This window comes from Lactuca virosa, chromosome 3 (assembly GCF_052849685.1).
Source record: "Lactuca virosa cultivar CGN04683 chromosome 3, Lactuca_virosa_CGN04683_v6, whole genome shotgun sequence".
Lineage (NCBI taxonomy): Eukaryota > Viridiplantae > Streptophyta > Magnoliopsida > Asterales > Asteraceae > Lactuca > Lactuca virosa.
In genome coordinates this window covers 204217522-204289610 of record NC_136428.1, presented here as the reverse complement: position 1 = coordinate 204289610, position 72089 = coordinate 204217522, and positions in this window count along the sequence as shown.

The following is a 72089-nucleotide window of genomic DNA, read 5'->3' as shown; positions in this document are numbered from 1 at the left end:
GATGACAAAATCACCATTCACAGGGTCTTGTGAAAGAGGTGAAGGTCTGTTGGATCTCATACACACGGATGTGTGTGGGCCCTTCAGATCAACTACAAGAGATGCTAATCGATTCTATGTGACTTTCACTGACGATTATAGCAGATATGGATATATCTACTTGATCAAGCATAAGTCAGAAACTTTTGAAAAGTTCAAAGAGTTTAAGCATGAAGTCGAAAATCAATTGGGCAGAAAGATAAAGATACTTAGATCCGATAGAGGCGGGGAGTATCTTAGTATCGAGTTTAACGACTATCTGAAAGAATGTGGGATAGTCTAACAATTGACTCCTCCTAGGACACCACAGTTAAATGGTGTAGCTGAGAGGCGTAATCGAACCTTGTTAGACATGGTTCGTTCTATGATGAGTCGGGCTTCGCTTCCTATTCACTTCTGGGGGTATGCCTTAGAGACAGCCGCCCACATCCTCAATCTTGTCCCTACAAAGAAGGTTGCCAAAACACCTCACGAAATGTGGACAGGGAAAGTTCCCTCGTTAGCACATATTAAAGTCTGGGGTTGTGAAGCTTTCGTAAGACGAGAGACTCACGACAAGCTAGCAGCTAGAAGTGAGAAATGTGTTTTCATTGGTTACCCAAAGCAGTCTTTTGGATATTTGTTCTACAGGCCTAGTGAAAACGTGGTCTTTGTAGCACGAAGAGGAGTCTTTCTTGAAAGAGAGCTCATATTCAAAGAGGACAGTGGGAGCACTATTGACCTTGAAGAAATTCAAGATTCAGCCAATGAAGGAACCTTAGATGACACTAGCACTCAACCAGAGGAAACAGTTCCTGTTGAACCAATCGATAACTCATTACCTCTTAGAAGATCCACTAGGGTGAGTGTGCCACCTGAGTTGTATGGTTTCCATATTACTTCAGATGGTGACACATTCATAAGTGACAGAACACTGGTAAACTTAGATGAACCAGTCACTTATAAGGAAGCAATGGAAGGTCCAGAGGCTTCCAAGTGGAAAGAGGCAATGGACAGCGAGATTAAGTCCATGTATGACAACCAAGTTTGGAATTTGGTTGATAGTGCACCAGGTCGTAAGACAGTTGGGTGCAAATGGATCTTCAAGAAGAAGACAGACATGGATGGAAATGTGCACACATTCAAGGCTCGACTGGTTGCAAAAGGTTTCACTCAAACCCCAGGGATTGACTATGATGAAACCTTCTCGCCAGTGGCTAAGATTAAATCTATTAGGATATTGCTCGCCATAGCTGCCTTTCATGATTATGAAATCTGGCAGATGGATGTCAAAACTGCTTTCCTTAATGGGAAGTTGGCTGAAGATGTTTACATGAGTCAGCCAGAGGGTTTTGTTGATGCAAAGTTCCCTAATAGAGTGTGCAAGCTTGAGAAATCCATTTATGGATTGAAACAAGCATCTCGCAGTTGGAATCTTTGCTTCCATGAGAAAGTCAAAGAATTTGGTTTCTCTAGAAGTGAAGATGAGTTCTGTGTGTATATCAAAGCTAGTGGGAGTATAGTAACTTTTCTGGTGTTGTATGTCGATGACATATTACTCATTGGTAACGACGTTCCAACCTTGAAAGAAGTTAAGTCTTGGCTTGGAAAGTGTTTTGCCATGAAAGACCTTGGAGAAGCTGCCTATATTCTTGGGATTAGAATATTGAGAGATAGAAAGAAGAGACTAATTGGACTTAGTCAGAGCACATACTTGGATAAGGTACTAAAGAGGTTTAGTATGGAAAATTCCAAGAAGGGAGAGCTACCTATCCAGAGCAATACCAAATTGAGTAAGACTCAATGCCCGAGTACAGATGTTGAAATAGATGACATGAGTCGTGTACCTTATGCTTCCGCTGTCGGATCGATCATGTACGCTATGACATGTACTCGCCCTGATGTGGCATTTGCTTTGAGCATGGTCAGTCGCTATCAGGGAAACCCAGGTAGAGCTCATTGGATAGCAGTTAAGAATATACTCAAGTATTTGCGAAGGACAAAGGACTGGGTTCTTGTGCTTGGTGGCAGTGATACTTTGAGAGTAGATGGTTACAGTGATGCCAGCTTTCAGACGGATAGAGATAACTTCCGTTCTCAGTCGGGCTGGGTATTTTTAATGAATGGAGGAGCAGTTACTTGGAAGAGTTCCAAGCAAAATACGGTGGCTGATTCTACTTGTGAATCAGAGTACATAGCAGCAAGTGAAGCGTCGAAAGAAGCAGCTTGGTTGAGGAACTTCATCGGGGATCTCGGAGTTGTTCCAACCATCCAGGAGCCTATGGAACTGTTCTGCGATAATGAAGGAGCGGTTGCCTTGACAAAGGAACCGAGAGATCATGGTAAGACCAGACATATCGACAGAAAGTACCATTTCATCAGACATAGAGTAGAAGAAGGCCATCTTATAGTAAAGAGGGTGTCATCTGAAGATAACCCAGCAGATCCTCTCACAAAGGGTCTGAGTAGGGCTAAGCATATTCAGCATGCTCGAAGCATAGGACTGAAAGATGATATTAGTTTTAGTAGTTAGATTAGTTATTGAAACTTGTAACAAAGTAAATGTAATTGACTTTTGGTGATTAAATAATAAAGTATTATTTATAAGTTTGGCTACTACCTTTTGTCAATTGTTTATTATTGTGTTTCATTTTTGCATGTTTTACTTCCTGAATAATGAGATTATTCAAACTCCACAGTCGCTCGTACTCTTGGAAGTAAGTAGTGAATTAAGACTGTCATGAATTGGATTGCAGATTGTCTAAGGATAGACATGGCAATAGAATTGCTGCAATGTTCATGAGTACTCAGAAATTGAGATTTGAGTATTGGATAAACCCTCGCTCAGAGTATCACTTCATGGAATTCATCACGAGTAATACTGAGACGATAATATCTTATAATCTTGAAACGAAGATATATGAGTTGTAATTTACAAAGTCGGTAATACATTGGTGATACGAAACCGCATCAGTAACTTGGTGTTATAAAACGTATTGTCATGTATAATTTGATGAGTAAAAGATACAAGCATATGAGTCAACGTTTATTCGTTCCTTTTGCCCTAACAGGAAAAGCGATATATGTGGGCCCCTCGATGATTTGGTGTTGACTTATGTGCTGGGCCCAGCCAGGACTAAATTGATGTGTTCAATTAGAAGTCCTACATCATCACAAATCAGGAATCGGGAAACATAGATTCTGGACAAAGAGATTGATTATATTCCATGTCTTTTGTCTGGGGATATCAAGCAGAACGAAGGGTTATATGATCACTTATCTTAGGACACGTAACTGACTGGGTCAGAGTTCGGCAGCAGCTTTTTGGAAGCTACAATTTGCTGGTCAAATTTAGAAGGCATACTAGCAATTATAGTTACAGACTTATCCAAGTGGGAGACTGTTGGATTAGGTGTCTAAGCCCATAACTATAATTGGTATGTACTTGAATTGATAGCAGCACAGTCCTTTTGGGTTGCCCTCAACCTAGCAACTGGACAAGGAAATTATGAAAGGAGAGATATTAATTTATAAGATTAATAAATTAATATATATATAAATGATTTATTAATATGTTAATGGATTAATATATTCATTAGAAATCATTATGTTTAATTAATTGTTAGCCAGAAATTAATCAGAATTGATTTTGGGGTTAAAAGAATTAATTATAAGGTGCAGGGACTAGTTTGCAATTATCTAATAGTTGAGTGGAAGGCTCTAGAACCCCCTTGGAAGAGGGTGGACAAAATCTTTAGGGGAAACCCTAATAATTTCGTCCATAGGGGCTTGGATAAGGCCCTTGGGTTTGCTTAGGCCCTAAGCAAAGGATAACTAGGGTTTCCCTTAAACCCTAGATCCCTCAGCTATATAAGGAGCCTCCTGGTTCACATTTTGGGCACTCTTTCTTTTGAAGAAACCCTAAGGCCGAGATTTTGCATACTCCCTCTCCTCTCTCTCTTCTACTTTCCTTCTTGCTAGTTTGGGTGTGATTCCATTAGAGGCATTACACTTGTGGTGCTAAAAGCTTCCAAGAAGATCAAGATCAAGATCAAAGGATTATCAATTGTTTGCTATAACAATTGAAAGGTATGTAAACCCTAAACCCTAGTTTGTTAATTTCGAAATTAGCCTCTCTCCTCTAGGGTTCTTGTTTTGCAATTCAAAGTTGTATGTTCAATAGTTAAAACATAGATCCAAAGTAGGTTGTATGTGAACTTAGGAATTGTTTTCTAGTTTATTTGTTGTACCTAAAACCCATCAATATGGACACTACAAGTTCTTGGTTATGTCGTTTGGACTGACCAATGCTCCGACAGCATTCATGGATTTGATGAATAGGGTTTGTAAACCATTCCTCGATAAATCCGTGATAGTGTTCATAGATGACATTTTGATTTACTCAAAAAGTCAGGAGGAGCATGGCAAGCATCTACGAGAAGTGTTGGAAGTGTTAAAGAAGGAGAAGCTTTACGCTAAGTTCTCCAAATGTGATTTTTGGATCTGAGAAGTCCAATTCTTGGGTCATGTGGTTAACCAGGAGGGGATAATGGTTGACCCAGCAAAGATCGAAGCTGTGATGAAGTGGGAACGACCAAAAAGTCCCACGGAGATTCGAAGCTTTTTGGGATTAGACAGATATTACCGACGATTTATCCAAGGCTTTTCTTCGATAGCTGCTCCATTGACAGCTTTGACCCATAAAGGAGCTACATACACATGGAGCGAGAAGCACGAAGAAGCGCTCGAGAAGCTAAAGAAGAAATTATGTGAAGCACCGATTCTTTCTCTACCCGATGGAGTTGAAGATTTTGCCGTGTATAGCATTGCGTCGGGAGTCGGGTTAGGGTGTGTTCTAACTCAAAGAGAAAAGGTGATAGCATACGCGACTCGACAATTGAAGGAGCATGAAAAGAACTACCCCACTCACGATTTGGAGTTGGCAGCGCTAGTTTTTGCTCTAAAGATATGGAGGCATTACCTCTATGGCACGAAGTGCAAACTTTTCACTGATCATAAGAGTCTCCGGTATCTCTTTAATCAGAAAGAATTGAACATGAGACAACGACGCTGGCTGGAGTTACTCAAGGACTACGACTGTGAGATACTTTACCACCCTGGTAAAGCAAATGTTGTCGTTGATGCTCTCAGTCGAAAAGTCAACCTTGAGAGAAAAAGGCTAAGAGCGTTGAGAATAGAAGTTGTCTCGTCGATTGTGGAAAGTATCAGGAAAGCTCAAGAAGAAGCTTCAGAGAAGAATGACCGAAAGGAAGAACGTTTGGGCAAAACGTTAGTGTTCGGTACAAACAGTCAAGGACTGAAGGTATTCATGGGTAAATGGGAAGACATCACCATGGATTTTGTGACTAAACTGCCCAGGACGAAGAACGGACACGACATGATTTGGGTGGTCGTGGATCGTTTCACTAAGAGTGCACACTTCATAGCAGCCAACGAGAGGTGGTCTATGGATAAGCTCGCAAATGATTACGTGAAGGAGATAGTAAGACTTCACGGTGTTCCTCTTACGATTGTATCAGATCGTGATAGTCGTTTCACATCAAGGTTCTTGAGAAGTCTACAAGAGGAATTGGGTACCAAGTTGTGTTTGAGTACAGCTTACCATCCGCAGACTGATGGCCAGAGCGATAGAACGATACAAACACTCGAAGATACGCTAAGAGCATGTACCCTAGAGTTCCAAGGGAACTGGGACGAGCACTTACCTTTGGTAGAATTTTCCTACAACAACAGTTTCCATTCGAGCATCAAGATGGCACCCTATCAAGCCTTGTACGGACAGAAGTGTCGTACGCCGTCTTGTTGGCTTGAGGCTGGGGAAAAGCAGTTTATGGGCCCCGAGATAGTCCATGAGACTGCTGAAAAGTTGAAAGTAATCAGGGAGAGGATGTTAGCAACTCAGGATCGTCAGAAGAGCTATGCTGACAAGAAAAGACGACTGATGACTTTTGAAGTTGGAGATTCAGTTTTGCTAAAAGTCTGACCGTGGAAGGGACTTATAAGATTCGGGAAAAGAGGAAAGTTGAGTCCAAGGTTTATTGGACCGTTTAAAGTTCTTCAGAAGATTGGGAACCAAGCTTACAAGCTCGAATTACCCGAAGAACTAGGTGGTATTAATAACACCTTCCATGTGTGTTATTTGAGGAAATTCACGGGAGAAGTTCCCGACATAATTCCAATCTCAGAATTAAGGATGGATGAGAATAAGAGGCTAATCGAGGAGCCCGAGGTAATTGTTGACCGTAAGACTAAGAAGTTACGACGCAAGATGGTCGACTTAGTGCTAGTCCGATGGAAACATTCGAATGAGCTGAATTTCACTTGGGAAACAGATAGTGACATGATGAGTCGTTACCCACATCTGTTTGCGGATGCATGATTCCAGGACGGAATCATCCTCAGGGGGAGCGAATTGTAACGCCTGCGTGTTGGGGCTAAGCATTTTTAGACGATGTAATAGTCTAGGGCAACTATTGTAACACTTTTTGAGATAATATAGATGAAATATTTGAGAATTATATGAATTATGTGAATTTATATGCTTATTACTTATTTATAAATGTGTAATAAATAAAGAATAAAAATAAGCATCAAAATTAAAGTGTGAGATAAGCCCGATATCTTTACATAAAGTTGTAGTGGTCGAAACAAGGATTTCGGGGATATAAAGAACGCCGAAATCCGAGTTATAACGAAGAAGTTATGACCCGTCGAAGTTTCGCGACGGAACCGGCACGACACCGAGAAGCGTAAATAGTGAATTTACGATCGAGTGACTTTTAGCCTTAGCGATATAAACAAAAGTTGTAGAAAACGTTAAACCGAGAGCGTCCATAAAAAGAACGCCCAAATCTGACTTCGTATGAGGAAGTTATGATTTTTCGAAGTTTCGGTTTAGCATGTACAGCCCGAAGTTCGAATATTAGATCGAGCGGTTTCTAGCCGACACAACCTAAACGAGAATCGAAGATCTCGTTAATAGTAGCATAACGATAAAAAGACAGACGAAAACGGACGTCGGATGAAGAAGTTATGAATTTTTAACGGACCAATCCTATTCCGACCTGTTAAAAATATAAATTTAAAATAATATCAAAGTTAGTCGACGAAGTCTAAACGAAAATTGTAGAGTACGTTCCCGCCTACGCATGGATATAAAGAACGTCGAAAACGGAGCTCGTATGCGAAAGTTATGAATTTTAGAAGTCGGGAAGCAAAATTGCGAATCTGCGAGAAGGGTGATGACGTGGCCGCATCTGAGCCGTTGCTTGTTGCCCAAGGCTTCGCTTCGGATGGAGACACGTCGCCTCGCATTACGCCCCGCGTCCGAAATTGGGTACGCCCGGTGTACTTGATCTTGTGCGGTCCGAGAGATGGACATGTAGCCCCACCGAGGCGTACGTCCGAGGCTGGCGCCTATAAAAGGGCTGCGAAGGCTGCCGAGGAAATCACACCAAAACCTCTTCTTTCTCTCACTAGTTTCTCTCTCTAAGCCCCCTAACCCCCCCCCCCCCCTAAAGTCTAGGTAAACCCCCTAGCACCCGAAGGAAGCCCTGAGGCTCCCGGAGTCCCGAGAAAAAAGGGTCTTTCGGTTCGGAAACACTGCTCCAAGCGAAGCCCGGTTTTCTATAAAACCCGCTGTAAGTGAGCTAAGCCTACACTATTTTTAATATAGATTCTAATTAATTATACTAACATTATTAGGACCTTAAAATAATTATTTGGGCTATTATTATGAGTTATATAGAGTGTTGTTTAACGTTTATATAATAGTAATAATAGCTAGACTATTAATTAGTCGCGATTAACGTTAGACTAAACCCTAGTGGTATCGATACTAGATTTTGTCAAGGGAAAACTGTTCTGAGATAACGAAGTGCTGTCCGAGTACCGAGTCACCACCTAATCAACTGAGTGCATAGTTACTTTCAGCTTACAGATAAATATGAAGTATTTTATATAAATTACGTGTTGTGTGTGCATATTATCTGTATACTTGCTATCTATGCTGGATGAACGATTTTATACATATTTTACATGATTTAAACTGTATATATGTATTTTATATCTACAAAATGTGTTGGGTAAAACATGGGTAGATGTAATAGTTCCTATGTGACAAAATAAAATAATGAGAGCCTCGTTATAGATGTTATTGATGATCCAGTCGTCTAGCGGAGTATAGATGACGACCACGTACTATTCTAGACAGGCCAGTGGAACGCTAGCAGGCTCACAACCTGTAGGTGTTTATTTGAACTGTGTGCTCACCAGTAGTACTCCATCCCCCACATGGTTGCCTTATTTGACATGAATTGCTGACGAACCCCCGAAGCATGTGTTGTCACTAGTGTAAATGAATGTAAGTTCTGTTTATGCTTATGTTTCTGTATTGAGAATGACATCCCTAATGTTTTAAAATGGATAAAAATACATTTCTTCGGAAATGCTTTGATAACGTATTTATCTTGTTTTTCTGGGAACAAATTCCGCAACATTTTTATTAAAAGAGGACTCTGATTTTTATAAAGCATAAACAAAATCGGTCTTTTCTGCCTGTGAAAATGGGGATGTCATACGCAGTAATATGGAAACCATAGTAATTCTCAGGTGCATTCCTAACTCTCGTGAAACACCTCAGAGGTACAGACTCCTCAGTCGGATCAACAGGAGTTTCCTCATCAGGTTGATTGCTAGGGTTTGAGGTTCCTTCACCACTTGACTCTTGAACTTCTTCAAGGTCAATTTGCCTCCTACTGTTTTGTTGGCTTATGAACTCTCTCTCGCGAAAGACTCCTCTCCTTTCTACAAAGACCACATTATCACTGGGTCTGGAGAAGAGGTAACCGAAGGATATCTGTGGGTAGCCGATGAAAATACACTTCTCACTTCGAGGTTCGAGCTTATCGTGAGTCTCGCGCCTCACAAAATTCTCGCAACCCTAAATCTTGATGTGGTCCAGATTGGGAACTTTTCCAGTCCACATCTCGTGAGGTGTTTTGACAACCTTTTTGGTAGGGACTAGATTAAGGATATGGGCGGTAGTCTGTAAGGCATACCCCCAAAAAGAGATTGGTAGCGAAGCCAGACTCATCATGGAACAAACCATATCCAACAAGGTTCGATTTCACCTCTCAGCCACACCATTAAGTTGTGGTGTTCTGGGAGGTGTCAACTGTGAGACAATCTCACATTCCATAAGATAGTCAAGGAACTCTGTACTAAGATACTCACCACCTCGATCGGATCGAATCATCTTAGTGGTCCTGCCCAACTGATTCTCCACTTCCTGTTTAAACTGTTTGAACTTTTCAAAGGTTTCTGACTATTGCTTGATTAAGTAGACATATTCTAACACCCGGAGATTCGGGCTAGTCAATTAAAATAATAAGAGATGAAAATGATTTTTTTATATAGAAGATTATCTATGATAAATAATCTTAACCAAAGTAATAGTTAGGGTTAACAATTGTAACCTATTCAACGTAATAAAGAATAACTACTTGAATATTATATGTTTCATGATTATTATAATATAATAAAATAGGAAAAATCAGTCGAATCGTCCGTAAATCGTAAAAATAAGTGCGCCAAAACATATATATATATTATTATATATTTAGGAAGTATACGTCGTCCCGATCCCGAAAATATATATTTCGTCGAAATCTGAATCCGTATGAATTAGATATGATTTTTATAAGATATAAAAGTTAGCCGCGCACAACGAATGTACGACGTAAAAAACTACGAAGAGAATGGTTGACTTTTAGCTAATGCGACCAAAATGAAAATCGTAGTACTCCTTAAAATAGGAATTTCGAGAAAAAGAATGCCAAAAACGGAGTCCGTACGAGAGAGTTATGATTTTAGCAAAATCATTTAATTTTATAAAAAAATGGACAAAAATATAAATTCAAAATTAGCCGACGGAGTCTAAACGAAAGTTGTATATCTCGTCGATAGCTACGCATGGATATAAAGAACGTCAAAAACGAAGTATAAACCATATATACTTATTAAAATAAAGTGTAAATCATATATACTTATACATACATATACATATGTATATATCGTTAGAAAGGTATCGACGATGCGGTCGTTATAAGACTAGTGTTGAGTACTTTCGACATTAGTTTAGTACAAATATCATTAAATCTATTAAAATAGTATTATAAATGGGTGTTTAGTCATTTATATAACTATAAGGTCATTAAGTAACTATGGAGGGTTGTTTTTGAAAATTCAATCACTATAAATAAGAGCCTCTAGCTCTCATATTTCTTGCACCATTCTCTTGATTCAAGAGCATTTCCCTTCTTATCTCCCGAGTATTTCGGTCCCTCGTGATTCGACTTCTCTTTCTGTAGTTTTAGTATAGTAAGGTGAGCGCTGAAGCGTTGCAAGAATTTTTCTTAGAAAGATTCAGCAACGAAGTTCGGCCCCTGTAGAGCCCGACTCCTAGCTAAAACTCCCTTGTAAGTAAGTTATGCTTACCCTATTTTAAATATAACTTATATTTAAAATTAGTATTGTTATTATGAACTTATAATAAATATTTGGGCTATTATTATAACTTATATAAGTGTCGTTATAATATCTTTTTTAACTACTCGCGGTATAGGGAATCTGGTTTAAAGGGCCGCATAGGGTTGTTGGATTTTAGAAGTGCTATATGCCAAAATGGACCTGCCCTCCGGTGTTTTATGTCTGGCCCCTGTTTGCACATAGTGGGTGGAAAATATTGTTTAAACGCTTATATAATAATAGTAATAATGCTAAGACTAATAATTAGTCACGGTAAATATTAGACTAAAATCTAGTGGTAATAATACTAGGTTTCGTCGAAAGAAATTATATTGTTAAGAAGCGAAGCGCTGTCCGAGTTTGGAATCGTCACTTTAACAAGTGAGTGCATAGTTACTTTCATCTTACATATAGATATGAACTATTTTATATAAATTACGTGCTATGTCTGCATATTATCTGTATACTTGTTATCTATGCTGGATGAACGATTTTATACATGTTTTAAATAATTTAAACTGTATATGTATTTTATATCTACGAATATGTTGGGTCAAACATGGGTAGATGAATGATGAGAGATGAAAGATGATATGAGTGAACATTGGCAGCTATAGATTTAGTGCCTAACAAATAACATCGGCAACTATGGACTTAGTGCCTATTGAATAAACGTTGGTAGCTATGGACTTAGTACCTGTTACATAAACGTTGGTAGCTATGGACTTAGTACCCGATGAATGAACTTTAGCAGCTATGGAATTAGTGCTTTACGAACGAGCATTGGCAGCTATGGACTTAGTGCCTGCCATATAAACCCTGGAAGCAATGAATTTCGGAATGAACGAATGCAGGATAAATGACTCTTAGGGTAGACCTTAAGAGTAAGGAAGATAATGGGGATGGGTAATTGGGTTGATTGTTTGATGTTTAAACATACTAATTAAATTATTGCGGGTTGAAAACCCTATGTACTCACCAGGTTTCCCAACCTGACCCACTCAAGTTTATTTGTTTCCCAACCTGACCCGCTCAAGCTTATTTAGATCACTAGTGTAAATGAATGTAAGTTCTGTTTATGCTTATGTTTTTGTATTGATGATGACATCCCAAATGTTTTAAAATGAACAAAAAATACATTTCTTCGGAAATGCTGTGATAACGTATTTATCATGTTTTTCTGGGAACAAATTCCACAACATTTTTTACTAAAAGATGTACTCTGATTTTTATAAAGCATAAACAAAATCAGTCTTTTCTGGCCGTGAAAATGGGGATGTCACACTTATCTATATCTACTATAATCATCAGTAAAAGTCACATAGAAGCGGTTAGCATCCCTTGTGGTGGTTCTGAAAGGTCCACACACATCAGTAAGTATGAGGTCCAACAAACCCTCACCCCTACAACAAGTACCAGTGAAGGGTGACTTTGTCATTTTTCCAAGCAAACAAGATTCACAACTATCATCTGACTTTAGGTCAAATGACTCCAAGACTCCATCCTTTTGGAGTTGGCCTATGCGTTTCTTGCCTACATGTCCAAGACGACAATACCAGACAAGATGCTTTATCCAAGCTAGTGGAAAAATCAATACACAACACATTATTTCCTAGGTTATCTACAACCGACACAACTTCATATACACCATCACAAGGTAATGCTTTAAAATAATGAACATTATTAAAGAAAGCATCAATACCACCACATTCATTATCAAACGAAAAGGTAAAACCTTGTTTGTACAAACCATGAAAGAAAATAATATTTCTCGCCATTTCAGACGAGTAACAACATTTATTCAAATCTAAAGTTAACCCACTACATGGCAACAATGAATAAACTCCAATCTTGGTGACAAGTGTAAGTTTCCTATTCCCCATGATCAAGTTTATCTTACCATGCTCCACATTCTCACTTCTTCATAGTCCCTCCAAATCAGAACATATATGAATACCACAACCTATATCAAGGACCCAAGAATTAGAATATAGCGACTTATTAGAAAATATAGTGTAAATACCTGCATGGTTGGGTTTCACTTTACCATCCTTAACATCTTGCAAGTACTTTGGGCAGTTTCGCTTCCAGTGCGTCTTTTCATGGCAACAGAAGCATTCAGCCTCATTAGGGTTGGCAGAAGGAGTGACAGAACCTCTTTTGGTTCCACCTAAAGAGGAGCCATCAAGGGAATTTCCTTTGGTACCCTTCGAAGGGCTCTTCCTCTTCTTCCCTTTACCTTTCCCGATTGCCAAGACAGGGGTCGCGGTAGGAGTTGGAGTAGTAACAACCGACTTACCTTTAGGACCACTTTCTGCAGTCTTCAAAAGTCCTTGAAGTTTGCTGAGTGTAACTTCCTCCTTGTTCATGTGATATGTCATCCGAAATTGTTCATAACACGAAGGTAAGGAGTGCAAAATGATGTCAATTGCCAACTCCTCGGGGAAGTTCACATTCAATTTCAGCAAACGGTCCACATACCTTTGCATTTTCTGCATGTGGCCCGTGATGGGTTCACCATCCTTCATCCGGGTTGTTATCATGGAGGAGATGATGTCATATCGAACTTTACGAGCACTCTGATGGTATCTGTCCATCAAATTCTGGTGCATCTCAAAAGGATAAAAGTCCTCATAGGACTTTTGGAGCTCGGCTGTCATCGTGGCCAACATGGTACATGCCACCTTAGTAGCATCTCTCTCATATGCTCAAAATTCAGCGACCTCCTCTGGAGTAGCAGACGACTCATCAAGTTCCTTAAGCTCCTTGTCGAGGACATATTCCTTGTCCTCATACCGAGTGACCATCCTGATGTTCCTGATCCAATCTATAAAATTGGATCCATCGAAGATGACTCTCCCACAATGGTTCGTGAGAGAGAAGGAGTCGGTAGGGTTTTAGCCAGAAGCAGCATTGTTGGAAGACAAGTTTAGATTAGATATAAAGATAGTCCTTAATAAGACACCCAAACATAATATTAAGGCTAGGACCCAACACAATATTTTATAACTTAGAAGAGGGATTCCATAATCCAAGCTATATAATATTTGAAGGTAGGTGAATGACGATTCACTAATTTCCACCATGAAAAACGAAATAAATAATTAGGTTTTAATTGGTTTTGAGACTCCTAGATTCTTTTGAGATTCATTGAACTTTTCAATGGCATGTTTCAATCTCGATTGTGTCCTTTAGGTTTTGCGACTATGATGCCGAGGACCACAAAACAAGGTGTGAATTTACCATGCAAATTACTTGGTACTCTTAATGTTTATCACCTAACCGACGTGCCGGTTAACCACAGACGCTCCACCGATCTATGATAAACCTTAAGCCACCGTTTGCCTACCTTGTTAAGTCCAGGTTAGTGTGTCGGTTAACCACACATGCTCCACTAACGACTTAAGCAAAGTGAAAAGTGTAATTTCATGGGTTAGCACCATATTCACATTTTCCTAAAGTAACTAAGATTGGGAATTTATAAAACATTTAGTTACTTTATAATCATCATACTTTTAATGAGGATTAAAGTCATTATCTTACCCGTTCGACTAACGACCCTCCACCAGTCAATGAAGCGATAGGTGAGAGTAGATACCCATTAAGCTGCCATTTTATAGGCAACAACCTTATACCCCCCTTATAGACCGGCTTCGTGAATGAGGCCTACTAACGGTAAAACGACTTGTTATATATATATATATATATATATATATATATATATATATATATATATATATTATTAACTTATAATATTATAAAGTATAAGGGTTGAATTTTAACTTTTAAAATTCTAAGGGTTGGAACTAAAGTTTTTAAGGTGACTTTACATGTTCCAAAACTTGAGGGCAAGTTTTGTAACTTTAAAAACTTTTCAACTTTCATAACTTATGAGTTAATGATTTATTAAAATGAAGACTCTTCATTTTATGTAACTTATGTGTTTAATTAATGGAATTTAAAATAATGACTTTTGGTAATCCATAACTTGAGGACAAATTATGGATTCGATTAAAACACATCAAGATCAAGAATTAAACTAACAAAATAATTCCTATGATCTACCAAACTCATAAGTTCATGAACATTCATATCAACAATTTCAAGAATCATTAACAACACATACAAAACTTGAAATTTTGCTAATAGCCATTGTAAATGGATTAGCATAACCATTACACCATCTAAAACAAGTTTTATAAGACCAAAACAGTTTAGGGTAATGTTTCTAGTCCATTTCCAGCAGCAAAACTCAAAAATCTGCATTCAAGGCCTCCTACTCGTCGAGTGCAAGAACCTACTCGACGAGTAGGATGAAATAACACATGGACCCGTCGAGTCCCCCCATGGACTCGGCGAGTTGATGCCACAAAATGTAGAAAACATGAGTTTTTTCAACAATTTGCATCAAGTATCAAGAAAACAAGCCTAGGCTCTGATACCATTGAAGGGTTTTGAGCATTATAACACTCCTAAGGTGTATATGCAACCCTAAAAACCTTGGATCTATGTTTTACTAAGATACATGTGAATTTGATTTTCCAAGCTTCTTAACCTAACTAGCATGGCATGTAGAACTTTGAAACACAAAAGCGAGTAGAAGAACATACCTTTTTGTTGCTTGGATTCCTTGAGAACTTTGTGAGCCTAGCACCTCAAGTGTGATGCCTCAAATGTTTCACACAACACCACAACACTTGGAATAACTTTGAGAGAAGTCCACACTCACTCAAAATCAGCCAGCCCTCTTGTTCTACACATAGTGCCGATTTTGGTAGCCCATGGGGTCCTTTTATTGTTGCGTCACAAGTAGCATTACACCATGTACACCCTAATTGACATGGATTTTCATATTCCATGATCCATGGGTTTGTAACCTCTATAGACTATCCATGGAGCACCTTATGGATTTTAGCCCAACGTAATAAATCATGGATCATTAGCCCACTATAAAAGAATGGATGATTTACACAATCAACCCCATATATTTAATTAGTCTCCTTTTTGATCACCAAATTAACTCTAAATTAATTGTGGCCTTAGGGCAGAATCACCCAATTGTGGCCTTAGGGCAGAATCACCCAATTGACTGTCTGTTCGATCTCAATTATATATACCTCATATATACTAAGTAATCATGGTAATGTTATAACAAAACATTCAGCTTACAGGGCAAGCACGTCTTCAACTAGTTTTACTTAAAAGAACTACAAGTTATCAAACTAAGTATGACATTTATACTTATACTTTTTCGGTCTCGGTACATTAAAGATTACAACTCATCTTTATGGAAAATATAGGATTTTCCAGGATAAACATCATCATTTGACAAGCAAATAGTTTACAATTCCACTTTCTGGAAACAAATACGATTGATTACATGTCGATGTGAATACTTAGTGGATACGTTTGGGTTATATACAATAACTTTGTATACACTACGTGGTTATTGAACGAACCGGTAAGGATCACCCCCATAAAAATGAATTTTAATTCAAAATGTTTTATTAATCTCATAAATTCTTTAGACACTCCCATTATCGCACAACCGACACACCTAGACATAGCAAACAGCCAATAGAGGAGTCGAGGCAGAACCAAAAGAGGGTTCGTGAGGAGGATTCCGAGAAAGGATCAGACGAAGAGAAAGGCAGTAGAAAGATCATTAACAAACCTTACCCTATTAAGAACAAACTAGAGAACGCCATATGCATCACACAAATAACTAAGAAATTGATATAAACTAGTGAGTCGGTGATTACACTACTCACATTATGTGTTAAATTTATAACATTTTTCATCACAACTAATAACTGCAAATCAAGTCACGAAATTTCAGTAAGGGTAGTCACTATTGAACATTCATAAGTTTATTTTACATAGACTCTTGCTATGAATTGTTTACAAAACACTTTTGGAAGATGATAAATACAAAGTTAAGATAACCTAGTTCTTATGACATTCGATTTATAACCACTATCAATATCTTACCTTTCATCTTTAAACTCTATGAAAGAAAGATGCCGCCTCGTAGATATATCAAGCGTAACAACAACACGTCAACAAATCCACCTCCACCACCACCACAAATATAACCTCACTATGTTCCAGGCTGTGGTAACTGCTAACATAGCAGCCACCATGACTCATATCCACGCAACTTGTACCAATGGGACGGGAAGTGGTGCCAACCCATCTAACTATGGAAATAGCCATGGATAGCTTAGGGATTGTACATATAAAGACTTCATGAATTGCAAACCCAAAACCTTTAACGGAAGCGGATGAGTCATTGCTCTAATGCAATGGTTCGAGAAAGCAGAATCGGTTTTCGAAATTTGCACGTGTCCAGAAGGGAGCAAAGTAAAGTTTACTGCATGCACTTTCTCTGACAGGGCCATGACATGGTGGAATGGATATGTCAAGTCACTGACCCTTACAACGGAAAACTCAATGGGCTGGGAGAACCTAAAAACAATGATGCTAGACGAGTACTTCCCGAGGGGCGAAGTACAAAAACTAGAGCAAGAGCTGTGGGAACTTACCATGACAGGTTCAGACATAGTAACCTACACTAATAGATTCAACGATCTAGCGGCACTATGCCCCAGGATGGTTACCCCGGAGAGCAAGAAGATAGAGATACATCTGGGGACTATCTCATCAGATTCAAGGAAACATGATAGCTGCAAAAAGAGGGCGATATCTCTTACGTTCGACAGTGCCAAGTGTCTGGCACGGACACTCGTGGACCATGGGGTTCGGCAAGGAATAATGACCCCCGTTCTTGAGCCAAAAAAAAGAGGGCGACTATAAGCGAAAGTCTGGGAGCAAGAAGAAAAGACAGTCAACAGAAGAGGCCTCGAAGAGACAACAGATACTTGCTGTTCATGCTGCCACGACACCTGCCACTCCAGCACCCGCTAGTTGATATGTTGGAAACCTTCCGAAATGTAATAAATGTAACTTTCATCATACCGGAGTTTGCTGGAGGATGCATTGCAAGAACTGCAACAAGACTGGACACACTGCTCGTTTCTGTACAGCACCGGCACAAACAATCTCCCAGGTCGCCGTCATTGGAGTAACCCAGGCCTGTTACAGGTGTGGCGAAACTGGACACTTCCAGAGGGATTGTCCAATAACAAGGAACTCTGGCGAAGATGGAAGAATATTGTTGATCACCGCAGGAGAGACCATCCCGGAACCCCCTGTGAACAACGGTACGTTTTCCCAATAAAAATATTTAAAGCTTAAACTTTTAATAAATAATTACAAATTACTCTCTCGTTCAAACAAAACACATCATTCATATAAAAACTAAGGACCCCTGCAGGTGAGCTATGACGACTTAGTGTACAGATTAGGGTCATTTATAATTAACATTTGTAGGCATAGAGTGGGTGATTTCGCCTTATTTACTGTTCCTTGTCTGGTTGTGGATTTAGGGCATAGTCACTCAGTCGACTATCTTTCCAATCTTAATTATAAATGACTTGTATACACCAAGCGATTATAGAAGGACCTGATGGGGATTATATTATGAAATTTCATCATTTTCAATTATCAGAACACTCGTACTGCTAGTACTCGCTAATCGTGGTACAAAATGTTTGCAGTAATAATAACAAAGGTAAAACTGAGAGCACTAAAAATATACACATGGAATGCATTATCACCCTAATAAACACTTTTTCCTAATCGGCTTAACACCTGTTATGATAAGAAGTTCTGACGTCGTTGTTCGGCATGGATTGGCTTGGTCCTCACCATACCAATTTCATGTGCTATCAAACAGAAATATCCGCATCTTTTTCCAAACCCTTGATGTCCCACTCAGAGATTCTAATTTCGGGACGAAATTCCCTCTAACGGGGGTATGATGTCACAAATGGAAAAATTCTAGATCAATCAAGGTCCAAACTTGAAGCATGTGCCCATAAATTCACAATGTAATAGTCTAGGTCAACCATTGTAAATCGTTTTGAAGGAATGAAGATATAAAATAATTAAGATGAAAATAAGTGTAAAAATAATATGTTAGATAAACTTGATTAAGTGGTAGTGATCGAGACAAGGATTCCGAAGATATAAAGAACACTGAAATCCGAGTTATGACGAAAAAGTTATGACCTATCGAAGTTTCGCGACAGAATCGACACGACGCTGTGTGACGTAAAAAATGAGTTTTCAATCAATTGCTTTTTAGCCTTAGCAACCTAAATGAATGTTGTAACATACGTTAAACCGAGAGCGTGCATAAAAAGAACGTTCAAATCTGACTTCGTATGAGGAAGTTATAATTTTTCTAAGGTTCGGCAAAGTAGTGTACAACCCAAAATTTGAATTATAGATCGAGCGATTTTTAGCCGACACAACCTAAACGAGAATCGAATATCTCGTCAATAGTAGTTCAAAGGTAAAAAAACAGACGGAAACGGATGTCGGATGAAGAAGTTATGAATTTTTAACGGACTTTTCCTGTCCCGGCCTGTTAAAAATATAACATTAAAGATAAATTCAAAATTAGCCGACAGAGTCTAAACGGAAATCATAGAGTACGGTTTCACCTATGTGTGGATATAAAGAACGTCGAAAACAGAGCTCATATGAGAAAGTTATGAATTTTTGAAGTTCAACGCCCAAATTACGAGGCTGGTCCGAAGGGGAACGCCCAGCGTTCGCATTGCATGACCTCGGATTGACCACGTCGCCCATCCTTCGCATGCAGACACCTATCAGCCACCTAGCGCCTTCACATGATGGACGCGTATCCTAGCTGTGCCACGTCCGAAGCTCGGATACCCATTAGAAGACACGTAGCAAGTACGTCCAGCGTACGCGAGGATTACGCCCAGCGTAATGTGAGGCTTCGGTCACTATAAATAGGGTACGAGACCTCCCGATTTTGTTTACTAAATTTCACACTTTTAAAATCTAAACTCTTTCTCAAGCTATCCTAACACCCCCCGAAGCTTAGGAAACCTCCCTAACACCCGAAGAAAGCCCGGAGCAACCGAAGTCCCCGAGAGAATAGTCTTTTCGGTTTGAAACTCTGCCCGCGCAAAGCCTGGTTTTTCAACAAAAAATCATGGTTTCGTAAAGGAATATCATTTTGAGAAGCGAAGTGCTGCCCGAATCGCCACCTTATCAAGTGAGTTCATACCCCTACACTTTTCCAAACTTTTTATATGTTTTAGAGGGATACAAGTAATACACAATAAATCTTGTGTTTATAAATAAAAATCATTTATTACGGTCTCTTTTAATTTATAAACACTTTACGTGAAATACTAAATAAAGGTTATTGCTAACTTTTAAATTTGTTAAAATAACGAGGTGTTTATTATATAACTTACATACATATAAACTATAACAGGTATAGTATATGAAAATTTCAGATTATTTTACTACGTAGGAAAAACGATATGAAAATAAGCATATAAATTATAATAGGTATAATTTATGAGTCAATCCATAATTTTTATCGTAAACATGTATAAATAAAATTTCATTTTTATTTATTAAAAGGTTTTTCACCGTATTACTCGTGAACTCGTTGAGGCAATAGATTTGTGAGACATGGCTTTACGTACTTACCTAAGTACGAACGGAAGTCCCCACTTAGGAACCAGAGTCTCCTGGAGGGAGAGCGTGAGTTTGTGTATAGATCTATACGGGACTGACAATCCTGCACCTAAGCTGCTTGCAACAGCTAGGGCGGAAGGCCTGAGGTGACAAACTCATTAATGATACCGACGCCTAAAGAACGCCGTATCTGGATATCCGTCATATTAGTATGGTTATAAGAACTCACATGGCGAAAACAACGATTTACTTACGTAGTAATATGCTTTTCAAACAATCTTAAGGGGTAATAATTATATGATTACTTTGTATATACATCAGGGTTATATATAGTTAATATCCGATAGGCAGTGGAATGTGTGATTTACGCCTTACTTCCTGTTCCTTGTTTGGTTGTGGGCTTAGGGCAGAATCACCCAATCGTATGTCTGTTCGATCTCGATTATATATACCTTGTATATACTAAGTAATCATGGTAAGGTTATAACAAAACATTCAACTTACAGGGCAAGCACGTCTTCAACTAGTTTTACTTAAAAAAACTACAAGTTATCAAACTAAGTATGACATTTATACTTATACTTTTTCGGTCATGGTAAATTAAAGACTACAACTCATCTTTATGGAAAATATAGGATTTTCCAGGATAAACATCATCATTTGACAAGCAAATAGTTTACAATTCCACTTTCTGGAAACAAATACGATTGATTACATATCGATGTGAATACTTAGTGGATACGTTTGGGTTATATACATTAAAGATCCGATAGGCAGTGGAATGTGTGATTTCCGCCTTACTTCATGTTCCTTATTTTGTTGTGGGCTTAGGGCAGTTCCACACATTCGACTGTCCGTTCGATCTTTGATTATATATAACTTGTATGCACTATGTAATCATGGTAGGAACTAGTATTGGCCACTTTACTTATACGAATTTAAAGCGTTATATGTCTTTCTTTAATCATGGTAGGAACTAGTATTGGCCACTTTACTACATTCCATTTTACTAAGAAAATATAGGATTTTCTAAGGGAACACACTCATCATGTCTAAAACGACCTTTATTGTTAACTCTGTGATTACCTAGTGAATACATTAGGGTTATATATAATGAAGATCCGATAGACAGTGGAATGTGTGCTCTCCGCCATACTACCTGTTCCATGTTTGGTTGTTGGCTTAGGGCAGATTCACACATTCAACTATCCAATCGATCTGGATTATATATAACTTGAATTCACTATGTGATCGTAGAAGGAACTGGTATGGTCACATTATTTATCATTACTCATTAAGAAAATATAGGATTTTCTGAAGGAACACACGAACATTTTCAAGGAACAAAGAACTTATTTTCTAAAAAAATGCTTATGAACTCACCAACTTAAATGTTGATACACTTTCAAAATCACTTGTATTCTCAGGAAACTAGTAGAGAGGTACACACACACACATTCCGAGAAAACAGAGCATAGTCGCTTCAAGTAATTGTTTTGCTATTTACTTTTGGAGTCAATCAAGTTGTGATTTGAATACAATGTCAATACATTATTATTAATATAATGGTTGTTGTTGCTTTGATTACTATTATACATTTGTTGTGATACTGTACATGATGTCCTTAGCCCCCCAACGTTTCCGCCGTTCCGGTTTGGGGGTGTGACATTATGTTAAACAATAAGCCTAACCTCTCTAGTATAAAAAATACATGAATGAAAATCTTTTCAGATTTAAGCTAACATCTCAAAGTAAGAATCTTCTTTCTTATAAAATAATTACATAGTGTGATTTGATTAAAAATCAAGTTGACTCTAGTGTTTTCTACAAAGCTAGTGGGAACGCAGTAACATTCCTAGCCTTATATGTGGATGACGTTCTAATTCCTGGAATAAGGATCTATATAGATAGATCATGGCAACTTAAATGATTAAGTAAAATTGCATTGATTGTCAATGATCTTAAAGAGCTTAAGATAAAGGACTCTGAGAGAGTTATCTTGTCAAAACCACATGACATGATTTGGAGCAAAGCCCTAGTGCAAATGTTTTTGAACTAGATAATATGATTGTATTCTGTATACTGATGCAATTGGATTTATCATAAGTGTCATGGTTATGCATAAAGGCCAAATAAGTTGTATGCTTAGAGCATGTCGAATGATATCAGTATAATTCGAGAACAAGTCATTGTGTGACTTATAGGAATATTCTAAAGTACTTGCGAGAACTAGAGAAATATTCCTAGTCTATGGAGTATTTGAAAGAAAGCTATGTTTAAGTTTGTTACACATGTGCTAAATTTTCAAATAGATTGAGATGACTCTCAGTCACAATCTGGCGTGTCCTCATTATGAATGAAGAGATAATTACATATGTAGTGGCTCCATGTAGATTTCAATTATAGTTACACATCAGATTTAGATTACCTTGTGGTTTGGAGAACCACACACAAAGATGCTTAATGTATAGTTCATTATGACTATGAGTAAACCCATTACGCAAGTGTTGGTATCTATGTCATAGTCAAGCATCTAATTCATTCTCAATAGTTTTTCTTTATATAGGAGTTATATATAAAACTTAAAATGATTGTATTCGCAAAGTTTATACAAATCAAGTTTGTCAAATCTACTTAACAAAGTTGCTTCATTAGCTAAAGCATGAAAGCCAACCTGGTGCTATAGGGCATTGTTGATACAAGTAGTTGTATTTGATTGAAATTTACTATTTGGATATTAGAACAATAAAGACAATATATATTGTACTGAATGATATATTGGATATGAGTCTTTCACTAAATAAATCTTGTGTTCTACATTAGCAAGTTTAAATCCTTGAATAACTAGGTTATTTTAAATGTCCATAGTCGTTCATAGTTGTGGGAGCATCTATGAAGTAAGACTAATATGAGTGGATTGGTGTATTCTCATGGAGATAAGAATGGCAAAGAGAGTTGCTACCAACTTCATAGATACTTGATTGGGAGAATAAGTATTGGACTTAACCCGCATCAAAACCACTTTATGGATCGTAGTCAAGATTGATGTTTTGATCAAGGTTGTATCTTTTTAATCTTAGACCTGAGATGCATATTTGGGACTTGAAGTGTAGGGATTGTTGTGAATTGACATGGTTTATCGTTGTTTCGAAAAAAGCAGTAATAAGGGCCATCGTTGGGTATGACATGAACCGCATTGATAGGCATATGTAGTCAAGATGATCTTTGTATTCTTAGACCTGAGATACACATTTGGGACTTGAAGTGTTGTAATTGTTGTGCTTTGACATGGTTTAATGTTGTTTTGTAAAAGGCAGTCATAAGGGTCATCGTTGGGTATGACATGAACTACATTGATGGGCGTATGTAGTCAAGATGGGATTTTTCCCTCTTATTCGTTGAGAGCATGACATCTGAGGCCTTAGTTAAAGTTGATTAGTAAATGAGATTGATCGCGATCCATATCTCATGTTCGACTTGAAGTCTGATAAAAAGGAATATTTGATACCACACCTTTAGTAACAATTAAAGCTTAGAGCTCTTGGAATTGGTTGTTGATGAGATGACACCCTTCATATGTTGTTAGGGGCAGTAGCCCGTTGCTAGACGTCAGCTACTGTCTATGTCAGTCTATAATGAATCTTGTGCAAGTGGGAGTTTGTTGAATCTATATGGCCGAGAATCATTATGGAGTGATATTGTTAATAATATATGATCCTATAGGGTCACACCTTTATCTAGTTGGCACATTTTGTATATTTATTATTACTATGATTATTAATAAAATAATATCGATTCTTCTATTTAATTAGGGAATAATTATTGTTTTATGAAAATAACAAATATAAGAGAGTATAACTAGTTGTTATTTCATATGGTATGAATTAGTAAGTCGTGCACAATATTTTGGACTTGTTGGATTATTTTGTCTTTTACCTAAAGATAAAGTTTATATTTTATAAACTTAGATTTTATAAAATATTATAATATGGGGGTTGCTTTTCAACCTCCATGCTTTGTCTCCCATGCTTCTAAAGGCTAGCCATTACTTTAGAGTATTTTAATGGTTAGGGCTTACCTTTCATGGACTATATAAGAGATGCATGAGGCTTGCATTTTTGCTAAGAAAATCACTCTCTTCTTCCCTTCATTCTCTCTAAAAACCGTGGGCACGAAGATTTCCTTTCTTTTGAAGTTTGGTTCTTTACTTTGGTGGTTTAGAAGACCTCTTGAGTTGTTCCCTTCAGTGCTTAATTAAGTTAATCACATAAAGGCTTAATACAATAAAGACTACAAGAAGTAACTAGCATTCCAAGTGTCTTACTCTTGATGGTGGATACTGGTAGAGGAATCATACACTTTGATTTTTGCTATCTTCATCAACACCAAAACCAAGTGGGTTCAAAGGCTTCAAAGTTTATCTCTAAAATATTCTATGGTTGTTTTTATTTCATTCTAACCTCTATAAATGGATCCATGATGGTTTGGTTTTGTTATGTACTAAAAATAAACTTGTTATTTTTAAAGTCTTCCGTTGCAGGTTTTTATAAAAAACAAAGTTTTTATTGATATCAAAACCCCAACACATGTATGTGGTTGGGTGATGGCAAGAATGATGAGGAACTGTGAGATTATCATTCAAATGGTTGGATGGTGTCACGACGTGTCGTGAACCATCATGGTTTTTACTTATGTGTGTTGGGCCGACAGTTGCATCATAGAAATCCGTGTATTTGGTTCGCTGGCCTTTGGCATAGTTGGGTATTTTGAGCAATATGGAAATACTACATATAGATCAATAGTTGAAGAGTTTGGGTTAGGCATTAGTAGGATTTGGACTTGTTAAAAAATTAACGATTGTTTTATCGGCAGTTCCTGAAGGAGTTTTCTTGGTGGATCTTTATTTGTTGTTGTGAGAATGGTTTCGAGTGAGATGAGTTGGAAGTGATGGAATTCATTGTAGGGATCTTGGATGATATGTTATAAGCTTGTACCCTGATCATATGGGAGTGTGGAAGAAACCCGAGATTTTCTTCCAAAATGACCATGGTTATGCTCCTGCGAGCAGTTGGTTAGTTACGACTTATCAGGAAGACAGGTGTGTGATTGAGGTATTTTGTTCATGATTTTTAAATTTGGAATGGGAGGATCAAACCTACTGTAGTTATTTTAGGTTATTTCCATGTTTAAACAATGGACTTTCAAAGTCGAGTGGATGTGTGGGCTAGTTTTGAACTTGCTTGTTTATATTTCACTTTTACGTCAATATGAGAGGTTGTATGCTTCAAATTTTGGTAGTGAATACTATTCTTCAGTTGTCAGTGGGACGACGTAAGGTCGAGAAGGTCTTGTTTGGTTCAGATCTATGAGTTTTTGGTCAGCATGGTTGATGTGTGAGCGTGACCTTGTCTGCATGGAAGAGAAAAATTATCATGGAGTTTCCAAGTTATGGACGAGGTAGTCAGTTGTTTTCGATATCGATTGGTCGTGATGTGTTGGTATTTGTTTTCTTTTTCTTCAGGTAGCATATTTCTCGCTAATGATCGAATCGACTTTTGGGTCTCAAGGAAGTGTTTGTATAAAGCATTTTTCCAATGCTGAAGAAGACGTGATTTTGACCTTTGGGAATGCATGTGATAATACTCATAGTTTTGGGCATTCAGAGTGGCGTTGGCTCGTGAAATAATTAAATTGACTTGGAAGAACCCACAAGGGGATTTAAAGTGTGTTGTAAGAGTAATTGTTAGGATAGATTTTGAGGAAAAAATGAAATTTAGGTGGGGGAGAGTTGTAACACTCGTTTTACAGAATAGATCAGTTGAGGGCTTAGAGGGATCAAAGTTAAGGTATTGGAAAAACCTTGTTGGCCATGAAGTGGCGATGATAGTTCCACGACATGGCCATTCCTGATGAAAACGTACATTTGTTTAGGTCCTCATGACGTGGTAGGATATTAGCCACGACATAGCGACGACCAGGTTATAAAACACTAATTTTCTAGGTCTTAAGGCCTATTTAAGGGAAGCCAGGGCTAGGTTTTGCACACCCTCAACCTTCATCACCTCTTTTTTCGACCTAAAAGCACCCTTGGCGTCCAATGTTGAGTCGTTGAAGTTTAGTGGTGATTTCTGGTGAGAAGAAGAAGAATAAGGCATCCTTTATGAAAAGATCCAACAATCAAGCTCCTCCTCTACCCCTAGGTCACCTTCAGGACCATTATGAGTCTTCAAGTGTCAACCTCTTTGCTACGTGCTTCTAGATCTTGGTTTCTTTGCATTGTTCTTCAAGTTTGGTACAGTTTGAATGGTTGGGCTCCATAAATTTGGCAACTTTATGGATCCTTGACGTCCCCTTATGAAAATATGCTCCAGATATGAAGTGTAATAGAGTCTTGACATTATGCTTGGAGTTTTAGGTCTCATTTCCTCCATTTTTACCTATCTTGAGCTTAAGGCATACATTGGACATGCTGTTGGGTTTTGAGCATCCTAACACTCCTATGGTGTACATGCAACCCTAGAAACCTTCGATCTATGTTTTACTATGAATACATGCAAATTTGTTTTTCCAAGGTTCATAACCTATCTAGCATGGCATGGGGAACTTTAAACATAAAGGCTAGATGAATTACATACCTTTTCAATAGTGAGTTGATTCCTAGGAGTTTGAGAGCCAAGCACCAATAATGTGGATGCCTCAAATGGAAATCACAAATCACCACAAACTTGGAAAAACTATGAGAGTGTATGCTTGCTTGTAGAAATCGGACACCTTCTTGCACACACACAACTAGTGCCATTTCAAACATCACAAGCTCCTTTACATAGTGTGGGGAATTAGGGTTACATCCATGTGAACCCTAATACCCGACTCTTCCTTTCCAAGGATCCATGGGTTAAAAGCTCCATGGGTTATCCATGGACTCCCATACGTGCCAAGCCCATTCCAAATGAGTATTAGCCCACACTTATATAAATACAAGAGCCCATATTTAATTAGTCACCTTTTTGATCACCAAATTAATTCTAAATTAATTTATGATCAAATAATAATTACATAATATGATTTCATATTAATATATTATAACTTATAATATATTAACAAATCATACACATACAATTTCTCAAAGGTTTAACCATACAATAGTTCGGGTGAAGTGCAACCCAAATGGACAATGCCGGGTCGGGTCAAGTATATACCAAATAAAGTTATGGACTTAGACACCTTATCCAACATTCTCCCACTTGGATAAGTCTAATAACTATATTTGCCTATATTACTTCAGGAACCAACCGGCAATCGTAGCTCTTCAAACTCTGTTGAACTATAAAGCGCCATTTTAGATAAGTGATCCTATAATCCTCTGTTCTCAAGATATCAGCCGGACAAATACATGGAACAATGTCGTACTTATTGTCCAGCAGTTTGTTTCCCGATTTCCGATTTGTTTGACATAGAACTAAATTGAACACATCAATTAGGTTCTGACCGGGCCCGGTACATAGGTCAAAACAAAATCATCGAGGGGCCCAGATATCGCTTCTAATCCTCCAAGGACTAGAAGGAACAGTAAAACTTCGACTCATATACTTGTTCTACTACTTGTTGAATTATACACAAAGGCATGTTTTATAACATCAAGTTACTGATGCGTTTTCATGCAATCAATGCACAACCAACTCATAGGAAACAACCCATATCTCTAGGATTGAAGACTTATATGATATTACTGTCTCACGATCACTAGAGATAAATTCCATGAAGTGATGCAAGTGAGCGTGGGTTTATTCCAATACTCAGAACTTATGAGCACTCATGAATGTTGTAGCAACCCTTGCTATGGCTAAACTCCTTTAGTCATCTACAAGCCCAATTCATGACAGTCTTAATTCATACCTACTTCCGACGTATGACTGACTGTGGAAGTTTGAATAATGTAATTTATTCTGGAAGTCAAAACATGCAAAGCTGAAACAATAGTAAATAATTGACAAAAGACAGTAACACTTTACTCATAAATAAACACACCTTTTATTCATCATTAAAATGTCGATTACATTTTACAAGTTTCAGAAATAGCTATCTAATCTGTAAAACTAATATCATCCTTCAGCCCGATGCGTCTCGCATGCTGTAAATGCCTAACCCTCGTCAGTCCCTTCGTGAGGGGATCTGCAGGATTCTCTTCTGATGATACCCTCTTTGCCACGAGGATTCCTTCTTCTATCTTATGTCTTATGAAGTGATATTTTCTGTTAATGTGTCTGGATCTGCCATGATCTCTCGGTTCCTTGGCTAAGGCAACCACACTATTACTATAACAGAAAATCTCAATAGGCTCCTTAATAGCTGGTACAACTCCAAGGTCTCCGATGAAGTTCTTCAGCCATATCGCCTCCTTTGCCGCTTCACTCGCTGTTATGTACTCTGATTCATAAGTCGAATCAGCTACCGTCTACTGCTTGGAACTCTTCCAAGTGATTGCCCCTCACTTTAGAGTAAAGACCCAGCCCGACTGAGAGCGGAAGTTATCCCTATCAGTCTGAGAGCTAGAATCACTATACCCTACTACTCTCAAGTCATCACTCCCACCAAGGGTAAAGATCCAATCCTTAGTCCTCTGCAGGTACTTGAGAATATTCTTTACAGCAGTCCAGTGAGCCTTGCCAGGGTTCCCCTGATATCTGCTGACCATGCTCAAAGCGAAGGCCACATCAGGGTGGGTACAAGTCATAGCATACATGATCGAGCCAATAGCGGAAGCATGTGGTAATCGACTCATCTCAGCTATCTCAGCCTCTGTACTCGGGCTCTAAGCCTTGCTCAGTTTAGCATTGCTTTGGATCGGTAATTCTCCTTTCTTGGAATTCTGCATGTTGAACCTTTTCAACACCTTATCCAAGTAGGTACTCTAACTAAGTCCAATTAGTCTTTTACTCCTGTCTCTTAGTATCCTTATCCCTAAGATATAGGCAGCCTATCCAAGGTCCTTCATAGCAAAACACTTCCCAAGCCAGGACTTCACCTCCTGCAAAGTTGGGATGTCATTTCCTATGAGCAATATGGCATCCACATACATCACCAAGAAGCTAACTATACTCCCACTAGCTCTAACATATACACAAGATTCATCTTCACTTATCGAAAATTCAAACTCTTTGACTTTCTCATCAAAGCAAAGATTCCATCTGCGAGGTGCTTGTTTCAATCCATAGATGGATTTCTCAAGCTTACACATTCTATTAGGGTACTTTGTGCTGATAAAACCCTCTGGCTGACTCATGTAAACATCCTCAGCCAGCTTCCCATTAAGTATTTCATAGTCATGAAATGCAACAATGGCTAACATAACCCTAATAGACTTAATCTTTGCTACCGGTGAAAAGGTCTCATCATAATCAACTCCCAGAGTTTGAGAGAAGCCCTTTGCAACCAGTCGCGCCTTATAAGTGTGTACATTACCATCCATGTCGGTCTTCTTCTTGAAGATCCATTTGCACCCGACTATCTTACGACCTGGTACATTGTCAACCAAGTTCCAAACGTGATTGTCATATATGGACTGTATCTCGCTGTCCATAGACTCTTTCCATTTAGCAGCCTCAGGGCCTGAAATGGCTTCTGTGCAGCTGTGAGGTTCATCTAGATTTACCAGTGTCCTATCACTGATAAGAGTATCACCTTCCACAATAATATGGAAACCATAATAATGCTCAGGTGCATTCCTAACTCTCGTGGAACACCTCAGAGGTAGAGACTCTACTGTCGGATCAACAAGAGTTTCCTCCTCAGGTTGATTGCTTGGGTTTGAGGTTCCTTCACCACTTGACTCTTGAATTTCTTCAAGGTAAATTTGCCTCCCACTGTTTCCTTGGCTTATGAACTCTCTATCGCGAAAGACTCATCTCCTTGCTACAAAGACCACATTCTCACTGGGTCTGTAGAAGAGATAACCAAATGATTTATGTAGGTAGCCGATGAAAATACACCTCTCACTTCGAGGTTCGAGCTTATCGTGAGTCTCGCGCCTCACAAAAGCCTCGCAACCCCATATCTTGATGTGGTCCAGGTTAGGAACTTTCCCAGTACACATCTCATGATGTGTTTTGGAAACCTTCTTGGTAGGGACTAGATTAAGGATGTGGGCGGCAGTCTCTAAGGCATACCCCCAAAAATAGATTGGTAGAGAAGCTCGACTCATCATGGAACGAAACATGTCCAACAAGGTCCGATTACGCCTCTCAGCCACACCATTCAGCTGTGGTGTCCTGGGAGGTGTCAATTGTGAGACAATCCCACACTCCTTAAGATAGTCGAAGAACTCTGTACTAACATACTCACAACCTCGATCGGATCGTAGCATCTTAATGTTCCTGCCCAATTGATTTTCTACTTCCTGTTTAAACTCTTTAAACCTTTCAAAAGTCTCTGGCTTATGCTTGATTAAGTAGACATAACCATATCTACTATAATCATCAGTAAAAGTCAGATAATAGCGATTAGCATCCCTTGTGGCGGTTTTGAAGGTGTTGAGTCCATTTGTGTTGCGTCTTGGACCTTAAGTTTTGTATCCGGATTGGGCCTGTCCATCCGTGATTATCTAGATTAGTTCTGTGATTATCTAGATTAGTTAATAGGGTTTTACTATAAATATGCATGCACGTATGCGTATTAAAGAGTCGATCATTACGTTTATTATTGTAACCCTAAACGCCTCTACAGTCGAAGTTCTTCATCGAGCTCTTCTGAGGTGTTGAAGTGTTAATCATACGACATATTCAGTGCCATTCTTGTGTTCTTTATTACATTCTTAATCATTAGCTTGCATAGAATCATACGATCCTAAGAGAACTTAGTTCTAACAATTGGTATCAGAGCAGGAGACTGTGTGATCAATACACATTCCTTCTGTATTCAGAATACTTTAGGGTTTCTGCTTTTATCGTACAAATAGAAGTCGTCTTCTTCATATCGACGACTACTCTGTTTTAGATAAAACCCTAATCTCTAGTTTACAGGTTTGATGCCAGCAGCCCACCATGTCTCACGGAGATTCACAAACGAACCCAATCAACATCTCAAACAGCATTGGATCCACGACCAGAATACCCATTCTTTACACTCAAGACTACGAAGTATGGGCTCATCACTTTGAAGACTACGTGGTTGGATCTGAAGATAATGGTTATCTTATCTGGGAAGCAATCACACTTGGGCCATTTGTTCATTCAGCAACAAACACAACTGTCAAGTCCCAAAAGGACTATAACAAGCTGGTGACGGATGTAGAGAAGATGCCACAGGATGAGAAAGATAAGCGGCTATGTAATGTGAAGGCTATGAGGATGATCAGATTCGCCTTGCAATCTGACACCTTTCGGTTGGTTGGTTCATGCACAACGGCCAAAGAAATCTGGGATAGGTTGAAAGAACTCTATTCGACTGATGAAGATTTAGAACACTCCATTCAAACTCTGCTGCTATCAGAATTTGGAGTCTTTGAACAGAAACCTGAAGAGAAGCTCATACAGACTTTTGATCGGTTCAATCATCTTCTGAGTAAGATGATCAAGCATGGTATAGAGAGGAAGTTAATTGAGCAGAAAGTAACTTTTATGAACGGGCTGAGACCAGAATGGATGGCTGTTGTATCAACTGTGAAAGCACATGAACAGTTCAAATCCTACTCTCTGGCGAAACTGGTGGGAATACTCAAGTCCCATGAAAGTGTGGTAACCAAAGAAGCGAAAGTTGTTTCTGGTATGGGATCTCTGGCTCTTGTCTCAAAAGGCAAAAGTATCCCAGAAGATGAAGAAGAGACTGATATGTCTGAGTGTGATCCGACTAGCGAGGAATATGCTTTGATGATATCCAATCTGAAGAAGTTTGCAAGAAGAAAATTCCCTGTCAACAAGAACCGAAACTGGCAGGGAAGTTACAGCTCTGAGAAGGTGAAAGATGAAGCAAAGAACTCCTCTCAAAAGGATGATGAAAAAAAGGAGAGTAAGCTTGCAGGAAACTCTAGATACGACTGCAATTACTGTCACGGCAAGAACCATTTTGCCAAAGATTGCATGTTAAGAAAAATGGATGAGAAGAGAGAGGGTGAAGATGATGAGGCGTACTATATGCGCAAGTTAGAAGAAGTCAAGAAGAATAAGGAGACTAACAGCTCAATGAATGCCTTGATTGTACAGGAGAATGCTGGGGAAGATGAGTTCGGTGGCGTAGAAGTGTGGTCAACTGACTCTGAAGATGAAGAGGTTAGAAGGCCCACTCATGGAAAGGCTTTTGTGGCAAAAGAAGAAGGTTCGGTTGGAAGGTGTTTAATTGTCACTGCTGGGCCATCAACCGCAAGTGCAGATAAGGAACCGAACCTGACCGAGAACAAGTGTTTTGCAGCCAAACCAGTGAGTGAGAAGATCAACGACTGCGATCGGCTGATCAAAAAGGTACAATCTATTCTTGAATCTCTTAAAATTCCAAAAACAGATTATGAAGAAGAATTAAATGAATTAAACTTTAAATTTTCTAACCTAAGTAGCAGCCTCATGCAAACTCGCTTAGCGAATTCTAACCTAACTGACCAACTCAGCAGGGTGTCTTCAAAAAGTGAGGAAAGAAGAATGTGGATTGAGCTGAAGGAAGCAGAGTTAGTTAGAGCTAGGGACGAAAGTATTTATTTGCAAAGAGACAATTTAAAGTTTTTAAAACAAAGAAATATTTTTTGTTTAATAGCTAAGCGTTTATATACTATTATTGCTCAATTACATTTAAGTTGTGAAACTGGAAAGAAAATTCATAAAATGATATTTCCCTTTCTTGAATTTAAGGAAGATGAGATCATAGCAGAATGTGAATCAGAAGTGTCCTCCGAAGAGACATCCATGTCTTATAGGCTTGGTCTGGACAAGATAGAATCCTTCATTGATTCTAAGGAACACAAAAGTATGCTAAAAGATATCTTAGATGAAAATGATAGGCTAAAAATTAAAACTGAAACTATTCAAACATTTGATCGTTCAAACGCCAAACTTGTCGATGAAAATAAAATAGACTTAGGTAATACGTCTTAATTTGATGAGGAAAGCGAGATGAGTGTAATCTCAGTAGAGGACGAAGTTGACTGCTCTGAGTTTATGAGGAATGAAACCGAGAATGAAAAACCATTAATATCAGAAAACTCGGTTGAATTCGCTCGTCTGTCAAAAGATCAGAAACAGAAACTCAAGGAAAAGGCCATGGTCTATCAAAAGGTTTAGACTGTGCCAAATCAGGTATACGCAGTTACAGGTGTCACTCCAAAGCAAACTGCAGAGTTAAGGATCTTGGTCGATAAAGATAATGCTGAAGGGTGCGACGACTACTTCTGGTCTGCCCCCATTGACAACGCAGACGAAACCGTGGGTCTATCTGAGAAGACTACATGGAGGGTTAGAGGAAGATACATTGCTGAACCCATCAACACACCCTCCAATTTCGACAAACCAAGCACAAGTGGAACCAAAGAAATCCCTGAGGAACCAATGGAAGAACCGAAAGCTCCAATCAAAACAATGGAAGAACCAAAAGTTCTACTCAAGAGGGTTGAAGAACCGAAAGTTCTAACCAAGAAAGGTGCAGAATCAAAAATGTCCGACAAGACAACCGAAACTCAAAAGGAGAACCCAAAGGCCAGCTTCAATATCCACAAATCTCAGAGGGAGCATGCTGAGTAGAAACGCTTGAGAAATCAAAGATATGCTAAGAATCTAAATGAACGAAAAAGTCACTGGAATTCTCAAAACTCCAACTATGAGCCTCCCAAGAAAGGATCAATGGAAAAAGGAAAGGAGAAATTAAAGGAAATTTTCAGTCCAAACTCCTACTATACCAAATCCTGTTTCGGTCCTAAACCCAATTTCGGTCCTAAACCAAGTTTCGGTCATAGACCTAGTTTCGGTCCCTCCAAGTCCCAAAGCAAAACAAATTCATTGAAGGACATGAAAGGAAAGGGAAAGCTAGTACCAAACTCTGAGTTGGGTAATAAGAAATCATCAGCTAACCCTAGAAGTCAAAAGAAAAATCATAAACCATCTAACAACACACCAACCAATGCACCGAACATTAAAGAAGATAAAACTAAAATCAAGGTGTATACAATTAAAAGAAAAGATCAAACCACTTTAGTAAAAAGAACATATTTGGTTGATATTTCTGCTGTAATTCCTTTTTCTGTGAAAGACTCACCAGGACCCAAGAAACTTTAGGTTCCTAAATCCGCTTGAATCTGTAGGTAATCAGTGACGAGCAGTTCGATGATGAATGGTACATAGATAGTGGTTGCTCGCGTCACATGACAGGGAGGAAGGAAGAGCTGAGGGAGTTTCGGTCCCTTAAAGATGGTGGGTGTGTAAAGTATGGAAACAATTCCTATGGAACAATCAAAGGGTATGGCATGATAACCAATGGGGAATTCTCAATTAGGAAAGTAGCGTATGTAGAAGGAATGCAGCACAACCTCATCAGCGTGTCATAATTAGTTGTGGGCACAGGTTTGAAGGTATCATTTGATGATGAGGGGTCTGAGATAATTGAAAAACAATCCAAGAAGGTTATGCTGAAATCTGAACGCAAGGGAGAAATGTACCCTCGGAATCTAAACCCAATTTGAGGTACACCAGCTATGTGTCTGCTGTCAAAGGCAAATACCAATGAAAGCTGGTTATGGCATCGACGCCTCTCGCATCTAAACTTCAAAGACATCAACAAATTGGTGCTTGGTGATCACGTTCGAGGCCTTCCCCTTCTCAAATTCGATAAAGAGCATTTATGTGTTGCATGTGAAATGGACAAACAGAGTAGAAAGAGCCACCCCACACGCATAAATACGAAGATAGTTGAAGCTCTTGAACTCTTGCACATTGACTTGTGTGGACCTTCGGCTATTGAGAGCATTGGTGGTAGTAAGTATATTCTAGTTATTGTAGATGATTTTTCACGCTTCACTTAGGTTTTCTTTCTTAAGCAGAAATCAGATGCAACTCCCAAGTTGAAGACATTCATCAAGCAAGTGGAAGTACAGCTGAGGAAGACGGTGACGAACATCAGAAGTGACAATGGTCTGGAATTCAAGAACAAGGATTTTGAGGACTTTCTGGCTGATAAGGGGATAAATCACATTTTTTCGGCCCCTTATACACCACAGCAGAACGGGATTGTTGAAAGACGAAACCGTTCGTTATGCGAGGCAGCCAGAACCTTGCTCAGTTTCGCTTCCCTACCATTATACTTCTGGGCTGATGCAATTGCCACTGCCTATTACACTCAGAATCGGTCCTTGCTCAATCAGAGATTCTCATTAACTCCATATGAGATCTTAAACAATAGGAAACCGAATGTTAAATTTTTCCACATTTTCGGTTCAAGATGCTTTATTTTCAATTCAAAGGAGAACCGAAACAAGTTCGATGTCAAAGTCGATGAAGGAATATTTCTGGGTTATTCTCTGTCATCAAAAGCATACAGAGTGCTGAATAAACGCTCCAAAAGGATTGAAGAGACTTATTATGTCACCTTTGATGATAATTATATGAAGAAGGTTCAGAGGACTGAAAGTGACCTAGGTGACATATTCCCAGAATCTGGCCAAGTCTCGGTTCCAATATCCAACTTGTTCGAGGAATACATTCGGCTATTTGATGAACCGGAAAAAGCAATTCACTCCGAGGCGAAAGCAGCAAATAACAAAATCGATAATCTCAAAAAGGTCATAGACGAAGCTGCTAAAGAGATGGAAAGTGACCCTAAGGGTGCTACGTCATCGACTGACTCTCCAAACAATAATTCAATGTTCAAGGGGGAGAGCTCGACAGCACCAAAGACAACCCAAGTCTCGGTTGAGGGGGAGAATCATATTCCCTCCCCAACACATAAAGGTCCGGGTAAAGGGGAAAGTACAGATCCAAAATCAACAATTAGTAGTTCAATTGAGGGGGAGAAATCAACTTCCACAGGAAATACAAACTCTGATGCTGCCTCAGGTTACACTTCGCCAGTCGAGGGGGAGAAAGAAGATACAACTGTCGAAGGTGATGACGATCAATCAGAATTTGAAGTAGAAGTGGAGGCTGAACTGAATCCAGTATATGATCCAAACTATCCACCATTAGCAAAATGGACCAAAGACCATCCCAAAGCACAAATCATTGGTGAAACTTCTGAGAAAGTTCTTACTCGTTCTCAACTGAAAGCGAAACAAAATGCATTATTCTCAAAAGTTGAATTTTGCATGTTTAATTCGTTCATTTCAAAGGTTGAACCGAAAACCGTAAATGATGCACTTGATCATTCCAATTGGGTCCAGGCAATGCAAGATGAGCTTCATGAGTTCGAACGCAACCGAGTTTGGAGGCTGATTCCCACCCCAAAGGATGCTTCTGTGGTTGGCTTGAAATGGGTCTTCAGAAACAAGTTAGATAAAGAGGGGAATGTCATTCGCAACAAGGCTCGGTTGGTGGTGAAAGGCTATTGTCAAGAGGAAGGGATAGATTATGAGGAAACCTTCGCTCCAGTAGCTAGGTTGGAATCAGTCAGAATCTTTTTGGCATATGCTGCTCATAAAAACTTCAAAGTTTTCCAAATGGACGTCAAATGCGCTTTCTTGAATGGAGGATTAGAAGAAACAGTCTATGTTGAGCAACCGCCGGGTTTTGTGAACGAAAAATACCCTGATCATTGCTATGTGCTGGATAAAGCTGTCTATGGATTAAAGCAAGCACCGAGGGCCTGGTATGAAACACTAACTCGCTTCTTGAAAATGTCAAAATTTAAACAAGGTTCGGTTGACCCAACCTTCTTTCGTAAGAAGGAAGGCGAACATCTAATGATTGTTCAGATTTATGTTGATGATATCATCTTCGGCTCCACGAATCCTAGCTTAACAGCTGAATTGAGGAAGTTGATGGAGACTAAATTTGAAATGAGCGCAATGGGTCCAATTAATTTTTTCCTTGGTTTGAATATTAGACAGGGACCAAGAGGCATATTTATCAACCAGGAGGCCAATACAAAGAACTTACTGACGAAATTCGGAATGCAGGGTGATTCAAAAGTGAAGGTTCCTATGGCATTTGGCACTAAGTTAACTCCATCTCTAGAAAAACCTGCTGTGGACATAACCCTATATCGTCAAATGATAGGGTCCCTTATGTATCTAACAGCTAGTAGACCGGATATTATGTTTTCTGTTTGTTATTGTGCCAGGTTTCAAGCTAATCCAAGAGAACCTCACATGGTGGCAGTTAAGAACATTTTTCGTTATCTGAAGCGAACCTCATCTCTCGGTCTCTGGTAACCTGCTAGATCTGGATTCTTCATTCAAGCCTTTTCTGATGCTGATCTAGGAGGATGTGGACTGGACAGAAAGAGCACTACTGGTGGATGCCAATTTCTTGACGGGAAACTTGTTAGCTGGCAGTCCAAAAAGCAAACTTGTGTTTCACTATCCACAGCCGAAGCGGAGTATATTGCTGCAGCATCTTGCACTTCTCAAGTGGTATGGATTCAAAGTCAACTGAGAGACTATGGGCTAAGTATGAGGAAGATACCTCTCTATTGTGACTCAGAAAGTGCAATAAGGATTTGTCACAATCCCGTGCAACACTAAAAAACTAAGCACATTGCACTTAGATATCATTTCATCAAGGATCATGTAGAAGATGGGAACGTGGAAGTACACTTTGTTCGATCTACTGATCAACTGGCTGACATCTTCACTAAAGCCTTACCTGAAGCTACCTTTAACAAAATTTTACAAGGCTTGGGCATGATGGAAGGAGAGTCAGTACCGAATCCTCAAATCTCTCACTAAAAATTAGACAAGCGAAATGGAGCGAACGCTCGGTCTATTTCGGCTCCATAATTTTCAGGAACCAAAATGAACCGACCGCTCGGTCTATTTTGGCTCTGGAATTTTAGGGAACTGAAATGAACTGACCGCTCGGTCTATCTCAGCTCCGTAATTTTCGGGAACCGAAATGAACCGATCGCTCGGTCTATTTCGGCTTTAGAATTTTAAGGAACCGAAATGAACCGATCGTTCGGTCTATTTCGCTTCACTCATTTAAGATAAGGTTTCGGTTGTATATCGTGTACACTCTTTTCTCTCGTATTTTTATCTTTCTGTTTTTATTCTTTTTCAGAAAATTTCAAAAATCCAAAAATATTTTATCTTTATGTTTTTATTCCTTTTCAGAATATTCTAAAAATTCGAAAATATTTTCTTTGTTTGTTTCGTTTGTCTGTTTGGTTGGTATGTGTGGTGTGTTTCTTATTTTTATTAGGTGACAAGAGTACCAGTACAACAGAACGTGAATCTAAGGCAGGTATATTTAATTTCACTACGAACTAGTTAAGGGTCCCTAGAAGCATGCTGCTGCATGTTGACCAAAGCCTCTACGACTTTGAGCAGGCCTTAATGATTCGATCTATACCTATCGTTTCTTCCCAATTAGGCCATTAACTGCAACTCAGTCTAGAGCTACCTTACTCTTCTTATATTAGTTAAGATTTTCTCTGCTTTGTCACGTCTATATAGCAGAAGGTACTTTCGGTTCTATAGCCACCTCCCTTATATTCTCCATCTCCTTTCAATTCACCATTGTAACCCTTGAGACTCTCGGTCCTTACCACTGAGGTTTATGGTTACACAACATCTGTGTTTGTGATCTTAGATACGTATACCACGTACTGAGTGAAACCCAATATCCAACACCAATAATGAATTGATAGTGAATTAATTATTCAAGAACTTACTGGTTATCTAATGAAATCTCTTTTTATTTTTGCGTGGTCTTTTATGAAATTGTCTACTACCAAGGCGTTTCTTCCCAAAGAGATCCAGTTTATTTTTTTGAGATTTCTGCTACCTCTTTAGTCACTATATAATATATCCAACCTACCTATTCAACAGACCACATCGGTCTCACAGGTACTTCTTCCAACGTTCGGTTTTATGTTAAGACTCGAAGTTCGGTTGAAGATAAGCTACCCTAAGCCTAATCTATAAAAGAAGCCTTTCAATGTTTATTAACAAACAGTTGATCGTATCATTCGGGAAACCACACAAGCACTTCAAGTCTCTCTTGACTTTGAAGGAAGCGATTCTTGCCCGGAATCCTCTGCTTTCTGTCTAGTAATGAGACATCACTCACATCCCATACACATTTGCTTTATTTCTTTATCTTTGTCACACTAATGCACGAAAATTTTCAGTTTTCCCACATTCTAGTTACTGATTGGTTTGAATTTTGTTCTATCTACTGGAGCCAAACAGGGGGTTATCATGGAATTTCAAACAACGATTGAAGATAAGATTTAGGCGCGTGAATTTGAACGGTCTCTTTACCCATGCGTGCTGACGTATACTTGGGAGTAACCACACTGTCACATCGCGCTTTTTCAGGCGACGTTTTAGTGATCACGTCATTATTATCATGATTTTTCTCTCTCCTGGCAATGGTATATAAAGGGTTTCCAATTTTATTTGTCTTTTACTGGCAACATTTTTTCTCTGAAAAACCAACGCATCGCAAACTGTTCATCTTCTTCCTTCTTCGATCAACAATGGCGACTTCTTCATCAATTCATGATCAGACGGCATCATCACCTTTACTCACCATTAAGCCAAACCAAAATATGATCATCGAACTTAACCCGTTCTTGTACGATGCATATATGCTGCACGTGGTGGAATGTTTGAAGTATTCACCCCTAGTTTTAGCCCTAACCCAGGTTGAAGCTGTTCCAATGTCGTTATTATCGCAGGTCTATTCTACAGCATCTTATGACAAAAACAAAGAACATATTTACTTTGTCATCCACGATAAGAAGGCATCTATTTCGAAGGTGAAGTTTTGTTCGATTTTGCATCTTGCTGTCGATTCTTCTGTCATCTCGCCGGACTTTATAACGACGACACAATTATTTTCAATGCTCTATGAGATGGGGTATACTGATGTGCTCACCACGATTACCAAAGTGAAGAAGTCATGTTTACCGTCTCAATGGAATGGTCTGCTCACTCTACTGATTAAGGGATTAGCAGAACGATGTGGTGGTTCAGACGGTACCAACAAGGGTTTCCTTACCCTTCTTTATGGCCTTTACAACGGGATCAATCTTGATTATGGGTCAATAATCTGGTCTCAGGTGGTGCAGAGCCTCAACACATCAACGAGGCATTCTGAAATCTCTTGTGGAAGATTTTGGACTCTGATTACGAGGAAAGCGATTAATTCTTTGGAGATTCCGGTGATGAAGGATGCTCTACTTGCATCTATCGCTACGTTCCACACAAAGAAGATCATCATCTCGGATCCAATCAAGTTTCCTCATAATGGATCTATTCCTGAATCTATGTATCGAGGTATTGCAGAAAAGAGCAATGGTATGGCTGACTATCGGAAACTCCCTCCCTCTGGACCGAGGGTACTTTTTCCAGAACAGCAGGCTGCCCTGGATGCCTTGGACAAACCTACCAACCGAGGGAAGAGGATCTCAAAGAAACAACCCACTGAGGAAAGAAAGTCTAAGTCCTCCAAGTCTTCAAAACGAAAGTCTACTGAAGGGGATTCTTCTCAACAAAAGAAGAAGAAGATAAAGAAGATGGCTCTAAGGTCTAAGAGTCCCACTCCTCCAAGAACAGATCATGACGATGAGGAAATAGAGGAAGAAGAGATTCACCATGACTCACCGAGAGGGAACACTCCTCCCCGTTCCCCTACTCCAACAGAATCTCCCAATCACAACAGAATTCCCACACCACCTCCCATTACATCTGTTCCTATTTCCACCATTCCTTTATCATCTCCAATCATTACAGAATCCACAACCACTACCATTCCTAACCCCACAGTAGGCGTCAACGTATCTGATACGGGGGCTACTACTGCAACAGAAACTCCTATCATCACTAAACCTCTTTCACCAACACACTCAACTGATTCTGGTGCTACTCTTGGAGGAGAGAATGAGGAATTTGACTCTACCTACTTCAGTCCTTATAGGCTTCCGACTGATGATGATAATGATGCTCCAGTCACAAGTCAAGATTTACAGAGCATTCATGACAAACTGGACCGATTGCTTGAAGATAGCAAAGCTTATGGTGGTGTGGTTCTTAAAGCTTTTTTAGAAACTGCCATCGACCAATACACAAATGCCATTGAGAAATCTACTAAGGTAGTTGATGTGTCCACCTCTTCCTGTAAAAAGGCAACAACAGAGGTTACTGAGGTTGTTCACACAACTCAGATCTTTCTTGACTCTTTGAAAGCTCAGGCTGACAACAATGCAGCAAAGGTACAATCCTCCGTGGACTCCTATGCTAAGTCCCTTGAAGAAGAAAGCACTAAGTTTGAAGCTGTACGCTCATCGCTCCAAACCGAGACCACTTCTTTTTTTACAATCAGTGGATTCTAGTTTTGATGCTCTTCATGCTAATCTGGCAACCGAAAGTGCCTTGAAGGAGGATCTGGCCAAACATAAAGCCACCATTGAAGTCCAGAAGGTGCAGCTAGCCCATACTGAGAAAGAAATCTCTTTATTGAAGACACAACGGGCTGTGTATAAGAGTTGTGCAGGTGAGGTGAAGGACATGTTGACAAATTTTCTTGGTGCTCATGATCCTATTCTTACTCTTACAATTCGCAATCATCTCACATCCAAACTCCTTCCTGCCCTTGGAATACTGCATGAAATGAAGGGTGTTTCGGAGGGATTCGTACCTCCGAAACAAGGGGGAGAAAGTAGTGCTCGTGTTGTTCAACCGAGAGTCATTGTGAAAACAGAAGGTGCTCAACCGAAAGTAACAACCGAACTGAAGGATAATGTAGCTTCAGGTTCTGGTTCACGAGCAAAGCCAAAGGAGACCATTGATAAAAGTGATAGTGATGTAGAAGAAACCATTGCTGAAGCTCTCCAACGAAAGAAAAGAGACAGAGAGCTAGATGAAACTCTGAAAATTGCTAAAGAAGCAGAGGAGAGGGAAAGGAGAAACAAAGAAGAAGAAGATGCCTTGAACTGCAAGAAGGCTTTGTTTCCCTTGTGGACAAAAGAGACACTTATCAATCAGGCGATTGAGTTTCCTTCTGTCTATTGGTTGGAACCGATTGCTTCGTTTGATTGTGATAACTCCAAGGACTCGCAGTTCGACATGCCGATTACTAGAAAAGCTTTCACGTTTCATTGCTTTGATGCGACTGCTGAGGTTCCTTTTCCCCATCCTAAGGTTGACCAAGAATTGATAGACTTGTTAACGTATGGGCAACCGCAGTACCTGACTTGGAGCGCACAGAAGATCATTACAGTCAAGGTACTCAAACCCTCACCTGCTGGGAGATTTGTTAACGTTAATTTCAAGATCACTCATGGTTCAGCGAACACGGTGTCAACTATCTCTCTAGCAGATCTTCCTAATCTCAATCCCCATGACTGGATTTTGCTTTTCAACATTCTGCTCACTAATCCTAAGGAATATGAGCCTATTTTAGAACATCTGAAGAGAATTTTGACCTCCTACATCCATCAAGTTGCTACTATGGATCAGGAGATAGCAAGAGTTATGAACAAGAAGCCGACTGTCAAGCCTACACCGAAACCAGGGGATGTGAACAAGATGAAAATGGGACAGATAAATTCAACGAATCTTACTGTCATGTTCACGAAAGGTGAAGCTCACACGTTTTTGTTTGCTCTGGTTGATAAGCATCTATTTTCAACAGACTGCTTGGAGCATATCATCAACATCATTCATAGATGCAAGCAGAATTCAAAGGCTGATAAGAAGAATTTTACAGACATGCTTCGGTGGTATATTACGTTTCGTTACCATCTTTTAGCCGTTATACCGAAGGTGTTTAGAACTGTGAAGAAGGCTTCTGTTATTAAACATGATTGAGGTCTCGGTTCCAAAGACGCAAAGGGGGAGATTGTTGAGTCCATTTGTGTTGCGTCTTGGACCTTAAGTTTTGTATCCGGATTGGGCATGTCCATCCGTGATTATCTAGATTAGTTCCGTGATTATCTAGATTAGTTAATAGGGTTTTACTATAAATATGCATGCATGTATGCGTATTTAAGAGTCGATCATTACGTTTATTATTGTAACCCTAAACACCTCTACAGTCGAAGTTCTTCATCGAGCTCTTCTGAGGTGTTTAAGTGTTAATCATACGACATATTTTTTGCCATTCTTTTGTTCTTTATTACATTCTTAATCATTAGCTTGCATAGAATCATACGATCCTAAGAGAACTTAGTTCTAACAGAAGGGTCCACATACATCAGTATGTATAAGGTCCAACAAACCCTAACCCCTTTCACAAGTACCAGTGAAGGGTGATTTTGTCATTTTCCCAAGCACACAAGATTCACAACTGTCATCTGACTTTAGGTCAAATGACTCTAAGACTCCATCCTTTTGGAGTTGGCCTATGTGTTTCTTGCTTACATGTCCAAGACGACAATGCCACAATGATGCTTTATCCAAGCTAGTAGAGGAATCAATACAAAACACATTATTTCCTAGGTTATCTACAACCGACACAGTTTCATAGACACCATCACAAGGTAATGCTTTAAAATAAAGAACATTATTAAAGAAAGCATTAATACTACCAACTTCATTATCAAAAGAAAAGGTAAACCCTTGTTTGTACAAACAATGAAAGGAAATAATATTCCTCGCCATTTCAGACGAGTAAACACATTTATTCAAATCTAACTTTAACCCACTATTTATCAACAAAGTATAAACACCAATCTTGGTAACAGGTGAAATCTTCTTATTCCCCATAATTAAGTTTATCTTCCCGTGCTCTACATCCTCACTTATTCTTAGGCCCTGCAAATCAGAACATATGTGAATACCACAACCAGTATCAAGGACCCAAGAGTTAGAATATGGTGAGTTATTAGACAATATAGTGTAAATACCTGCATGGGATGGTTTCACTTTACCATCCTTGACATCCTGCAAGTACTTTGGGCAGTTTCGCTTCCAGTGCCCCTTATTCTGGCAATAGAATCAATCAGCATCCTTGGGGATGGCAGAAGGAGTAGCAGAACCACCTTTGGTTCCACTTGATGAGGAGCCATCAAGAGACTTTCCCTTTAGTACCCTTCGAATGGGTCTTCCTCTTCTTCCCTTTGCCTTGCCCGATAGCTAAAACAGGGGTAGATGTAGGAGTAGGAGTAGTAACAACTGACTTACCTTTAAGACCAATTTCGGTGGTCTTCAGAAGTCCCTGAAGTTTGCTGAGTGTAACTTCCTCCTTGTTCATGTGGTATGTCATGCGGAATTGATCATAACACGAGGATAGGGAGTGCAAAATGATGTCAATTGCCTACTCCTCAGGGAAGTTCACATTCAGTTTCAACAAACGGTCCACATACCTTTGCATTTTCTGCATGTGGCCCGTGATGGGTTCACCATCCTTCATGCGGGTTATTATCATGGAGGAGATTATTTCATACCGCTCTTGACGAGCACTCTGATGGTACCTTTCCATCAAGTTCTGGTGCATCTCAAAAGGGTAATAGTCCTCATAGGACTTTTGGAGCTCGACTGTCATCGTGGCTATCATGATTCATGCCACTTTGGTGGCATCTCTCTCATGTGTCCTGTATTCAGCGACCTCCTCAGGAGTAGCAGTAGTCTCATCGAGTTCCTTAAGCTCCTTGTCGAGGACATATTCCTTGTCCTCGTAACAAGTGACCATCCTAATGTTCCAGATCCAGTCCATAAAGTTGGAACCATCGGAGATGACTCTCCCATAAAGGTTCATGAGAGAGAAGGATCCGGTAGGGTTAGAACCCGAAGCATTGTTGGAAGACATCTGAAAAGAAGAAAGACAAGTTTAGATTAGATATATATAGTCCTTAATAAGACACCCAAATGTAATATTAAGGCTAGGACTCAACACAATATACTATTACTTAGAAGAGGGATGTCGTAATCTAAGCTATAACATATTTAATGGTAGGTGAATGACGATTCACCAATTTCCACCATGAAAACGAAATAAATTATTAGGTTTAATTTTTTTTTTTAAATTCCTAGATTCTTTTGAGATTCATTGAACTTTTCAATAGCATGTTTCAATCTCGATTGTGCCCTTCAAGTTTTGTGACTGGGATGCCGAGGATCACAAAACAAGGTGTGAATAACCATTCAAATTCACTTGGTACCCTTAATATTATCACCTAATCGATGTGTCGGTTAACCACACGCTCTCCACCGATCTATGATAAACATTAAGTCACCCTTTGTTATCCTTACTAGTCCAAGTTAGTGTGCCGGTTAACCACATACTCTCCACCAACGACTTGGTAAGGTACAAAGTGTGAATTTCATGGGTTAGCACCATTTTCACATTTTCCTAAAGTAACTAAGATTGGGAATTATAAAAACATTTAGTTACTTTATAATAATCATTATACTTTTAATGATAATTAAAGTCATTGTCCTACCCGTTCGGCTAATGACCCTCCACCAGTCAAGGAAGCGGTGGGTGAGAGTGGACACCCATTAAGCTGCCATTTTATAGGCAACAACCTTATACCCCCTTATAGACCGGCTTCGTGAATGAGGCCTACTAACGGTAAAACGACTTGATCTTATACATATATATAAATATTAACCATTAATCTTATAATAGTATAAGGGTTGAATTTTAACTTTTAAAATCCTAAGGGTTGGAATTAAAGTATTTTAATGTGTGTCTAACTTTACAAATTCCAAAACTTGAGGGCAGGTTTTGAAACTATTGAAAACTTTTCATTTCATAACTTATGAGTTAATGGTTCATAAAAGTGAAGACTCTTCATTTTTATGTAACTTATGCGTTTTAAATGTTCATTCAAGAAAGTGACCTTTGGAAATCCATAACTTGAGGACAAATTATGGATTCCATTAAACTACTCGACGAGTAGGATGAATTTGCACTTGGACTCGTCGAGTCCCCCCATGGACTCGGCGAGTCCACTGCCCAGACAGTTCAATTTTTTGATTTTTCAACAGTTTGCATCAAGTATTCAAGAAAGCAATCCTAGGCTCTGATACCACTGTTGGGTTTTAAGCATCCTAACACTCCTATGGTGTACATTAAACCCTAGAAACCTTGGATTTATGTTTTACTATGAATACATGCAAATTTGTTTTTCCAAGGTTCATAACCTATCTAGGATGGCATGGGGAACTTTAAACATAAAGGCTAGATGAATTACATAGCTTTTCAATAGTGAGTTGATTCCTAGGAGTTTGAGAGCCAAGCACCAATAATGTGGATGCCTCAAATGGAAATCACAAATCACGACAAACTTGGAAAAACTACGAGAGTGTATGCTTGCTTGTAGAAATCGGCCACCTTCTTGCACACACACAACTAGTGCCATTTCAAACATCACAAGCTCCTTTATATCGTGTGGGGAATTAGGGTTACATCCATGTGAACCCTAATACCCATGACTCTTCCTTTCCAAGGATCCATGGGTTAAAAGCTCCATGGACTATCCATGGACTCCCATGCATGCCAAGCTCATTCCAAATGAGTATTAGCCCACACTTATATAAATACAAGAGCCCATATTTAATTAGTCATCTTTTTTATCACCCAATTAATTCGAAATTAATTTATGATCAAATACTAATTAAATAATATGATTTCATATTAATATATTATAACTTATAATATATTAACAAATCATAAACATACAATTTCTCAAAGGTTTAACCATACAATAGTTCGGGTGAAGTGCAACCCAAATGGACCATGCCGGGTCGGGTCAAGTATATACCAAATAAAGTTATGGACTTAGACACCTTATCCAACACATGCATGCCTAAAAAGCAACAAATTTTATGATGTTTGGAGTGTAATAAGGCCTTATGGAGAGTATGAGTGAGTTGCTTGAAGGATTAAGAGCTTAATGCTTTACGTTGTCCAGGAGTAGTTCCCACGATGTAGCGATATGCTACCCACATCGTGTCGATTGAGGTTATCGCGACTGTTTTGTTCGTAGTCTGCCACAATGTGGTGGCCAGTTGAGTTGACTTGTGGTGCTGACTTTGACTGTTAACTTTTGACCATGTTAAACATTAGGTATATTTGAGGGTTTTGCACTGTAGTTTAAGGATTGGTCCCTAATTGTTGTATAGGTGACCAGTAGTACCGGTTTTTTGGATTTGTGAAAGCTGTACTATTATCTGCTAGACTGCAAAGCAAGTTTTCTCACTATACTTTGTACTATAGTATGTGTCCTTTTGTCTAGGATATTGCTATGTTCTAGTGATCTGTTAGACTGGTAGATCTGATATGATTACCTATACTTGCTTTTTATTGGTTTGTGCATATGTCAACCTAGTGTGGTTGGGTTGAGGCGATACTCCTTTGTGTTGTAGTCTAACATACCCGAGATCAGTCTACCTATATGTTGAACGCTCTGGAGCCGTCCAACTGTATGTTGTAGTTTCAAGATAGTGTGGTTGGGTCGAGGCAAAGTACTTTGTGCTATATGCAAACATATCCGTGAGCGATCCAAATATATGTTGAAGGCTCAGGAACGGTCCGGATTTATGATGTAGGCTGAGGATAGTGTGGTTGGATTTAGGCGGTATTGGTTTGTGTTGTAGACCAACATACGTGGGAGCGATCCAGCTATATGATGCATGCTCGGAAGCAGTCCATCTTTGTGTTGAAGGCTTAGGAGGTGGTCTAACCCTATGATATAGGCTCGATGTGCATTTATTGTATGTGTATTATTGTATAGGGTATTTTGGGGGAACTCACTAAGCTTTGGTTTATAGTTGTGGATCAAATATTTTTCAAGTACTTATCGGATGGTGTGGGCGTGACAGTACACACGCACATCAACAGTTTTAAGATTCCAGTTCCACATTGTCTCCTTATAACTCTGATTTTGACTTATGGTTTATGAAAAAATGGTTAACTTTAATGAGTTTATAAAAATTGGTGTTTATTCTACTATACAAATGAAAAATTATATTCTGGAATTTTTGGAGGTTACATCATACATTTGGTGCTTGCTTTCTAAGGATTCAAGGAATTGTTTACAGTAACAATTCAAAAGGTATGTAACTTTAATCTATGAATTTCGATTTTTGCTAGGGTTCCTTAACTTTATATTATGTTGCTAATAATTGTAAAGGCACAGATCCTTCGGTTACATGTACTCTTAAGTGTTAAGAGAATTTCCACAATTACATAGATTTTCTAACATATAAAACCCATCAGTGGTATCAAATCTTGATTTTCTTACATTGATTGTGCATGAGATGAATTGAACAAAAAAACGAAATTTTGTTTAGCCATGACGTGACATATCTTCAACCATGATGTGACATATGTACGGAGTCTTATTTTTTAGGATTTTTCTGCCTCATTTGATTAGTAGGTTGTTAATTTGTACTTATCTATTTTGGTTCTTTTAAAATCTGAATTTTACTTTCCATATATGATTAAAACCTTAATTTTAAGGATAAGGAGATAAACATGGAAACATAATCTAGTTATAAGAAAATTGTATGATTATCTATGTGGACTTTAATATTTATGATTTAATTAATGATAATCAAAAGATAAATATTAAATCCATCAATTATTTAAATGATTTAATTAATTTAATTAGTAGTTTAATTAAAGGATGAAGATGAATCATTAATTGATTTAAAAATATTTATTAATTAGTAGTTAATTTAAATTAAATTTTAAACCTTAAAGTTTTTAAAATGTTAAAAATACACCCTATACATATATAAAACGTTTAATTACTATATATATGAGAAAGGTCAGTCGAATCAATAGTAAGTCTCTTTCACAAAGTAATACTAGAAGAGGGGTATAAGGAAGCGAACTATAAAATGACCGTTGAATGGATGTCCTTTTCACCCACCGCTCATTTTTTTGTTGGAAGGTCGTTAGCTGGACGTGCTCGATACTACATAATCACGTTAAACGTATAATGTTATGAAGTACTAGAACCTTCTAAAATCCCACTCTAGTTAGTTTAGGAGGAATGTGAAGATGTATGCTAATTCATGAAAACACACATAATTTCTTACGAGTTGTTAGTGGAGCGTGTGTGGTTAACCAACACACTAATGTGGAATTATAAAGATGAAATGTTGAAACAACTCATGTTTATAACTGTTGATAGAGCGTATATGGTTAACCTACACATTAATTAGAGATTATAAATCAATTGGGGGGGGGGGGTGTTTGAGCGGGTTAGCATGGTTATTCACATTTTAATTGTGATCATCGGCATCCCAGTCACAATTGGTATGAGCATAATCCGATATTAAACATGCCATTGATATTTCAATGAAAATCTCAAAAGAACTAGGAGTTTCGTGTGATTAAAAATAGTGAAATAAGTCAACCTACCTAAAACAGTTTCGTGATATGACTACGACATCCCTCTTCATATTACGAAATGAAAATATGGATCCTATCCATAATTTAAATTTGGTTTAATAATTATGGATTAAAATAAAATAACATCCATTCTCTCTTCTACGAATTATAGATGTCTAATCAAGATAGAAATGGTCTTCCTCTTTCTTATGGAAATGCTTTTCCTCAATCATATGGAGATGGTCTTCCACATTTGAGTCAAGTTGAAATTTTCTTACCTTCCTTAGGAAATGGTGGAACTGGACATCGTCTATCTTTAACTATTCCACCTCCTCCTCATGTTACTCTCCCACCTTGACGTTTTCCTCAAGTTGAATGATATTAAACTGCTCGAGCCCTATTAGCATGTAAACACAAAGATTGAGACTTTGTGTGTGCGCATGTTTTGAAAATGAAATCGTACATTGACATGTTGGAAAGGATGAGTGTATTATTCCCAAAGGACCAAAACAATGATTTGGTTCTTCTTTCGCTTTTAAAGTCATATGGTCAGTTCGTTAACAAGTTTCATATGAGGAATCTCGATGTGGCCCTAATTTATCTGACCCAAATGTTGGTAGTTGCAGAAGTAGAAATGCCTAAAAACAACTGAAGCAGAAATTCTTATAGGGTCTAATCCCAAGAATTCCATGGACATTGACAATCGTGACATTGGTGGTCAAGAAAAATATTTCTCTTCCCAATCGAAAGCGATTGCTCATGGTAAAACCATTTGATCGTATGGTAAAGAGAAACGCTAATTCAAAGATTTTGCCCCACGTTGAACTCAATGAGTCCATCTGTTTCTACTGCCAATTGAAGGGACATTGGAGGTGAAGCTGCCCAGAATACCCGAAGGATCTTAAAGATGGTAAAGTCAAGTCATGTGATTCTACTATAGGTACATCCATTGTCTAACTCCATAAGTTCCTATTCATAGAATTTTAAGACATGATGTGATGATCACATTTTGATGGTATTGCAGGATCTAAAATAAAGAAGGAAGCTTAAGCAAAGTGAGTTGAATTTGGTCATCGGAAATAGACTTTTGTCATTTGGTTCGATGGTCAAAATTTTGAGCTACTAATAAGGAGTTAGGATAGTTTTAATAGTCTTTTGTTATTCTTTCGAGATGTTAAGAAACATAGTTTTTCATTTTATGCATTGTAAGGACGGGTTTCAATTTTCTTTTTATCAATAAAAGTGAAGTTTAGGTTTACAAAGTTGTCCTATTTTATATTTCCTTGCAATTACATCCATGAGTGTTTCTAATAACAACAATCTTAATTGTGCATTTGATTCTTATGATATCGTGCTTGTGGTACTTGTTGGGTTTTGAGCATTCTAACACTCCTAAGTGTACATGCAACCCTAAATACATTGGATCTATGTTTTTTCTATTATACATGCAAATATGAATATTCCAAGGGATTAACCTATCTAGCCTACAATCTATGATACTTGGGTAATAAAAACATGTTTAAAGACATACCTTTTTATGTAGCTTGATTCCTTGATGCTTAAGAGCCGAGTGCCTCATGTGTGGCACCTCAAATGGTTCACACAACATCAAATACACTTGGAATAATTTAGAGAGAAATGATACACTTCATGAAATCGGCTAGCCCTCACCATACACACATAGTTCTCTCAAGGTGGCCGATTTTGACAAGAATAAGATGCTTATATAGTTTTTCACAATTAGGGTTACACCATGTAATCCCTACTTCTCATGGCCTTTCATTTCCATGATCCATGGGTACAAAAACACCATGGAGCATCCTATGGGTTTTAGCCCAACTTGATAATCCATGGAGCATTAGCCCACTATACAAGTATGGATGATTTACACAATCAACCCATATATTTAATTAGTCTCCTTTTGATCACTTAATTAACTCCAAATTAATTCTTGATCAATACTAATTAAATAATCTTATTAATATATTAGAACTTATAATATATTAGTAAACCTTAAGTGTTATTTCTCTCATTTTAGTCTATCCAAATGCATGATGCCATGCAACCCAAATGGACCATGCCAATCGTGTCAAGTACATAACAAATATAGTTATGGACTTAGACACTAATCCAACAGTCTCCCACTTGGATAAGTCTAAAACTATTATTGAGTATGACTTCAAGAACCGACTGGAAATCGTAGCTCTTTAAGCTGCTGTCGATCTCTGAAGTTGTAACTGAACTCTGACCTTTGTCAATGACTTGTCCATTAGATAAGGGATCATATATTCCTCCATTCTAGATATCATATGGACTGAGACATGGATTATATTCATTCTATCTGTCCATTTGTTGTTTACCGATTTCCGATTTATGACGACCGTCTAATTGAACAAATCACATTAGTCCTGGCTTGGCCAAGCACTTCGGGGTGTCATCACTAAATCATCGAGGGGCCCACAGATATCGCTTTTATCCTTTTAAGGGTAAAAGGAATGGATAAACTTTGACTCATATGGCTTGTTCTACTACTTGTTGAATCATACACAAAGGCACGTTTTATAACATCGAGTTACCAATGCGTTTTCGCGCAATCAATGTACAACCAACTCATAGTAACAACTCATATCTCTAGGTTTGAAGAATATAAGATATTATCATCTCATGATCACTCGTGATAAAATCCATGAAGTGATTCAAATGAGCGCGGGTTGAATCCAATACTCAGAACTTATGAGCACTCATGAGTGTTGTAGCACCACTTTGTCCAACATCTTAGACCTCTGCAAGCCAACCCATGACAGTCTTGATTCATATCTACTTCCAACATATCACCGACTATGGATGGTTTGAATAACTTAGTCATTCATGAAGAACAACCTAGTTATTCTGGAAGTCAAAACATGCAAAGTGAAACACAAGAATAATCGAATCCAATATGGTCTCAGAACTTATGAATATAAGTAAAACACCTTTTATTTATCACCATATTGATTACACATTATTCATTGCATACTGTTTCAAACTATCAACTTTATACTTGAATTAAAACAATAGTTGTCCCATGCTCCAAGCATGTACACTATGTTTTCTAAACACTGCTCATTCTGTACACCAAGTATGCACACTATGTTTGTCTAAACATTAGTTATGCCATACACCAAGTACGCATACTAAATTTGTCTATGATCTTTACTTTGTGAAATAGATCGATTGAACATAATTCCAATGATTCTCATTTCACAGTCCCAATTCCTTACCGCAAATGCAAGAATTCCAAATCCTGCCATTTACCTAAATCTGTTAGATTCTAAACTTATATGCATTGATCCTCTTGTAATGATTATGCACAAAGTCACAAAGACTTGTCAACAGACATTACAGAGTATTCCAATGGAGATCAACCCCTGCAACTTCACGAATTGAAACTTTTGTTTTCTATAATTAGCATTGCTATCTTTGCAATACTAATAATAATTATCATGCTCCCACTAACATGATGATTATTAGCATAACACTTATGCTCCCATTAGCTTTGACATGTATTCACAAATCAGTTGAACTTCTAGAAATCAATACTTTATTGACTTTCTTACCAAAGTTCAGATTTTTGATACGAGATGTTTTGATAAGACTTTATCAAAATCATACACCTTTCCTTAGATAGCACACATGTGTGCCTAACAATTTCAGAAATATGAAAAGGAAATACCGTAATCACAGTCTCAATTGTTTAGACCTTTGCCATTCCTCACAATTCCATGTTAGTGTGCCGGTTAACCACACACGCTCCACTAACGACTTTGAGAATGTAAATATCATAATTGCTATCTACTTAAAATCTACTTAGTGAAAGTGTTTCCTCACCATCATTTACATGAATCGGAGAGAAACCTTATGACACTTAGATTTTATGGTGTATGTGTTCTTATCCATGTGAATTTGTCAAAACCATAATCACAAGACAAGGATAATGTGACACCAGTCAAATTTAGGTCAAAAATAAATTGATCAATAATCGTAATTGGGATGAAGAAAGTGGTAGAAATTGTAACAAGGTTTCCAAAAATATAAAGAACACTGAAATCCGAGTTATAACGAAGAAGTTATGACCAATCGAAAATCCGCGACAAAACCGGCAAAACACTGTTCTATGTAAAAAGTGAATTTTCAATAAAAGGCTTTTTAGGCTTAACAATCTAAATGAAAGTTGTACAATATGTTAAACCGAGAACTTTCATAAAAAGAACGTAAAAATCTGACTTCGTATGAGGAAGTTATGATTTTTCTAAGTTTCGGTTTTAGCAGTAGACATCTAAAAATTCGAAATATAAATCGATCGATATTTAGCCGACACAACTTAAATGATAATGGAAGGTCTCGTCAAAAGTAGTACAACGGTAAAAAGACAGACGAAAACGGACGTCGGATGAAGAAGTTATGAATTTTTAACGGATTTCCTGTCTCAGTCTGTTAAAAATAATAATATTAAAAAAAAAATTAACCGACAAAGTCTAAATGAAAGTAGTAGAGTATAATTTTACCTACGCATGCATATAAAGAACGCCAAAAACGGAGCTCGTATGAGAAAGTTATAAATTTCGCAAGTTTTTGGCACGAAAATCGAAAAATCTTGAAAACCGGGAAATTTCGCATGACTGGCATCCGGACACGTCACCCTCGCATGCGAGACCTCCCTGTGTCGGACACATGTTTGCTGCTGATTGGACCGAAGTACTTGTGTCACCTGCTGATTGGACCGAAGTCGTCATGGCAGCTCCTGATTGGACCGAAGTTCGGTCCTCTCCTGGTCCGACACGCATCCGAGACTGCCACTCTCTTCGCTTCTCCTTCTGACGCGTGGCTGCTGACTCGCCTTCGCCCTCGCCACCTGTCCGAACCGAAGCCACCTGTCCGATGACTCATCCCCTCGGCCGATCCCTCGCACCCCTATATAAAGGGTGTGAGTCTTCTCGGATTTTTGATGTTTTTCACCCAAAATTTCACCCTTTTTCACCTTTTCACCCCCCTAAACTTTCTTACAACCCCCCAAGGTCCCGGTATCGTATCTAAGACCTGAAGCAAGCCCCGAAGCCCCGGAATTCTCGAGAAGATAACCTCTTTCCAGTCGAAGTGTTACCCGCACAAAGCCCGGTTTTTACTGAAAAACTCGCGGTTTCTACAAGAAAGATCATCTGTAGAAACGAAACGCTGCCCAAAGCACCACTTATCAAGTGAGTTCATACCCCTATAATCTACCTTTTTAATAGTTTTTAAATGCTTTTTAGGGGGGGAATACAAGTTTAACACAATATAAATTGTGTTAATAATTGTATGTGATAATAATCACACAAAGGGTTTCCTTATATTTTTAAGGATTACCAAATACTTCCAAAATGACTTAAAGCCATGTTAAATCTTTAAAGTCAGATAAACTCCGTTAAATTCTTTGAAAAAGGTTTTATAAACTATTTCAAATTATAATTGCCAAAATCATGTTTATATATGTATAAATATATAAATAAGATTTGAAGGGCTTAGGACTAATGAATTATCTTATTTCCTTTTCCTTGTTTGGATGTGGAATTAAGGTGGTGTTATTTGTCCAAAGGTCGTTTCCTTCTTAATTATATATATATATATATATATATATATATATATATATATATATATATATATATATATATATATATAAAAGGTTACTTCATTCGGTATCATTACCTTTGTATCATGCTGAGCAAAGGTGTTCATCCATGAGAAATCATGCTAATCAGATAGAACATATAACTTATAATAGGTATAATTTATGATTCAAAACTAAATATACAAGTATGATTCACATTCCAAGGAAAGTACCAACAATTCATTTACCTATATCAGGATATGTATAATACTTTTAGGATATGGATAATATATTAAAGAAGTAATAATACATCATACCGGTTTTGCATTAACAAGGGTACAATACAGAGTACCAGGGTTAGCAATCACGGGGTAATAATACATCATACCGGGTTTGCATTAACAAGGGTACAATACAGAGTAACAGGGTTAGCAATCACGAGGTAATAATACATCATACCGGGTTTGCATTAACAAGGGTACAATACAGAGTACCAGGGTTAGCAATCTCAGGGTAATAATACATCCTAAATCTCGCTGAAACAATAAATTTGTGAGACTCTTCATGGTGTACTTATCTAAGTACGACCTTAAGTCGTGACTTATTAACCAAAATCTCCTGTAGGGAGGGCGTGAATTTGTGTATAGATATATATGGGACTGACAATCCCGCACCTTCACTGTTCGCTACAGTTTAGCTGGCACGCCTAGGGTGTCAAATGTCATATCGTTTTCGACGCCTGAAGAACGTCGCATCAGGCACATCAGTCATATTAATATGGTTAATAGAACTCACATGGATAAAACAACAAGTAAATTACTTTGTAATATACTTCTCTTAAAACAGTAAGAAAAGATAATTACATCCTGACCAAACATACCTTCTGTTAGTTTTTACTTACAGTAAAAACTATGTATCATGAAATCAAGTATGGAAAATATACTTGTACTTCTGGTTTTAGAACATTTAAAACCACAAAGCAGTATTATGGAAAATATAATATTTTCCAGGATTAATACTAATGTTTTACTATAGAACGTATATAACTAAGAATACTTTTACAAATGAAACGGTTTATGGGATTAAACCACTTTTACAAATGAAACGGTTTATGGGATTAAACCACTTTTACAAATGAAACGGTTTATGGAATTAAACTACTTTTACAATTAGAACTTAGTCATTCACTCTATGTAAACTAGTATAACAAAAAGGACCTTTAGTGGTTAATTCTATAATTCCTTAGTTTTTACATCAGAGTTATATATAAGTAATATCCGATTGAAAGTGAAATGTGTGACTTCCGCCTTACTTCCTGTTCCTTGTTTGGTTGTGGGCTTAGGGAAGATACACCCATTTAACTGTCCATTCGATATTAGGTTATATATAACTAGTATAAACTAAGTAATTGTAGAGGGAACTATTGAGGTTATCATTTTATCACATCAAGAACTATAGGATTTCCTGGGGGAAACAACAAACTTTTCCAAAAGAACTTACACTATACTTTATAGAACTAAAATACTTATGAACTCACCAGCTTAAATGCTGATCTACTCTTTCAAAATAACTTGTATTCTCAGGAATCGAGTAGACAGGTAGACTCCCGAAGCTTTTGAGAAGACTAACTAGTACCGTACTACGACTCTTGTCTTCTACTGTATGTACTTTGGTGTTTGAATATGTAATGTTTAAACACTTATGTAAAACTTATACTTATTAATACAATGGTTGTTTGTACTTTGATTACTATATTGCATGTGTTGTGATACTTACATGAAGTCCTCCGCCCCCGAACGTTTCCGCCGTTCTGGTTTGGGGGTGTGACAGATTGGTATCAGAGCAGTGTTTATAGTGAACTCAGTATATCAGTCATAAAAGATATACAACTATAAACCCATTGGGATAAAAACACTCTGACCAAGAGTTATACTTTAAAAATATAACAATATTTTATAAAAGTATAAGTACATGCGGAATATATATACTATAATGAGTATCACAAGAAGAACAAAACAAAAGTATTTGGATGTTGGATATTACAGTTAAACCTGGACAGTTATGTAATCATATATGGGATCAATATAGCCTGATCAACTATATTCATTTGAGATATGACCAACATGTGTTTTGGCGTGATTGTAGTGTTGCAACAAGTCTAAAACTTACGTAGGCACCAGAAGAATTCTAGAACCAAACATAAAGGTTAAAATACAATAGGAGTATTTTAGGATGCTATAACAAGAAAACTGAAAACTTATCAACTTCTTATATCTAGAAGTCCAAGAATCAAACTTATAATTAAAATACCAAGGAAGTATCTTAAATACCATAAACTTTTGGGAAATGTTAAAAAGATATTTTCTGGTAAGTCTATAATCACTAAGTGGATACGGTAAGGTTATATATAGTTGAGATTTTATAGACTTAGAATATGTGATTTTCACTCTACTTCCTTTTCCTTGTTTGGATGTGGTTTTAGAGTAGGATTACTTATTCGAAGGTCTATTTGATCTGGATTATATATAATCGGTACACACCATGTGATTATAGAAGGACCAGAAAGGATCACCTTCGTAAAAATTTAAATTTTCTCATAGATTCTTCAGACATTCCCATTCTCATATAAACCCCTTAGATAGATGTAGTCACTCCAACAATCAATAGATGAGTCAAGGAGGATCCAACAGAATTTCATTAGGAGAATTCCGAGAAAAACACATATGAGAAGTAAAGAAACTATAGAAATCATTTAGTGCCTTTACCCTATTAAGGACACCAATGAGAGATTCGCATGAACTTCCAAGATTCAAAATCTTCATTACGAAGTAATGGGGATCAGTGTCATAATCGGAAGTAAGACAGCTCAGAAATTCGATATACCTACGGAGGAGAAGGACATCCTATACATACCAGGAGAGAACAAATCATTACCACCCAGAATAGAACAGAGAACAAAGGAAAACCACGTGTGATTCATGTGAAGTGTTTGAGCACCTTTTCATCTAAGTAATAATTAGTAAATCGATTCAACCTAGTGAGTTAGTGATTACATTACTCACATTAGGTTTTGAGCTTATCTTCTTTTCCTGTCAAGACTAATAACAATAAATTAGATCACGAAATCTCAATTGATAGTGATTACTTCTCAAATTCATAAGTCTATTTTATGTAGACTTTATTATGAATTGTTTTCAAATCATTTCGAAAGTTGGAAAACGATATCCACCAATCGAAGGTAACTTAGTTCGGATGATACTCGGTTCATAAACATTCTAGAAACTAATTTATGTTCCTTACCAGGACTGCATCATAGGGATGCAGGTCGAATCATTGAGAACAATATAACAAAACGAAAGAATTATACATAGATAAAAATGGTTAGAATACATCTAGAGACAACTATAGTCGCTCACGAGCTCATTTTCTTATCATGAAACATAATCATGCCTCCGAAGAAACGTAACCAACCCACCGGCAAAACACCAATCCTTCAAATAGATGCGGCTACGTTTCAAGTTGCAGTCACAGCAGCTGTAGCAGCTGTCATGGCACACCTTAATGCTAACAACGCAAATGTTAGTAGTAATGCTATCGGCAACCCCGATAGTGGTGATGGCCAAGTACAGCAACAAGTACCTATTTGTAAGGACACTTTGAACCTTAAGCCTAATATCCTGAAACGAAAGTTCGAGAACAAGAAAGGGAGTTGTTCAATTCAAGAACCTAACAGAGGGCAACAAACTGGGGCCGTCCATACCCCCATCAGCCCTGTTATTCTAGCACTGACCACGCCGTACTTAGGAAACCTTCCATACTGCAGCAAGTGCAATTACCATCATCATGGAGTTTGTCGAGAACTGCATTGCAATAGATGCATCATGAAGGGGCACACCGACCGCATCTGTAGAACTCCGGTTGAGTTCATCACTCCAACTGCCAATGTCAGAACCATTCCCATATGTCACCTTTGTGGTGAAATAGGACATTACCAGAGGGACTGTCCAACAGAGAAGAACGACGGGGGAGCAGGAGAAGTTTGACCCCAATGCATGGGAAGGCATCAAAGAACCCTCCTATAGTTTGGTACGCTTCCAAACCCCGATAATTATCTATAATTATGATTACTCTCCCATCCAAATTAAATCACAACATTCATATAAAATTTGAAAACCTAACAGGTAAGCTATGATGGCTTAGTATATACATAAGAGTCATTTATAATTAAGATTTGTAGAATTAGAGTGAGTAATGCCGCCTCATTTCCTGTTCCTTGTTTGGTTGTGGCTTTAGGGCAGGGTTGCTCAGTCAAAGGTCTTACCAATCTTAATTATACATGACTTGTATACACCGAGCGATTATAGAGACACCTAGTAAGGATCACTTCATGGAAGTTCGTAATTTCAAATTATCAGAACCCTCGTATTGGTAGTACCCGCCAATTTCAAATCAAAAAAGGGATACGTAACAGTAATAACAAAATAAAACCGGAAGCGCTGAAAACTTAGGTACATAGGATAGTTCATTATCCTAAGTAATCATTTTTTTCTCAGAAGGACTTAATATCTATTTCATCAAGAAAATTCTGACATCCTCATTCGACATGGATTGGTCTAGCCCTTACCATGTGAAAATTCTTATGCTGTGTAAGAGAACTTTTTCCTTAATCAGCCGTAAGATGAAATTCTTCCAATCCATAACGCAAACCCTTGGGTTGTCTCTCATTCCAAAACTTCAGAAGTACCCATACGAAGGGTACTACGCCCTTCTAGCCTACTCAGTAGACAGAAAACTTCAAACAAAAAGCACCGAAGTAGTTTTAGAAGCCAGTAACCACCAAAGTACCCCAATAGATCTCATAGGAAAATCATTGTACCGCAAGTCAAGTTCAAGAATAGAGACTAAGAACTCATTAGGTTAATCTATCGCTGCTAAGCGTAGACACGAGAGTGGTATATAATTTAGACTTAACAAGATTTAGGATGTGTAATTCCGCCCTATCTCCTGTTCGTTGTTTGGTTGTGGACCTGGGGCAGAGTCACCCATCCGAACGTTTTGTGAAATCTAAATTATATATGACTCGTATATACGAGGTGATGATAGATGAGCCAAGTATGAGTCTTATCGAAGCAAAAGTCGCAGGCTTACTACAACAACCGGAGATACCTGAGTGGAAGTGGTAGCGGATTACAATGGGCTTTATAATCAAGTTACCAAGGCAACAGGTGGACTTGATGCCATTTTTGGTGATCGTTCACAGATTAGCCAAGTCTGCGCACTTCCTACAATTTTGAAGAAACAGGCAAGTAGAGAAGATAACTAGAATGTGTGTTGGAGAGATTAGTTATAGGGCACGGTGTTCTAATATCTGTTATCTCTGTTGAGATAATAGAATCATCTCCCAGCTCAGGCAGTCACTTCAGGAATCCCTGGGAACTAGAGTAGTCTTCAGCATATGCGATCGACTATGGTATAGTATGGAATACCCATTTACCAATTAGTTGAGTCCTTTACAATGCTAACATTTAAACTTGCTCCATTTGAAACCTTTTGTGGTCGCAAGTGCAGATTCTATCTGCACCGGACTAAATTAGGTAATACGCAACTAGCTAGAGGTCCAATTTCCACACAACACCTTCACTGATCTAGAATTCATGAGAAACTACCAAAAAGAAAATACGAATCAGGAAGCGACATAAAGCTTCCAGAGTTAATCAGAGAAGCTACGGCTTCGATAAAAGAAAACCCTTTTGAATTCCAGGTTGATGTCCTTGTCATATAAAGGTCTCACCCCGGAAGGACAAGATACGCTTGACAAAGCGTGGAATACTAAATTCAAGGTACATAGGACCATTTGAGATTCTTACCAGAATCGGTCTTGTAACTTATAAACTTAAACTACCATAAAAACTTAATAACATTCATCCCACCTTTCACATATCTAATCTAAAGAGGTGTCTATCCGATGAAACACTTGTTATTTCACTCGATGAAATCAAGTTAAATAAAAGTCTACACTTTGTTGAAGAACCAATGGAAATCATGGATAGGGAAATCAAAAGAACCAAGAAAAGTCTTACCCCGTTAGTGAAGGTTCGTTGGATTACAAACCGGGGACCTGAATTCACTTGGGAAAAGGAGTATTAGATGAAACGAAAATATCCACATCTTTCCCCTAGTCCATGAGTATCACTTTTAGACTTAATTTCGGGACGAAATTCCCTCTAACGGGGGATAATGTAACACCAGTTAAATTTAGGTTAAAAATAAATTGATCAATAATCGTAATTGGGATGAACAAAGTGGTAGAAATTGTAACAAGGTTTCCAAAAATATAAACAACACTGAAATCCGAGTTATAACGAAGAAGTTATGATCAATCGAAAATCCGCGACAAAACCGGCAAAACACTGTTCTGTGTAAAAAGTGAATTTTCGATAAAAGGCTTTTTAGCCTTAACAATCTAAATTAAAGTTGTAGAATATGTTAAACCGAGAACTTTCATAAAAAGAACGTAAAAATATGACTTCGTATGAGGAAGTTATGATTTTTCTAAGTTTCGGTTTAGGAGTAGACATCTAAAAATTTGAAATATAAATCGATCGATATTTAGCCGACACAACTTAAACGAGAATCGAAGGTCTCGTCAAAAGTAGTACAATGGTAAAAAGACAGACGAAAACGGACGGACGTCGGATGAAGAAGTTATGAATTTTTAACGGATATCCTGTCTCGGTCTGTTAAAAACAATAATATTAAAAATAAATTCAAAATTAGCCGACGAAGTCTAAACGAAAGTCGTAGAGTATAATTTTACCTAAGCGTGCATTTAAAGAACGCCAAAAACGGAGCTTGTATGCGAAAGTTATTAATTTCGCAAGTTTTTGGCACGAAAATCGAAAAATCTTGAAAACCGGGAAATTTCGCATGGCTGGCATCCGGACACGTCACCCTCGCATGCGAGACCTCCCCGTGTCAGAAACGTGTTCGCTGCTGATTGGACCAAAGTACGCGTGTCACCTGCTGATTGGACCGAAGTCGTCATGGCAGCTCCTGATTGGACCGAAGTTCGGTCCTCTCCTAGTCCGACACGCATCCAAGACTGCCACTCTCTTCGCTTCTCCTTCTGACGCGTGGCTGCTGACTCACCTTCGCCCTCGCCACCTGTTCGATGACTCATCCCCTCGGCCGAACCCTCGCACCCCTATATAAAGGGTGCGAGACTTCTCGGATTTTTGATGTTTTTCACCCAAAATTTCACCCCTTTTCACCCCCTAAACTTTCTTACAACCCCCAAGGTCCAGGTATCGTATCTAAGACCCGAAGCAAGCCCGGAAGCCCCGAAATTCTCAAGAAGATAACCTCTTTCCAGTCGAAGTGCTGCCCGCATAAGGCCCGGTTTTTACTCAAAAACTCGCGGTTTCATCAAGAAAGATCATCTATAGAAACGAAACGCTGCCCAAATCACCACTTATCAAGTGAGTTCATACCCCTATAATCTACCTTTTTAAGAGTTTTTAAATGCTTTTTAGGGGGGGAATACAAGTTTAACACAATATAAATTGTGTTAATAATTGTATGTGATAATAATCACACTAAGGGTTTCCTTATTTTTTTTAAGGATTACCAAATACTTCCAAAATGACTTAAATCCATGTTAAATCTTTAAAGTCATGTAAACTCCGTTAAATTCTTTGAAAAAGGTTGTATAAACTATTTCAAATTATAATTGCCAAAATCATGTTTATATATGTATAAATATATAAATAAGATTTGAAGGGCTTAGGACTAATGAATTATTTTATTTCCTTTTCCTTGTTTGGGTGTGGAATTAAGGTGGTGTTATTTGTCCGAAGGTCATTTCCTTTTTACATATATATATATATATATATATATATATATATATATTATACATATACGAATATAAAAGGTTACTTCATTCAGTATCATTACCTTTGTATCATGCTGAGCAAAGGTGTTCATTCATGAGAAATCATGCTAACCAGATAGAACATATAAATTATAATAGGTATAATTTATGATTCAAAACTAAATATACAAGTATGATTCACATTCCAAGGAAAGTACCAACAATTCATTTACCTATATCAGGATATGTATAATACTTTTAGTATATGGATAATATATTAAAGAAGTAATAATACATCATACCGGGTTTGCATTACCAAGGGTACAATACAGAGTACCAGGGTTAGCAATCACGGGGTAATAATACATCATATCGGGTTTGCATTAACAATGGTACAATACAAAGTAACAGGGTTAGCAATCACGGGGTAATAATACATCATACCGGGTTTGAATTAACAAGGGTACAATACAGAGTACCAGGGTTAGCAATCTCAGGGTAATAATACATCCTAAATCTCGTTGAAACAATAAATTTGTGAGACTCTTCATGGTGTACTTATCTAAGTACGACCTTAAGTCCTGACTTATTAACCAAAATCTCTTGTAGGGAGGCCATCAATTTGTGTATAGATCTATATGGGACTGACAATTCCGCACCTTCACTGGTCGCTACAGTTTGGCCGGTAGGCCTAGGGTGTCAAATATCATATCGTTTCCGACGCCTGAAGAACGTCGCATCAGGCACATCAGTCATATTAGTATGGTTAATAGAACTCACATGGATAAAACAACGAGTAAATTACTTTGTAATATACTTGTCCTAAAACAGTAAGAAAAGATAATTACATCCTGACCAAATATACCTTGTGTTAGTTTTTACTTAAAGTAAAAACTATGTATCATGAAATCAAGTATGGCAAATATACTTGTACTTATGGTTTTAGAACATTTAAAACCACAAAGCAGTATTATGGATAATATAATATTTTCCATGATTAATACTAATGTTTTACTGTAGAACGGATATAACTAAGAATACTTTTACAAATGAAACGGTTTATGGGATTAAACCACTTTTACAAATGAAACGGTTTATGGGATTAAACCACTTTTACAAATGAAACGGTTTATGGAATTAAACTACTTTTACAATTAGAACTTAGTCATTCACTCTCTATAAACTAGTATAACATAAAGGACCTTTAGTGGTTAATTCTATAATTCCTTAGTTTTTACATCAGAGTTATATATAAGTAATATCCGATTGACAGTGAAATGTGTGACTTCCACCTTACTTCATGTTCCTTGTTTGGTTGTGGGCTTAGGCTAGATACACCCATTTAACTTTCCATTCGATATTAGGTTATATATAACTAGTATAAACTAAGTAATTGTAGAGGGAACTATTGAGGTTATCATTTTATCACATCAGGAAATATAGGATATCCTGGGGGAAACAGCGAACTTTTCCAAAAGAACTTAGAATATACTTTATAGAACTAAAATACTTATGAACTCACCAGCTTAAATGCTGATCTACTCTTTCAAAATAACTTGTATTCTCCGGAATCCAGTAGACAGGTACACTCCCGAAGCTTTTGAGAAGACTAACTAGTACCGTACTGCGACTCTTGTCTTCTACTGTATCTACTTTGGTGTTTGAATATGTAATGTTTAAACACTTATGTAAAACTTATACTTATTAATACAATGGTTGTTTGTACTTTGATTACTATATTGCATGTGTTGTGATACTTACATGAAGTCCTCCGCCCCCGAATGTTTCCGCCGTTCTGGTTTGGAGGTGTGACAGATAATGACAAATCCAAACTCATATGGACTAAACTCAATCTTAATTTCTTGCCACCTAGCAGCTCAAGGGCCTGCCATTGCTTCCAAGTTGTTATGCAACCAATTGAGAACTCTCAGAACTCATATGCATAGCCAACTTTAACTGGAATGGGCATAGAAATAGAGATATGTCAACACGATAGGTTATAAACCTCACGTCGTGTGCTAGTGATGAACTACAGGTTTTTATTCTTGATTAGATCTTGAAGCTTTTCCAAGATCTCTAAGACTCCCACTGTCCTCTTGACATATAAGACTCACTTGTTAAATATTCAAGAGATGGTGCAGACTCTTTATCAAGACAGACACTTTACACAATTGGCCTAAGTTGGTCTTTGTTTTATCAAAAACATCAGAACTTACCAATTTCAAATGTACAAGAGTAGGACACTTTTACTCTTCCATTTGACAAGTGTTATAAACCTTTCTTTAAGATATGTCACTCATCTTACAGTCTTGGAGTATGACTCTAAGACTTGTTTTGGAACGAAGTATGACTCATCTTCTTGATTTAACCATTCCAAAAATTCAATATTCCTCTTCTTAGTCATAAGAATGCACTAAGATGTCCTTAGAGGACTAATTGTGACATGATTTCTAAATCATTAAGATGATCACGAAACATGATACTAAAGTAATCTCCCATCTTTTCAGATTTGAGGAACTTTTATCATTCTGCCTAATTTGATTCTTCTCATTCGTTCTGCCATATATTGAAACTTTTCCAATGTTTCAGAATTATACTTAAACTGGTAAGTATAACCATATTTACTAAACTTTAGTAAATCTTGACGAATAGTCTTATCGATCTTTTGTGGTGGACTTGATCAGTGCACTAGAATGCGTACTCGATCCCTTAGTCCTTCACTTGACTCACATATACATGTGAACAAGGAATTAATCTTAATTTTCCAAACATGAAAATTCTCATTCATCATACTATACAACTTGCATGATTTCCAAGTTTCTATCCAACTGAAACCTTGGGTGATGAGAATCTTTCCTTATTTGGTAAATTATGACCCTACCACATACGAAAGAATCGAGTCCATTTTTTAAATATTGCTATCAATGGAATCATATAAACAACCATTTTGCACAAATGCCACTGTAAGGATATTTAAAATAAATATAAAATTAAAACCTTTTTATTTTATTCTAAAACTTTGTGGAAAAAAACTTATCCTTACAGTGCAAATGCATATGAAAAACTTGTTGTTATATATTCCTAAGCAATATATCATAACTCCTAAGCAACAGCTCAAAAATTCTGATCACCGAACCATGCGATCGAAATCCATCTTCGCGATCAGAATCAGCATATACTTCTTTTAAGTTTCTTCATTTTTTATTTGATTCTTAAAACAACAATATGTGACCCAGTCACATCATGTAATGAGAATCTCAGAATAGAAACTTAACAGAGTTAGATAGTGGACTTTACGTGAAGTAGAATCAAACATCTTGACTTGATCAACCCTATGATCCTTCAGGTAAATAGGCAGTTTTGTAACCAATGCCCCTTTCTTTAAACATATGGACTCTATGGAAATGGTACACGAGACTATCACAGACTTATACTTTCTCTTTACCATTTGGTCAACCGAGTTGACTATGGCCGATTCCTTTTCATTGGGAAGAGAAAGCCTTTTCTAGATATCCAATGTTACCATTGTCAATGTCCATTGGGAAGTTGATCTCCTAATCAAATTTGCTTTACTAGTCCTCAAACCATTGTTGATTCAGTAGCACCAAGCAAATAGATAAGATCATTAAGGGTCATGTCATAGTCCGTTTCATAGTATTCCCAAAAGAACTCACTATGTGACTTAGAAAGTGATTGAACATGCAAATTTCTTAAGACTTTGACACCCAACTCTCCCGGCTTGTCAATATGTGACTTCATCTCCAAGATGTGATCACACATAGACCTTGCTTGCCAATAGGGCTTGAGTGACCTTGAATTTGTGGGTTAGGAAAAATAATTGGAGGAGGTGGAGGAAGTGAAGTTCCAAGAGATTTGGGAAGATCATAGATGTCTGAACTAGACATCTTTTGGGAAATATTCAAGATAGTTGATTTAAAGTCCTTAATATAACACCCAATATGAAATATTAAGCCTAGGACCCAACATAATATTTTATAACTTGGAAGAGGGATGCCGTAATCTAAGTTATAGAATATTTGAAGGTAGGCGAATGACGATTCACCAATTTCCACCATGAAAACGAAATAATTTATTAGGTTTTAATTGGATTTGAAACTCCTAGATCTTTTGAGATTCATTGAACTGTTCAATGGCATGTTTCAATCTCGAGTGTTCCCTTCAGGTTTTGTGACTGGGATGCCGAGGATCACAAAACTAGGTATGAATAACCATGCAAATATACTTGGTACCCTTAATATTTATCACTTAATCGATGTGCCGGTTAACCACACGCGCTCCACCGATTCTAGGATAAACATTAAGTTACCCTTTGCCTACCTTGTTAAATCCAGGTTGGTGTGCCGGTTAACCACACACGCTCCACTAACCGACTTAAGCAAAGTGCAAAGTTTAATTTCATGGGTTAGCACCAAATTCACATTTTCCTAAGTAACTAAGATTTGGAATTTATAAAAGTTTAGTTAGTTAGTATTTATCATTAATACTTTTAATGAAGGGAGAATTATAGTCTTTGTCCTACCCATCCGGCTAACGACCCTCCACCAGTGAAGGAAGCGGTGGGTGAGAGTGGACACCCATTAAGCTGCCATTTTATAGGCAACAACCTTATACCCCCCTTATAGATCGACTTCGTGAATGAGGCCTACTAACGGTAAGACTGACTTGCTCTTCTACATATATATTATTAACTTATAATACTATAAAGTATAAGGGTTGAATTTTAAATTTTAAAATTCTAAGGGATTAACTTGGAATTAAAGTATTCATATGGGAAAACTTTTCAAATTCCAAAACTTGAGGGCAAGTTTTGAACTATTCAAAAAGTTTTCAATTCCATAACTTATGTGTTTAAAGTAGCTTTAATTCAACTAACTCTTCAAGTTCCATAACTTGAGGACAAGTTATGGAAGACTTTAAACTATTAAAAGAATGTAACTTTTCCTTTATTCATAACTTATGAAATATTTATGAGTTTTATAATTCTTAAATGTGACTTTTCACATAACTTGAGGACAAGTTACAAGAACACATTTTAGAATCAACTCTTAGATTAATTTGGATTGAAAACAACAATTTCACATAACTTTCCTATTAATCTAAGCAACACATAAGAACAAGATAATTCAAATCAAACTTTTTCATGAAATTAGCCTAACCATTAAACTAATACAAAACATGATTCTATTGATATTTATCTTTGAAATTGGATTAGCATGAACATTACCACATCAAAAACAAGTTTATAAGTTGAAAAACAGCTTAGGGTAATGTTCCTAGTCCAATTCCAGCCAAAACAGTCGAAGGTATGCTGTCTGGGGGTCCAACTCGTCGAGTGCACGAACCAACTCGGCGAGTTGGATGAATTTAGCCTTGGACTCGTCGAGTCCCTTCATGGACACAGCGAGTCTGCTGTTCAGACAGCAACAAACTTCGTATTTTCAGCTATTTTTGCAAGTATAACAAGAAAAAAAGCCTAGGCTCTGATACCACTGTTGGGTTTTGAGCAGTCTAACACTCCTAAGTGTATATGCAACCCTAAATACCTTGGATCTATGCTTTTTCTATTATACATGCAAATATGAATATTCCAAGGGATTACCCTATCTAGCATACAATCTATGATACTTGGGTAATAAAAACAAGTTTGAAGACATACATTTTTATGTAGTTTGATTCCTTGATGCTTAAGAGTCGAGTGCCCCAAGTGTGACACCTCAAATGGTTCACACAACATCAAATACACTTGGAATAACTTAGAGAGAAATGATACACTTCATGAAATCGGCTAGCCCTCACCATACACACATAGTTCTCTCAAGGTGGCCGATTTTGACAAGAATTAGATGCTTATATAGTTTGTCACAATTAGGGTTACACCATGTAAACCCTAATTGTCATGGCCTTTCATTTCCATGATCCATGGGTACAAAAACACCATGGAGCATCCATGGAGCATCCTATAGGTTTTAGCCCAACTTGATAATACATGGAGCATTAGCCCACTATACAAGTATGGATGATTTACACAATCAACCCATATATTTAATTAGTATCCTTTTGATCACTTAATTAACTCCAAATTAATTCTTGATCAATACTAATTAAATAATCTTATTAATATATTAGAACTTATAATATATTAGTAAACCTTAAGTGTTATTTCTCTCATTTTAGTCTATCCAAATGCATGATGCCATGCAACCCAAATGGACCATACCAATCGGGTCAAGTACATACCAAATATAGTTATGGACTTAGACACTAATCCAACAGTACTGTCATAATTAATCAAGTGAAAAGAAATCTCACCAACACCTGGATAGATACTTGGCGTTATACAATTTGAATTGTGTAATATATGTGAATCTTGTTCATTGAAAAATTATTACTAATTCATTGTTCACATGTTTATGTGAGGCAAGTGAAGGACTGATTGATCAGATACATGTTGATATGGACTCTTCAGATCCACCACAAGGGATGATGATTCTATTCATCATGATTTACTGACGCTTTAGTAAATATGATATTGTTTATAAGATGGAACATAATTCTAATACTTTTGAAAGGTTGAAAGAATAGCAAAACGAATAGAAGAATCTATTAGGCCGAAATATAAAAAAATTCTCCAATTTTAAAGAAAAAGAGAGTACTTTAGTATCATGTTTTATGATCATCTTAGTAATTATGGAATTTTATCACAATTGATCCTCAAAGAGCATCTAAATGCAATTTTATGATTAAGAAGAGGAATCTAACATTGTTGGAAATGCTTTGATCATAGGAGAGTCATACTTTGTTCCATTAAAGTTTTAGGGATATGATATTTTAATTATAAATCATATCTTGACACTCGTTTCAAACTAAGAAGAATGATAACGAATCGTAATATGTGGAGTAATAACACTTTCCTTACTCTAGCACATTTAGAATTGGAGTTGTGATTTTTTTGTTGATCGAGAAAGAAAAGATAAACTGAGGCCAATTCTATGAAGTGTTTTCTTCTCGGGAATTCGCATGAACTTTTGAATATTTGTTTTACCTCGTCAAGGAATGTTCCTTGAGAGAAAACTAGTATGTCAAGAAGTCAGTGGGAGTCTTATTGATATTGATAGTATTAATAGTCAATCGAAAATTATCATTTTAGTTATCACTAGCACGCAACTCCAGTTAAGTTAGCAATCCTTTTGATTTCTATGCTTTTCATTTAAATGCAAAAGTAAGGCGCGTCTGTCAGTGAATGTACACTAATCAATATGGGTAACCTGCCAACAACATGAGAGCACTAGCAGGCCCTTCTGAAGCCATAAGGCAAGAAATTAAAAACAGCGAAGTTCGGTCCATGAAAGAAAACTATGTTTGAACATGGTTTCTCCTAAACCTAGTCATATGACTATAAATTGGAAATTATAGATTTACAAGGATGGGAATGTATAAACCTTGAAATCTAAGTGGAAAAATGTTTTGCTCTAATTCATGAATAGGGTTATGAGGAAACACTTTCACTAATAGATTTTAAATATCTGATAAAAGATAAATATGGATTTTGGTTGTGTTAATTGCATGCTCAAATTCACAATATGATTACGACATCCCTCTTCATATTTCGAATTTTGAGGAATGACAAGGAATTGTTTAAACTTTGGGAGATATACCTATGAAATCTTCAAGGGTTTGAACACATGCATTATCCAACTAAGGTGGATAAACATGAGAAGTCTAGTCAGACACTTAACAAAACATTGTATAATAGGAATCAGCACTTCTATAAGAAAGTTAAAAGGTATTGATTTCTAGAAGTCCGATTGATTTCTGGGTACATGTCAAAGCTAGTGGGAGCATAAATGCTATTGCGCGATGACACTATTTTTCATAGGAAACAATGTTTCTACAATTTGCAAATTGCAAAGTTCGGGAACTGTTTGTCTATAGGGGATTTAAAGGAGACGGCATTCATACTTCATTTCGAATATAAAGGTTTAGATCGTATAGTTTAATAGAACTTAGTCAAAGACATGTATGAATATCATCTTGAGATGGTTCAACATAGGAGATTCCATATACTGAAATATTATAGCAAGGATTTAAACATATATTAAATCGTTGAACATGTAATAACAAGTCGAGTCCCATATCCTTTGGATATAGGATCGATCACATATGCTATAATATTCACTTATTCTAAAATTTTCAAATGCCTTGATCATTGTGAGAAGAGAATCGGAATTTTATGTGCTTAAACTTGTTAAACAACTGTCGAGAACATTCTAAGATTTTACGAAATATTTGTTGCTTATGGATAGTTGGAAGTATGATATTATTTAGGACAGACCATAGTGACAAGTTTTGGATTGAGATGATTCTTGGTCAGAATTTATGGTTATATGGTCATATGGAAATGTTTCCATAATGGGAGATGATAATAAAATCTACATGTGAGTTTTAACTTTAATTCAAGAGAAGTGTTCAAGGAGTGTACCTTAAATTTGATACTTCATAACTTTAATTCGACGACTCAGTCTTTCTAACATTAGAACCTTAAAATCGTAGAAGGTCTGTACACATAAAGACGAAATTCCACTACATCTTAGATAACAATAAGAATTTGGAATTGTGAAATGAGCATCATTGGAGTAATGTCTAGTCGATCTTTTCACATAGGAAGGACACCGAGAGGCATAATATGCATGTTTATAACATGACATGAGTGATGTTATTTATTTCAAGTGGTTAATTGATTACACAAAACAATATACAATGAATAAATTGATAATTGTTCCGGTGATTAGATAATAGGGATTTATTTATATTTAATTGCTATGATACCATAGTCAGATAGTTTATTTTTTAGTTTCACTTCGCATTTTACTTCCCTGATTAATTTAAATATTATTTAAAATTCCACATTCGTTCATACTTTTTCAAGCAATTAATGAATTAAGATTATCATGAATCGGTTGTAGATTGTTTATGGAGATTGGACATTGCATACAGATTGTTGCAA